We start from the raw sequence: 70,536 nt of genomic DNA, 5'->3' as shown, positions 1-70,536 counted from the left end.
CTTCTCAGGGGGAGTATAGAGTAAGCAGTTCCTGATGATGTGTCCCAGCTCATGGCAGTGTGAGCAGGTGGGAGGCACCCAAGGGTAGTGGACAGAGACTTCAACAACTTCTCCACTTTCTCGTTCAAATTCTACAACCTCAGGCAGTGGTTTGGTTAAATCAACCTCGACTTTGACATGTGACAAAGTAAGGCTGACTAGGTTCCTTGTGAATTCATCTGTCTCTTTTGAATCACCAATAAGTCCAGCAACTAGACTCAGGCCTTTTGTATGACGCAGGTCCAAGGGTACGCCAGTAAGGTGAGCCCAAATTTTTATTGCTTTTAGAGGCGGAGTGCTCTTTGAATGCTCAGAGGACCACTGGGCCGTGTGTAACATGGAGTCCCCTACGTACCAGATATTCTTCTCCAAGATCTTCTGCTTCAGGTATTCACTCTGTATCCTAACCAGAACTGATCTGTTGAGTGGATTATTATGTATCTCCAATCGTTTTCCTTTGCTCCAGAGGTGATTGAAAACACTTTGTATCTGACTAAATGGTGGGGATTTACCATTAAAGTAGCAAATAATAAAATCCTTATGTAACTCAGCTCCTGTTTGAAAAACTGAATCAGGGATAAGCACTCTAGGTCTTCCAGTAGAAGAGATGGTGACAGGTGCTAGACGCGAGAGAGTTTTATCTTCAGCACGCCTCAATCTCTCAACAATAGTCTCTGGAGCAGAGCTGTTAGTTTGGGTCTCAGTAGCGGGAGGGATTACAGGTGGGATTGGCTGGATTTGCAGAGAGGGTTGGTTAACTAGCGATGTGATAGGAGGTGGGGGATGGAGAATTGGTGGCGGGGCAGAAGCTTTGTTGGTAAGTAGCAGTGTGTTCTTGGGTGGGATGGTAGCAAAGAAATCACTAGGGTTTTGAAGTGAACCAAAAATTGGAACAGTAACAATCTCAGATCCAGGGTTTGAATCAGTTGAGCCACCACAACAGAGAGCTGCAATGGTAGTGGTTGAGCAGGGTTTAGGGTTACCAGCTGGAATTTCAGGGAGAACAGCAGTTTTGATTGATTTCTTTGACCCTTTACGAGAAGTAGCAGGGACAGTGGAGGCAGCGGGAGTAGTTGAGGGGGAGTTTAGAGGAGGGAAATTGGTGGGCGAAAGAGGAGAAGAGGGGTCAAGGGGGATCAGGGGGGGGGGGGCTGGAGGCGGAGGGGAGGGATCATCAGCCGCAGCAGACGGCAGTTTCAGGCCGGAAACGCGACCAGGAATGAGCCATTGGTTTTGCATTGGGAACCGTGTCAGAGAGGTTTTGACTTTTAGATCTGTTTTGTTATCTGAAAATAATTTTCAGAATCGGGAACTATCAATATTGTCATATCTATACTATACTAAAAGGGTAATATAATCAAAGGAGAAGGCGTCCACGTAAGCAGATTAATTCAGACCAATAGGAAGCTGATTTTTTGCCATGTCAGATCAACTCACCTTCTTCGTCGTTTACGCTTTTGTTAACGAGAGATGATCAAACGACACACGACGCCATCACTCTGCAATCAATCCTTTGCAATCAATCCTTGGCAATCAATCCTTCGGAGCTTTAATCTATGGATTCTTTTCGCCTTTCTCCCTCAAAGCTTATTTATACCACTCTGATTTTTCACAACTTCTTAATCTCCCTTTCCATCATCGAAAAAAGGAACTCAGATCATGAATCCCGACAACAAAAGCCCTGTTTCCGGCGACCATATGTCGAAGAAAGCAGCTTCCGCCGGCCCGATCAAACCTACTGTTGAATCTGGTGTCTCTTCAGCCAACTCTGTCTCTGTCTCTTCTGTTACCGAGAAACGAAACGGCAAGTCCGTTGTGTGTTCCGATGTGCCAATCAAAGGTAGGAGTGGAACCGGTGTCCCCTCCGCAAAAAATGCTCAACTGGTGTTCTTTAGAGATGTTAAGTTCGGTCCACAGGAAACCCAGCTAAGGTTTCGATTGATTCATTTTTGGGAAGCGCGTAACGTCCTCACGAAGAACCTTATTGGTCTTGAAATGCTTATGATTGATGAGCAGGTATATTCAGCTATGTTTGTTCTTGATTTTAAATCCGTTATAATTTTTTTTCTCGATGATAATACTAACAGTCTTTGCTTTCGTCCTGATCAGGGTACGGCGATTCAAAGATTCATCGCACCAGATTATTGAGTTTAAGCTTTGTGTGTTTAAGAGAAAGCAAGCGTCAAGGATAAAATGTAAACTGTTTTTTTTCTTTTTCAGCTTCAGAAATCCTTTTTGTGTACTTACCCATATCGTTTCATTTTTAGCTTCAGAAAGCTCTATCGTTAAGCCAATACAGGTTAAAGAGAGCGCAAACAGCAGAAGTTCCAGGTCTGCTTCATGTTTAATATGTGCTTTCTGTGAAAACTTTTGGCAGTCAAGTAAATCGTGAATTGGTATTGTTTCGTTTGTAGGAAAGTTTCTAGAGTCATAGATACTACTGTTATCCCCGAAGTGACCTGTCAGACTGAAGATGACGTTGAAAAGGGGGTTGTCTCTCAAGGGGAAAACCAAACTGTTGACAATATTATCAACAAGAAGTTTGTTGCAGCTAACCCCGTAAAAGACAGTCTGCATAGCAAGAGGTTCTTATATTCAGTCCCGGGAATTACATTTTTAAAATCTTCCAAAACAATGGCAACAAGAATATCTTATTTGGGTTTTAATTCCTTTGTCTGGTTGTTTTCTGACAGGCTATCCGTACAAAGGAAATCTACCAGGTTTGCTGTTCAAGAAACTCAACAAACGGAAACTAAAGTAACTAAAGAAATAGCAAGGTTATTTAGAGTTTTTTTATAAACTCTGAATGGATAATAGCGTATCAGACTGACACTCTCCGTTTCGAGCAGGCTCTCTTTGAGAAGACGGTCTGCTTGGTTAAGGCCCAAAGAAGCTGAACCATGTAAAAGCTTTCTTGAGAGAGGCGAAGTCAGGGAGACGACCAAGAGGAGAAGTTTGTTAGCTTAACTTCCTATTTACAAATAATAACCTGTATGAATATCACTAAAAATAATGCAAAGGATAATATTTGAGAAGCTTAGTAAGCGAAGGATCAAGATCTGAAGCTTTAGAACCATCTGAAAGCGGACATGACACATCTAATACAAACGGGAAACGCAGGTTTGTGTTGTGGTCACTCAAGCTGAGGTTCCCCAAGTGCATAAGGGTCCGACTACAAGATCAGGTTCAGCAGGGTTAAGGAATGAGTTCACCAAGGCGGTTCAAGAACTGATTGATCAAGGTCTCAAACAGCTATTGATTCAAGAGATGTCTGGTTTGAAGATTGAAGACCCAACCGGCTCCATAGAAGTTCAAGATCAGCCCGGTCCAATTCAGTTCTCTTCCATCGTCCATAACCGAACCGGCCTCATCCTCTCCACATTCAATCTCGGTTCAGAATAAACTCTCAATCCATCCAACCAGCCTATTTCCGGTTAAGAGATTCAGCCAGCCATCAGAGTGAGTAACATGTGCTGTACTCTTTTTCCTCACCAAGTTTTTGTCCCAATTGGGTTTTTCTTGGTAAGGTTTTAATGAGGCAGCATGCAAGCATGTTATTAGCTCTGGTCAAGGCAATCTCTACCAAGCCGGTTTACCTTCTATTTTAATTTATTTTCGGTTCAAAGACTTGGGCAATTGTTGGCCTTGTTTTATTTTTATTTCTTGCTTAAGCCTTTTATGTTTTTGAGTCCATTAGGGAGTTCCCTATATAACTCTTGTTGGTGGCCGATTTTGGCACTTAGTCTTTCATGAAATTTTATTTGCTGAAGCAAAACAAAAACCCTTAAGTCTTTCTAGTTTGTGAGAAGCAGCCAGAGAGCATTTCAAGATCTTATCAAACTTTCTTCCATCAAAGTTTGTGGCGATTTACACTCCATCCTCATCCATTGATTTGTCTTGAGAGAGACTTCAGTCCAGCAAGCAAATCCCACATCTATCCATCTCCATCCACTGTTCTTGTTGAGAGAGACTTCAGTCCAGCAACTTGAATCCATCCTCCATCTCTCTATCCTTACTCTTGATTTTTATTTCATTTTGTTTCTGTTTGCATATCATTTATTCTGCATCTGAAAATCCCATAAAAATCATATTTGCTTCTGTTCTTAGTTTTCTTATTAGTTTACTTTCTGTTCTTCATTTTAACTCATAAGAAAACTTATAAAAATCCCTCTTTGTTTCAGGTACAAGATCAGCACCATCTTTCTCAAACCATCCAGCCGCCCACTCTCTCTCTCTAGATCAACCAGCCGGCCAGTTTGGGATCTTGCCCACAACAGTTTGTTAGTAGCAGTTGAACTTCCTACAAGTTTTAGAGTCTCAGTGATGTAATGTGAGTGTTATCTTTGTGGTGTTCTCGCCAGAGTGTCGACTAGAATGCAATCAACAAAGGGTAAATGTCAGACAGCTTCAGACACCAATGGAGTCAATAAATAAAGATATAGTGACAGAGTGTGATCTGTTACCATCAACAGTGTCTCAGGGGGACCATGAAAGAGAATCAAAGAACAAGCCAAGAACATCTGTGGGAAGAAGACCATCGAGACATGCAGCAGAGAAAGTTCAATCATACAGAGAAGTCTCACTTAATGTGAAGATGTGGCGAAACTTCTGAATCTCCAGCATTCTCTTGGTCTTTATGTTCTTAATATGCAAAGTTGTTGTTAAAAGGCTTACTTCATAGTGCGTTTTTATAAATTTTTAGATTCTTTGATAATTTGTTTCTCATGGTTTTTTTCCGACAGATTGTGCGTACCAAGTACTTTGAAATGCCACCATTGACCGTCTCCGAGGCAGTGGAGCAGCTGGAGTTAGTAGCTCACGATTTCTACGGCTTCCAGAATGAAGAAACCGGTATGCATACATATGCTTGATTGCATGAAATGCAAGGAACATTTACCCCTTTTTTTTGGTCTGGCAGGTGAGATAAACATAGTACAAGAGAAGAGAAGGAGGGTACGGTCTGATAATCCCTAAGAAAGATGGTAAGGCTGAGAAAGTTGAGCCGCTTCCAACAGATTAATTGAATGAACACTCTTTTGCTGAGTAGAGTTGTGGATTCTCGAGAGAAAACAGTGAAAGAAATTGAAACTGTTACCGTTCAGGAAATAGGTGTACATAATAATAAAAGGCTTAAAAACTCTTTTCTTTTTTAAGATGATTATGTTTTGAGGTAGAAAGAAAATTGAAACTGAAGTTATGATCTTGATTCTCTCTAAACCAGATGATCAGCATAATACATTTCATAAAGCAAGAATGCCGCATTATATTAATCATACAACAGAATTATCATCACATACATGGACACGAAGCAATGGCCACCACTAACCTCTGGTTCACTATTGATGTGTTTTTCTAATTAAAATAATAATATTATCTATAACTAAAAGAAATTAGTAATCATCTTGGGACCAGAGTGATTGTCCTCGATCAGCAGTTCAGCACGAAGAAATTGGATTTTGAGAAGTCGTAGAAAAATCAGTTTTACTTCCTGTCAAAATCAGGTATAACCTCCTGATTTTTTTTTGTAATGAACAAATAGAAGCCAAGTTCTACGTCGTACAAGCCTAGGACATCACTCCCAAAAACTTGAATACTTTGAGGTGAAGCATTTGTCTTTGTCATTCTCTTGGTTATATCCATTGGATACTTCGGAGGAATCAAACTAAACGCCTTACTCTACAGGCTGTTGAAGGGATTCTAAAGATCAAGGACAGATACAATCCTGCAACGTGAATGCTTGAAGATGGATTCACATGGAAGTACCTTATTGCACAAAAATATTAATTTCATAATTATTGCACGAAGTCAACTAAATAAAATTTATAATCAGTGTATTTGCAAAAATAACTTAACTAAAACACATAATATAATTCACAATATTATGTAGTTAGAGAAGAAAATAAAATTTTCACAAAAAAATAAGAACAAAAGTAATGTACATTTTTATTTTTTCATGTACCATAACTAAACGATCAAGCAAACAAAAATTAGAAAATTTACCATAAAATTTAACAAAATGATAGAAAAGAGCATCCACAAATTAACTTATAATCAAAACAGTGATTTTCAAAAAAATTAGAAAAAATTTATTAGGAAAATGAATCAATAAAATTTATTTTGAAAATCAAAGTTCTTTACTCAGATAACATAGTTTATGTGCTTTTCCATTATAATGAATACAAAAAATTCAAGCAATACATGAATATTAATTTTATTATTTTTGTGAAATATATCAATAAAATATCTAATATTACATAAATAATACTATAATTAATAATACATTTAACTCAAATAAATTTTAACAATATTCTATCGTAAAATTTAGTAAATTGATAATCAAAACAATGAATTTTAAGAAAATAAAATTTAAAAGTTATATTACGAAAATTAATCTGTAACATTTTTTGCCAACTAATCAGTGACATTTATTTCAAAAATAAAAATCCTTTATATAAAAACATGGTTTACTTTATTTTCAAATATAATAAATATAAAAAGTTATATCAAACATGTATATTTTATTATCTTGGTCAAATATATTAATTAATTATTTAATATTACATAAATAATATTATAATTAATTATACATTTTTAATTCAAACAAAAAATTTACATTAATCTACTGTAAAACTAAATTTAGTAAAACATAAAATAATCCACTAAAACATATTAAAATTGAACAAAAATATTGAATTATTTTACAAGTTTTTTTTCTACTAACAAAAATGAAAAAGAAAAATAATAATCTCACAGGTTTCTTATGGTCGGTCATCCAACTCCAGAAAATCACAAGAAATGATTTAGTGACACATCCAATTTTAATATATAAAGGATAAATTAGTTAATAAAAGAAAATCAGTTAAGCTTTTAACAAGAAAAAAAGAAAATCATATTTTAATAAATAACAAGTAGTATTTATTTCGTAAACTCATAACTAATTTTTCAGATAATGTGGTTTTTATTTCTATACGAATTATTGTTATCGGCTTCTTATGTTTGATTTCTATATCTAGGCACACATGTCCACGCTGTTCTATCTATAAGAGATTTTAATCCTAGAGAAACCAACAGGAAAGACCTCGACGAAGCTTTGATCAACCTACGAGCATCAGTGAGAGAACCCATTATGGAGGATGCTGAGAAAGTGTGCTCTACCTGCCATGGCAGATTCAATGGGACGGGGATTGTAAACTCACTGAGATGCAACCACATATATCATCGTATATGCATCGTCGAGTGGTTTTACCATAACCTAAGTTGTCCCACATGCCGTGACACAGATTTCTAAGCTGAAGTTTTTCTCTTTAACATTATCCGGATTATGTTATCATTCATCCTTAGATAAAAAATGTTTCTTTCTACCATTGCCAGTTACGTTTGATTTATCGAATTCTAGATTTAATACATTTATGATTTAAAAAATATATACTTTCAAAAAAAAAGTTTTACTCCTTAACATAAACCATATTATGTTATCATAACTCCTTAATTAAAAATGTTTCTTTCCACCATTGCCAGTCACATTTGTTTTATCGACTTTGACATTAAGTTTTATCGACTTTGACATTAAATACATTTATGATTTAGAAAATATATACTTTCAAAATTACTTGATAAAAAAGTAATTATCAATACATATTTTTTTTTTTGATAAAAATTATCAATACATATATGTACCTTTTAAGATATATATTACAGAATACTTAGTAATAAGTAAGCAAAAACGAACATTTTAAAAAAAAAAAACTCATAACACATCATTATCTGAAACTAATTACCAAAATTATAAAGATATACAGAAATTTACAATTTAGGAAATTTGCCACAATTACGTATATGAAACACTACAGCTTCTGTTCTTCAGATACTTGGTCTCTTTCTTGCATCATTTATGACTCCTTAGTTTAATGTTCTTCTGATACTTGGTCTCTTTCTCCTTTAGTTTTTCATTCCCACAGAACTTCGTACTTAGATTTATTTAGATTTCAAAAAACTACATTGTTAGATTGTTTTGAAAAGTATTTGAACCTAAATGATCCCATTGTTTAATACACAATATTCATATATAATAAAATAAAATTCAATAGTGTCAATTGAACATCAACCATTTTCCGCGCGTAGCGCGGACATCGGATCTAGTAACTCTTAATAATCCGATTTAGGGATTTATCACTAAATACTGGTTTAAGGATTCAATTATAGGGATTCATTTAGGATAATTAACAAACATAAAAAAATTGTAGTATGAAATGAATAAGATAATATATAAATTAGTGTATACCTATGTTTTGATCTTTATGTAACAGGATAACAGTGCATCTATGTAAATATCTTGATGCTCAAAAGTCATGTTAGTTTTAACATAACCAATGAATTTCTATGTATTCATGATATTGCTTATCAGACATCTGCAAATTAAATAGGTTGATCTTTTGCATTTTTAAAAGGAAACCTTAACAATGTCTTCATGAATACGTACACTAAAAATTCATCTGATCTGGTTTTATCAAATTTTTGTAGGAAATATTAGAGGTTTCATCAATATATGTTTAACAGGATATGACCCCCTCTTTATTTTAAAACTTGATCTCGTAAACACATGCTTGATTTAATGTAGGAGGATGATATAGATATAATGGGCATGATGTAACTACCCGTTCCCGGAGTATTTTTAATTTTGAAGAAATAAAACGCGAGAGATTTTATTCTACAAAAAAATGTATTTTCTGAGTGTGGACACACTTGTAATCGTGAGGATTGAGAATAAAGATGTACTTTGACTCTAAATTTGACATTTAAAGTTTCATATTACTTAAAATACTACAAAATAATAATGAAGATTGCTAATGATACATTTCAACTAAATTATAAACTAAGATATATAAAATAGAACGAATGAAATCATAATTTTGGATATTTATATATTTAGGTCTTTATGAATCGGTTCTTATCAGGTCGGATCTATCCGGATCATTTCTTTTCAGATGTTTTTTTCGGTTCCGGTTCTTTCGAGTATTTTAATTTTGAACCTAACTAGATACTTATAAATTTTTTATTTGGTTTTGGAACAAATACTTTTAGAGCAGTTCCGGTTCAGATTTTCTGGTCCCTTTAAAAACTCAAGCTTATTTGGTTGTATATAATAGATTAAGTCTATTAGAAGTAGTTGTATATGTTGCCCAAAAAAAAAAAAAAAAAAAAAGAAGTAGTTGTATATAATAGGTTAAACCTAATTAATAGGTCCAACAACTTTTAATAGATGTATATAGATTTTAAATTGTAAAAAAAAGATTAAAATGTTTATTATTATTTTTTATTTTTATTTTATTTTGGACAAAATGTTTATTATTCTCTAAATCTCAAGATAAGCCTGGCAATATGACAGCATTATTTTATGCTACAAAGATAACCGAGTCAGTCTACAACAACCATCAGGATTCTAACATCCCAGTTTGGCATATTAGTGAAAAATGCAATGTAACGCAAATACTCCGAGTTTTATTGGTTTTTTTATCTTGCAACCAAAATCAACATAACCGAGCTTGGATAAGAAAAGCAGAGAGTCCAATTCATAAACTTAGTCATCTTCACATGAACTTGAGGACCTTCACACCAAATGCAATGCCTATGAAAGTTGCAATGGCGATACCGAATATTCCAGCAAGAATCCCTGGAACGATCAACGAGTTCCATCCCTTTGCAGTCGCCATTCCAGCTGCAGTGGTGGGTCCACCGACGTTAGCATTTGATGCCAAAAGCAGCAACCTTAGCTCGATGTTGAGCAGCTTCCCTATGCCCAATATCACAGCGAGATGTGTCCCAATTTGGACCAATGCAAACAAGAATATGCTCGGTGCCGTGTTTATCACAGTCCATATGTTTCCGCTCGCACCTATCACAGTGAAGAACACCTGAAAGAAAAAAAAAAGTAGTTTGATATAATAATTTTTTCAGAAACCTTGTGCTGTTTCTTGAAAATGAAGTGTGTAAAGATTCTCTCTGACACCTGCATAAGAATTAGAGCCATGGCTTCTCCAGATGGAGCAAGACGACCAAACTGTGAAGGAAAGACTGTCGCTAGAACAACAACCACGGCGGTTATAGCTGGCAAGCTACCACCCGAAATCCCAAAATGCTTTGTTAGCAAAGCCCCTGCCTTGCATATAGCTAAGGACACAGCAATTCCAGTAGCTATCAGTAGCACAGGGATTTTGTTTGTAGATTCAGAATCCTTGCTTGCATCTGCATCTGTACAAGTGAGAATCCAAAGGAATGTAACAGAAGAACAGTGACATGGAAATGATCCATTCTTCACTGCAACATTCAAACTTACCACTAGTTGGTGGAGGCAAGGTTTCGGCAGGTATTTTGGAGCCTATAGCAAACAAAGACGTGAAATAAACAGCGCAAATAACATTATCAGCAGCGAGTCCAGCCGCTAATACTGATGGTGAAACTCCGAGAGCATTCGCTATGGCAACATAGTTGACGGCTGGAGAAAAAACAAGAATAAAAAATCAGTATCATCATGGAGAAACAAGAAGATAGAAATGGAAGAAGTTAAGTTACCTCCACCGATATGCCTCCCCATGAGAGCAGCTGCAATCTTCCAACTATCATTACCAAGTGCTCTCATTGGCACTAGGTAGTAGGCCAGAGCTGTACCCACAGTTGTTGCAACTGTTTATGAAACAGCAAATGATTTAATTAAGAGGCTTTTGGTACCAACAAAAAAAGTAACAAGAATTGTAGTTTCTTACTTGATCCAATCAAGAAAGCCAAGAGAAGCTTTCCAGTGGACTGAACGACGCGGCGGAGATCAGCTCGGAAGAGCAAGAGAGGAACAGCTAATGGGAGGAGGAAGTTCAAGACAACAGCAAAAGCAGGAGCGTCTGAAGAAATGATCCCAAGGTTACTAGCTGCAAGACCGATCAGTGTGCTCACCAACGCCCCACTCACCGCACTTCCCACCTTCGTCTTCTCCGACCTTTACATTACTTCCATTATGCAGATAAATTATTTTTAAAAAAATATATTTAATTCAATGGAAAGGTGTGAAGGCGCGCGCGCGCACCAGAGACCGAAAGCACCAGTGGCGAAGAGAGCAGTCCAAGTCCCCCACTCATCGTTACCTGAAATGAGAGGCGTATTCAATTGCGATCTCACGGTCACCGATCGGAGCGGAGACGATACCTCCGGCGAGAGAAACCTGTCGTTACGAGAGAAGCTAAGCCTGGGGGAAGAGACGACTGCTTTAGACGATAATTCAGGAAGATCCTGTCGTGAAACAATGTGCGATCTCCGCCGAATTGATCCCGACGACGACGGCAACGAGATCCCTGTCGCGTTCAGAAACGGCAAGCTCATCGCGTCTGCGTCTGCGTCTGCTTTTACGATAGAAATTGACGAGTGAGAGAGAGGTTCGTTCGTTACTAATAAGTGGACTTGTTGTTGACATCACATCATCATACATAGTGCGTCAACTTTTCTCTCTGATCATATTGACTCGAACCGACCCTGAAATCAAAATTTGGTTTTGATTTAACCAAGTCGAATCTAACCAAAACTCAACATCATTAGCTTCCTCTCCAACCCGCCAATCTCTTTTCAATTCTGGTTATTTTTAGTGTCGATTCTGGTAATGGAATAATTGGACTAAAACATATATTTTTTGTCACATTGATATCGAAAACTTTAGGGTCTATGCTCTCAAAATAAAAAGATGTAATAGAAGATTGTGAACTACAAATGTATCAAACAAATTACATATGTTCATAGTTGTGTAGTCCTGTTCGGAGAATGGACGCTGCGTCTACCAACGAGCGACAATAGATTAAACGACGTGGAAGATGGTGTGCGCTTAAAAAGTGTCGTCCAACAGTGAAAATAGTCACCGGAATGTACGCTGGAATTTTAAGCGATCAGTTATTGCTCGGAAACTGCCGCTGTGTCAATTATTATTAACACAGGCGCGCCTTTTTATCCGATGTCTTATGCATAAAGCAACAAAATTAAAGTGTATTTTTTAGACGCGCACGCTGCGGCAGCATCTACAGAAAGAACACGGCTATATGTATCTCAGCAAATCGATCTCATGGTGTTTGTGAAAAAGAGACTCATGGCATCTATCTTTTACGACAATTAAGAATGAAGAACACAAAGGATCTCTTTTTTTTTTGAAACACACACACAAAGGATCTCATTTCCTTATCTTCGGTTAATCTTCTCTTCCAACTCAAGTTTTTTTCTATAATCAATTCCTTTGAATTCAAGTTACTTGTCTTGATCAAAGTCAGATTTATCTTTAGTTTTTAAATTACTCCATTTTCTTCATTATGGAATATCCAACGAAATCGAACTTTCCTTCAACCTTTAATAAAAGAAAATTTCATGCAAAATATTTTGAAAAAAAATCCAAGAATCCTTTAAAGTTGACCTATTAATCCAATAAATCAGAATATCACACCCTTTCAGGTAGGGCTGGGCAAAAAATCCGAACCCGAAAATCCAAACCGAACCCGATCCGAAAAAGTAGCACCGAACCCGAACTGAAATTGATTAAATATCCGAACGGGTTCAAAATTTCGGTATTTAAAGAACCGAAACCGAACCCGATCCGAACCAAAATATTTTGGGTACCCGAATGTATCCGAAATAAATTTATATACTTAAATATATACATTATTTTTATATATAATGTATATTAAAAATATTAAAAATATATAAGATACCTTTAAGTTTTCCAAAATACTAGGAAAATATATGCAAATAGTCAAAAGTAAATGTTTAAAATAGCTAAAGTATACTGAAAACATCAAAATAGTTAAATATCTATTGATTCTTTATCCAAATATTCAAAGAAAACTAATTTATATGTTAAATTAAGGTATTTTGATATATATGTTATGAAAATTTATATGTAATATATTATCTTTCTTATAGATTTTGAAAATTTAAAGTATATAATGAATTTTGAAAATTTAAAAACATTTTAAATGGGTTATCCGAACCCGAACCGAACCCGCAAAGATCCGAACCAAACCCGAACCGAAATTTAGAAATATCCGAATGGGGCTGAAATTTTTGATCCCGAAAACCCAAAACCCGAATGGACTGAACCGAAACCCGAATGGGTACCCGAACGCCCAGCCTACTTTCAGGTTACAAACCTCAAATAACCAACAAATCACATTAACATTTACCGTATTTGCACACGCGCTCGCCGCACGCAATTGCTTGTATTATGTCATGTTTTTTTTTTTTGACTAAATGTCATGTTGTCTTAAATGTAATTCCACTTGTCATATAGTAGGCCTCAATCATGAGTCATATTTTCTTGCAGCATGCTTATTCAGCCTTTCGTTGTTCGATATGAGTTCTGTTTTCCATGGTCATCTTGATCCATGAGACCAGCCAAGCTTAAATCACCCACAAGTCTTCCAAGTTGAGAGATCCTTCCTCCGGGCGAGTGATGGGTCCATCGAGAAGCTGCACTTTTTAATAATTCATAGATTTTTCATACCACATATAGATTCATCATAGTTTGATCCTTTGAGAAGATCATGTAAAATCAGTGCACCAGGATTGTCTACAACAGTCAAATCATAAGGAGAAATTGTTCTCCGTACCTCCATTGTTTTCTGGTTTTAATGTTGTCGGTCGTGTTCTGGATCTCAAAAGTTTTTTAGATCCAAAAACTAATACCATGAGATCCACCACACTCTGCGTATTTTTGTCATTTAAAACAGTGTGGATGGCCAAAAAAACTCGAACCTAAGACGGTACTCACAGCTGTTAGTCCTTTACCACTAAGCCAAAACAATTTGGTTTGGATTCAAAAATTATCTGACATGTTTTCGGGTTTCAGAAAGAGTTCGGGTGAGAAAAAAATCTGAGAAATTGTATAGAGAAGCATAGAAATTATCTGCTTGCTTATTTCAAATTTTTGGATAGAGAAGCATAAAAATTCTACGTCCTCTGGAGTCAAATTGTAAGTTTGCTCGTCCCGAAACGTGCCCATAAATCCCTTACGTCTGCTCATTGCATGAAATGTCCTCTCGGGACGTTTAGAATCAGAGGTGTCCCAACAAGAGACGGCTGCTGATTGACTATCATACATCAAATTAAGAAGCAGGAGAGGTGTTCCTGAATATAAGATGTTTAGAATAATTTTTTTGTTCCAATATATAAGATGTTCTCATATTTCTAGGTAATTTTAACTTTATCAAAAACTGTGTAACCAATCAAATTTAATAGTTCTATTTTGTAATTGGTCAGATAATTTTTAATTTATAACTTTGATAATATATTTTAGATAAAAAATGATTTTTTTAATAAACGTGTTTTACCTATAACATCTTATATTTAGGAACGGAGGAAGTATTGATTAGAGAGGTGTAATCTAAAGGTTGTGCTGTTTAAGAATAAAACGATTCGGGAAAGATGTTGATGACATAAGAGCGAGGGAATTTTATGTCTGTAAAATCAAAATAAGGAACAAATCTGACTGTTGGATTTAAAGTTTTTTTTTTCATATAAAAAACTGATGACATCATCAATCACCAAAAAAAAGTTTGCTATTATATATATAGATACTTGATATGTGTTTTGTATTTGCATATAATTTAAATAGACTAATTGATACTTAGGGGGGTGTATTGAATTCAGTGGCGGATGTAGGAAGCTAATTAGTTGGGGGCACAGTGATTTTTTTTCCATTATGATTAATTTTAGAGCAGAAACATTTGATAAACTTTATAGTATCAAGGAAAGAAAATTATAAAAACAGTTATGGGCACGTGCCCCCGTAGCCGTTGTCTTGCGTCCGCCACTGATTGAATTAAGAATTTTAGGAGATTTTAGAGTGTTTTAATTTTGGTGAGTTTAAGGTGATTTTGAAGTTATTTAGGAGGTTTTAGTAGAATTTTAAAAGTTAAAAATAGAAATCTATATGTGATTTGGTAGGTATTTTCTAGAAATTTTAGAGTTGTTTTAGGTGACTCTTTCCTAATTTTCCTAATCTGAAATTTCCAGCACATCTTCATTCTAGAACTTCCCTTGTGGGTTCCGGTCTGATTTTCAATAACCATTTCCGTGTACTCTCTCAGAGCTTGATGATGACATATGTTCATGGGCATTAAGAACACACCGAATCTGAAATTGTTAATTAAGAGAAGGGTTTGTTCAGACGCTGGAGCTTTTTAATATATATATTACAAAAATAAAGAGAAGATCTTGATGCGCTAATCTCTGTTCGTGCCGTTAAAGATCTTCTTCATATGATTGAAGAGTATCAAGAAGCTGAAGAAAAGGCTGGTTCCAAGAGGATAGGAGTGTTTCTAGTGTCTTTATCTGAGACAAGAACAAGAACATAAACCAAAAAAAATGCATCATACGATATTGAACATTATCAATATGTTTCAGCTCTTATTGGCTTTGTAGATGTGAGTCATAAAAAGAGTTCAAGTAGAAAAGTCAAGCAACAAGACATTTTGGAACCGCTTCATATTATAGCCCCACCTTAAGTCATCCATACTCTTGTACTTCTGTTCATCATAATTTATGGGATTCAGATAACTATAGAAAAAGCGGTAATCTGAATGCAGTGAAGAGTTTTTTTTTTCTTTTCTTTTTGCTAAAAATTGCAGTGAAGAGTTTGTGTTGCAAGACTTTTGTTTTGATTGGCCGTTCGGCTATTTGTGAATATGCAGATTCTAGTTCTTAAGTTTGTATATTCATCAAATCTCTGACTTTTAAATCAGTGATGAGGGATGAATCGAGCAAATATGTATGTATTATTGACCTCGATCATGCAAAACAATGATCAGCTTATATTTATATACTTTTGAAGACTTGAAGTTGGGAGTTGGGCTGAGACGTGACTCTGCAGAAGTTTCATGGTGGCATGCGAGCTTTGGCTTTTATGGTTTTAAAGTAGAATGGATTTGTGGAGAATATTTAGATCAAAGATGTTATCGTAAAGGCAGAATCAGGAGAATAGACTCCTTCAAGCAGCGTCACACCGACAGGTTCGTGCTCACAGAGACATATCGTCGACCAAGTGATGCTACGAGTTCGACACTGACAGCTTTTATTTACAACTTAAAGACGGGTTTCCTACGGAGAGACGGAAGTAGTCGAGATCAGGTCTTTAAACGCTGATGTTTTTTCCCTCCGAGCAAGAAGACACGTCTCTCGGTTCTTGTTTCAAGGTACGGCACTATCTTTTGTAAGTCTCTTCAAATGCCAGCTCTAAAGATGTTATTCTATAAGAACTCTTTTTAACTAAAAAATAATGTCAACTCTTCTAAAATCCTTATTACAGAAGTTTCATCGTAAATGTTGTTTGCAGTTAAATAATCAGTGGATTTGATTTAGTTTTTGCAAATTGTTAATTGAATAAGAGGGGGTTTCAAGTGATTTTCAAATACTTTTTCCAAATTCCATATTGAATAACACTTGATTTGGATTTTTTTTTTAAATTATCAATTGAATAACAGGGGATTTTAAAAAAATCTGAAAATCTATTGAAACTCTTGTTTCAATACACTCCCCTTAATTTGGTCAGACCAAGTACTCGACTTTACGTATCAAATATCGATAAAGTAGCATGTAGAATTGTGCTCACCCCTAGCGGGAAAAGAGTCTATTTCGACCTCTACAATTTCAATCGTGCCAAATACGAGCCGAGTAATTGATCAGTGCTAAAAACCACCTGAATTGAATTATAATTAAAAAATACTATCTAAACATTTTAAAATGTGTCAAAATCTACACTGACCGTGTTTTTTAAATCGCCAGCTCAAGAAAAAGACGGTGTTTTGTGTTAAAAAAATAGATAATTTTTTTACATAGGGGATTCGAACCCAAAATAAGACACTCATTTGTCTAGTTACATTAACCACTGACATTCATTGGTGAGACCAAGTACTCGACTTTACATATCAAATATTGATTAACTAGGTAGTCACCCGCGGCACACCGCGGGGTGAGATAATTGTTTAGATTTATGAGTGTTCAATCTGGATATCGGTTCGGTTTCGATTTGATTTTTTGGTTTTTCGGTTAGTAAAATATAACTACCATTCTAAATTCATATTTACTTTGGTTCGGTTCGTTTTATATACCGTCGGGTGTCGGTTTATTTGGTTTTATACCAAAATCCCTTATTAATTAATTTAGGATTATATTATATGAATTTTAGAGTCATGTTGTCAAAACAATCATTTATTAAAAAATATTATATGTTCAGATGAAAGAACAAAAAATTAAAACGCTTCTACTATCAAATAAAATAATCAAATCTAAAATTAAAATTAAAGCTCGAAATTTAAGAAAAAAAAACAAAACAAAACAGAAGCATGAAAAAAATGTTTTTTCTACTCTTCCATATTTAGTGTTCATCAAAGTCATTGTATAGTGTTTTAAAAGAGGAACCATTTTACCATATTAAATAGCCCTAGTTAGATTACTTGTCTGTAGTGTACTAAGGAGTTTGTGTAAGGTTGTGCAACCGGTTTGGTCGGTTTCATTAAGTTTTCGAGTAATAAAGTTAAGTTCCATATTAAAACTAAGTCTATTTAAAAAAAAATTGGTTTGTACCTAACTAAATCCTTATTAGATTATGTTGGAGATATTATGTAACTATATAATATAATACAGTAACAAAATCAGATAACAACTTCGTAAAACTGATCCAAAAAAAACATCGTAGAACTTTGGGATTATAATACCTTAGTAGATACCAATTCTTTTTTTAGCACGCATTAATCTTATCACTTAGCAATAGATAACAAAACCGTATGACTAACGTTTTTTAAACACCAACGATCATATATAAGATATTAGATCATGTTCATAATATAAGAGCATTTTCATTGGTTGGGTCTCTAAATTCGAGCTTTGCACCTTATTATATTAATACTTTTACATAATTTTCTTTGACGATTAATTTTATCATGTTATCAGTGCGCTTGCTCTAAAGAAACTTACACGGTAATCGACTAACACCTATTCAATAGTCTCACCACCTTGTGTAGGGTATTGCTTCCATAGGCGAATGATCTTCACCTAAATTCTTCACATAGATTTGAAAGATTTTAGTTCGGAAACTTGGTTAAAATTTGCTGCAATCGATTTCTGTGATAGATATGTTCGGGTGTAATGTTTTGTGATGTAGACTATGAGAGGCGCAGGTTATATATATAGAGTTCTTAAAACATTAGGTTAGAAAATTGTACATTTGTTAATTAGGAAAGACAATATTAGTTACATAGCTAAAATAAGTAAAATATGCTATGAAAAACGAATCTACATTGAATTTGGATATATTATATATTTATTACATATTGACAAACTTGTCAATCAAGCATTAACATTAAGAGAGTACTATATGTAGATGTGAGTTCAGAAACATTCCCGATCTTATATGGCATTTCCATATACGGCTGTATAGCTTTAAATATGTTTTGCCACTGCATGCATTGAGCAATGTTAATTTAGAAGCCTGGAAGTTCAGTAATGGGTAATTAAGATTAAAATGGTGGGTTTTTACATACACTCTAAATGTATATTTAATAGCTATATAACTATATAACTTAAAATTACTCGTAACGTATATTAGGTGATATGTATATATGACTAATGACGTATAGTCTTATATGTACGTCAATATCTTCCATGTATTTTACGTGATACAAAACATGAAATCGTAACACACAAACTGTACTTCCATTGAAACCTTTTAAGCAAATGTCATACTCTGTAAAATACACCACTATCACAAATATAAAGAACTTCTCCAATCAAATGTGTGTGTAAGAGTTTGCGTAAAGAATACTTGTTGTTATACTCGAATCTCTCAAATGGTATTTGATGTAAAGGCTCAGCTGGATTCTGGAGTTAGGAGATCTTTCCAGGAGCTAAGAGATCTTTCCAGCTAAGTAACCATTTGATGTTTCAATCCATGGGATGGAGCTGAGAGAGAAGAAGATTTGAAGGCTGTCATAAGGCTTGTGCAAGGATTCAAAATCATTATCTTGGATGATTTCCTCTAAAGTGTTCGGCTTCCATAGCTTCAGTGTCGTAGACAAAATCCATATCTTACTAAGTAATCATTAGCCCATTATTTACATTGAGGTGGCTTTACCCTCTCATGAGCTAGCTTTCCATACCATATGGCTTTAGCCAAGACTCTCCACGTGACTGGAACTTTAAAGCTAACCACTGTGTCTCATTGTTTCAGGTTCATCATTGCGAGCGATCAAGGGGGCAAGAGTAGGCTGATTGGTTGCCTCACCTCAGAGATAGTGTAGTTGGACTCATTGATAAAACTCTAAGAGACAGCCATGAAAATAGCTTAAGAGAATGAGATAAAGCGAAGATGGCCACATTATGTTGCTTATATTGCTTGCTCGGGAAGACTACGTACTACCCTAACCACATATACTTTACAGTTAATACCAATCGTCAAAACATATACTATCTCTTCGGGCAGAAACGGAACCGAGCACGACTCATTAATCTCGTTGAAGATTTTTAACGTCCTCTTTCCGCAATGAAAAGAGGTTCTCAAGAACGTGAGGTTAGTTTAGTACGATCTTTATCCCCTTGCTGAGATGGGGATTCAAACTATATGTTGTTATTGTGGTTGTTTCTTTGCGTTTAACGTAAAAGCTGCGAAAAAAAGAATGTCAAGAGAAACTGTTCGAGTATGAAAAAAAAATCGTTAAGTTTCTTGTCATTGAAGCAAATAAAGAAAGAAAGCAAAGCATTTAATGATCCGTTTTTCTTAAAATCGCTCACAGAGTGACATGTGGAATGGAGCCTTCTCATGCATTCTCACGAAAATCGTTTAAGGAAAGCCTTAAAAATGCTTCTCGTTTAATATATAGGGGATGCTAAATACCACCTGAATTCAATTATAGTTAAAAATACTATCTAGCTCACTTAAGCTCAGAGAAAATGACGCCGCTTTAACCCTCCCACGTGTGGGATTGTCAATTGCTTAACCCATCTCATGTTCATCACTCGTTGAGCTTCCATGAGTTCAAAAAAGTTCATAATCTGTATGAATTCGTAATTGGGGATCTACTTAAACCGACATATAGTTTAACATAGATTTAAATCTCCTACTTAACTCGAAGTTTAAAAAAAAACTCTATTTCCCCAGAAGACATATATTGTAACTGAAATCAAACTGGATGTTGAGGGAGAAGATTATCGTTGTATATATATATATATAATCTATCTTATTAAAATAGAAACATTATGTTGGACCTAACATTTATTTTGTAAGTTTTTAAATTAAATACACTTTTATACTTTATAGTTAAATATACATTAAGTCACTAATGTTTCTTTCTTTATACTACTATCCATGTTTCCAAACAATATACTTATTTCTTTATACTACTATCAATGTTTCCAAACAATATATTTTTTGTACTACTATCAATGTTTCCAAATAATACAATAATTAATCTTAGTTATTTTATATCTATCATTTTCTCTTTAAAATTTTGTAGAAACGTCATAATTTCATAGACTGCAAAATAGTGAACTTTAAAATTTCGATTATAAGATTACAAATTATGAAACTATTACAATTTAAATCCAATTAGATTACATATCGATCATCCATCAGTTCAATCGGTTAGTCTCGGGTTTTAGTGATTTTTTAATATGAATATTTTAAAAACATAAATTGAATTGTCAGATCTCCGGATGAACCGTTATAATCACAATCGGATTGAATTTAAAAATACTGATTTAAATGCAAAAATATTTTAAATACACACTCTTTAAAAATAACCAAAATATTTGTTAAATTATTAGGGAAATTTTTCATCGTAAAATATCCCGCGCTTCAAAAGCGCGGATCAAAATCTAGTGCATATTATACCAGTATCTCAAAAATATAACTTGGGCTAGAGATAACTTGGTTTGATCTAGTGATTGGCTATGTGCGGATTCGTTTCCCTTGAGATAGAATATATTTTGTTTTATTTAAATACACATGACGACGTCATTTTGTTGAGTTAACGATTGACTAACTATCATTGCGGTCAATGTTGATTTTAGCACATTTTATAAAGTTTAGGTAGTATTTTTGAATTATAATTTTATTTTAGCATATTTTATAAAATTTAATTAGTATTTTTGAATTATAATCGAGTTCAAATCATATTTAGCACTGATCTATTTAGCACCATCTATTTAGGTACCCTTTTCCCCACCTGTAGCAGCGACCATTTATATGTAATATAATAGAAAAGTAAAGTTATCAAAAGCAGATTAATGATTTGTATAGATAAGTGGAGGATAGATGTGTGCATAGGATCGATAAGAAAAGCGAAAATATATTTTCTTTATTTCTTTTCACTTTTGTTTCCACGAGGATCGAGGGTTTGTAGATTTAGTAGCTGCTGGTTTCCTTTTTTCAGAAATGATTTCAGAAAAGCGAAAATAATTTTTCTTTATTTCATGTCACTTTTGTGTCCACGACGATTGAGGGTTTCTAGATTTGTAGCTGCTTGTTTTCTTCTTTTAGAAACGATTTCAGTATTTGTAGAAAAAATGGAATTCATGCCAAATATTTTTTTTAACCATTTTAGAATTTGAATTTTATAGTCAGCAAAATAGCAAAACTAGTGAGGACATAGAGAGCAAACGAGCTAAAGACTTGTAAGGATTCCAAATAGTATTGGTGACAGAAATTTAAGTTCATGTGATTCCACTTAAACATCACATGAGCTTAAGGACTTTGACTCCAAATGCAATTCCTAAAAACGTAGCAATGGCAATCCCAAATATTCCGACAAGAATCCCAGGGACTATCAAAGAGCTCCATCCTTTTTCTGTGGCCATTCCAGCAGCAGTTGTGGGGCCTCCAACATTAGCGTTTGATGCAAGAAGCAAATGCTTTAGCTCTATCTTCATCACTTTTCCTATTCCCAGTAACACCCCCAGATGTATCACTATCTGTAACAAACCAAATATAAATATGCTTGGTCCTGTATCTATTACACTCCTTATGTTACCACTTGCTCCCAACACTGCAAAAAACACCTTTTTCCGTATATTCTACTTTCATCAGATTGAATTGGTCGTTGATATCAATAATAAGGAAAAAATGGTGAAAATATATCCCTTAAAAATCATAGCATTTCACCTGCATGAGAACTAGAGCCATTGCTTCTCCAGCCGGTGCTAGATGGTCAAACTGAGACGGAAATATAGTGGCTAAAACAACAACTATAGCAGTAATTGCTGGTAAGCTACCACCCGAAATACCGAAATACTTTGTGAAAACAGTTGCAACTTTGCATATAGCTAAAGACACAACTATTCCTGTGCCCATTTGTAGCACAGAGATTTTATCTCTGCCTTCGTTCATCTTCACACCATCTTTGCCATTGCAAAAACAAAAGAGAACACATCAAGATTATAAGATTAGTGCTGAATCAAACACAAGTTAGGTATATATCATCACCATCTTACCACTAGTTTGTGGTGGTAAAGATTCAGCTGGTATTTTAGAAGCTAAAGCAAACAATGTCATGAAATATAAAGCGCATATTACGCTATCAGCAGCAAGTCCAGCTGCTATTACTGAAGACGAAACATCGAGAGCTTTCGCTATCGCAATGTAGTTTCCAGCTGCACATAAACAACAACAATAAAAATTAACTTTATATTGTCACAAAAATGTGATTCAAATTTATTATTTCGTTACCTCCACCAATATGTCTTCCCATAAGGGCAGCTGCTATCTTCCAATTATCAGAACCAAGCGATTTCATCGGTACCAGATAGTAAGCCAAAACTGTACCAACCGTTGTAGCAACTGTTTTTATAATAACATAATTAGTGGTTAGAAAAAGCAGAGTAATGATCATATATATAAGTGGAGAAGAGGTGAGTATATTCTACATGATCCGATAAGAAAAGCAAACAGAAGTTTTCCTGTAGACTGGATCACACGACGCAAATCTGCTCTAAATAAAAGCAGAGGAACAGCTAAGGGGAGCAGGAAGTTCATCATTACAGAGAAAGCAGGAGCTTCTGAAGAGATGATTCCTAAATTGCTAGCTGCAAGTCCTATTAAAGTGGTCACAAGTGCCGCACTCATCGCACTTCCAATTTTGGTCTTCTCTGACCTACAATGTTTCAAAAAAGATGTCAGTCTTTTCCAAAGAACTAAGTTAAATTTCGTGAGGTCCTTAGTCAACACCAATTGATATGGGTTCATACTTTAGGTCCCATCTATTTTGTCATGTGAGAATCATAGATAATTTGATCAAAATGTTGACGTACCAGAGACCGAAAGTTCCAGTGGCAAAAAGTGCAGTCCACATTCCCCATTGATCATTAGGAGAAATGAGAGGCGTGCTTAACACCGATCTCACTGTAACCGATCGGGTCAGAGATGATACTTCAGGTTTGACAAATATCTCACGGCAGAAGCGAGATGAATGCGAGGAAGGAGAGGAGTTAAGGGGTGAAGAAACTTCTCGAATAGGGAAGGCGTGAGAGTTTTGGCGGGAAACAGTGTAAGGTCGTCGGAGAAAAGTTTTGGACGACGGAGATGGTATGGAAGTTACATTCAAGAACGGCACAGTCGTCACCATGTCGCAAAGCTAGTAAAAGAGGGATAGAAGAGATGTAATATGTGAATGAATGGTTCTTAGTTGATAGTCTTTGCTTTATGCAAGGCTAGGTTATGGTGAGAATGGAATTGTCACTACGTCCGAGACATGAGTGGAGACGAGAGAAAAAGAAAGAGAGAGAAAAGCGTACATTTAGAACTAAACTATTCGAATGATTGTTAGAAAATTGCTTACTTTACTAATAAAAAGTGTATTGATAGTTGCAGTACACAACATATGGAGTAAAAAGAATGATCGACGACATGAAAAAAAATACGAGATGAATCTCAAAATACACTTAGAAATTAGGATAAGAGTTTTTTTTAATATAGTTAGGATAAGAGTTTAAGTTAACGTACGAAAAAAATAACTTACAAAAAATGTCTAATAATAATTTTGTACGGCAAATGTGAATTTTATTGATATTATTATGATCTGATACAACAGTGGTGATCCTAACTTGTATAAAACAATTATTTTGACATCAAAAAGATTATTGTTAGAAAATTTAATTTTTTTTGTGTGTGAGAATTCTCCAAATCCAAGTATATTGTAATTGTGAAGGGTTTATGTTACCAAGAATTACTTGTATTGATGCTGGTTCAACGATTTATATTTTTCCAGTTAAGAGATGATTTTAGCTCACAGACAACAATTATTAATGGAAAAGATTGTTCTAGTTATTAGGAAGATTCCGACCAGAACATATAGGCGTACTATTGCCCATTGTGAGTGTCTTCTGCCCTTCTAGAATTCAATCAGAAATAATTATTTGAAACAATTTTTCGATTATATTTAATACGAAAATCACTCCGAAAAATAATAATAATCAATTTAATTATATCATTATCTGGGAATAAATACAGTATAATCTGTATAAATTAATAATGTTGAGACTTTAAAATTTTATTAATTTATAGAAATATTAATTTACAAAATTTTCTATATTTTTTTCTATTTTTCTATTTTTATTTATAAAATAAGAAAATATTTGATTTTACATTATATACGTTATTTAAATTTTAGCCACTAGATCTGTATGATGATTTGACATCCTGCTGTTCTCTCTTTCTCCTCGGATTGATCGTCTTGCAGAAAAAGATATTCAAAGAGAAAGAAATGAAGAGGATAAGTTCTGTCAATCGTAAGAAAATGAGAAAATGGTTTTTAGCTATTAGATTTCATTTAATCAATGGTCATAAAATATGATCTTTGAAAAAGAAAGATTAACCAATGCGAAAGAAGGGTGAGGATAGATAAAAAAAGATTAAAGTTAGAGTCTTGTAAGTAAGAATTGTATAAGTTATTGTAAGTAAACATATATCTCAAAATCAAGTTAAAGTATGAACTTGAAAATTCAAGAAACCATACACATTCAGTTGATTTATTTTCACTTGATATTGATAAAGATGATCTTCAATATAAAAATTTAAAGTACTCGAATTCAATTTTCATATTTTCGAGTATGTTTGGGGTATGACTGAGTTATATAAATGATACGGCTGAGTTATCTAAACGACACGGCCGAGTTATATAAACATTTTATGATTTTAGGATATGTTCGAGGTATGACTGGGTTATATATAAACGACACGACTGAGATATATACATGACATGACTGAATTGTGTAAACATAACATAAATCAAATAAAAAATACATGGGTGAGTTATGTTTCTTACATAGAAAACTAAAAATACAGGTTTTCTGCACTATTCGGGTGATAACTCATCCATGTTTCCAAACTTTATTGAACACTTTTGTGTTGTCTCTATTGAATCAGTCACTTCTTTCTATCTCTTCCTTTCTTTTTTTGTTCAATCTTCTCTTTCATTCGGATCTGGAAAAAAAATTAGATTATCCAAAAATGGGTATCAAATCATAAACAAACTTAAATGAATACACCCTCATAATTGTCAACTTGGGTGTTTTTTGGAATGTATTTGCTTTTTTTTTCTTGGAATGCACGTTTTTTATTAGTTAGGTTTCCGGAGATTGGTAAGAAGTAACTCAGCCACAACATAAACTAAAACTCAACCACAAACTCGAAAAACTCAGCAGAGAAAATGATTTCCGGCGATTGCAGCGAAAAAGATTTCGTAGAAATGTTTGCGGAGAATACAATTTTGGCAAATATGATGTCAGAGAAGACAATTCAAGAATTTCGGACATGGATTTGTTAATTACAGTTATTAAAGATGTGGATATAATAATAAGTGGCATAGATTTGTTAATTAAAAATAATTTTAACTAAAAACTAGTCAAATGTCGTAATTATCATTTACTAGGGGTCTTTAAACATTATAGTAATTTTTAAAAAGTTTATATTATTTTAGTAATATCACAACATTTTTATAACATTCTAGTATTTTTCTAAATATTTGAAAAAAAGATAAAAGATTGGCGAGCAAAAGGCGAGTTAAAAAGCTAAGAAATTGTGAAAACGACGGATGGGGCATTATAAGCAACTAAGCACAATCGTGAATTAATTTTTGTTTGAGTTGGGGTCATCACTTTTATTTATTTTTAATTGGCCAATTTGGCTGGAAAACCATAAAACAAAAAGTAATTAGGAAACAATGCAAAAGATAAGTTAATTAGCTAGTTGGACAGAGGAGGATAAACGAAATTACGCACTTAACCCGTTGCCATATCCGAGTAGTGTAGAGATATTCAACATCAGAAAAACCCAGAAAACAGAACAGTTCACCATCCTCATCATCATCGTAGAAAACAAATATCATTGTAAACGCATAACTCAAAACAAATCAAATAAGAGAAACAAAAGAATAAATAACAAATTAGAAAAATCGAAGATGTTAGCAAGGCCATGAAAAAACACATCAGTACAATCTGTTCAACGAACATCATCAAGATTAGAAGAATCAGATTTGTTGTCTTATCTTTTCCCATGTTTATAAACAAATCCCAATAACTTAATCTTTAATACATGAGTGATCACACTTCCAGATCCATTTTTTTAGAAGCTCTTTTACCAAATTTGATCCGCACTCATCATCCACAGCCACCGCCACACCGCCACTGACGTCTCCGCAATCTCCTCTCTTTTCTCGCTTCCACTTCCGGCTTCTGAGACAATTCCTCCGGCAACGGCTTCGTTAATCTTAATCGCTTGGTCGGAGGTGACAGCACGTTGCTAATATGGTGGTTGTCTTTCTTCATGGCCATGATTATTAGCTAGGATTTTCGTGCGAGGTGATAGAACAAAGATGGGGTAAATATATACAGGGGTAAAGGTGTATTTATGAAAAATGTACAGTACGATAGCCATATATCTAATATAACTTTTTTTATAGTTATCTGATGCAATTGCCCTTTTTAATTTCAGCTATTAATGCAATACGATTAGGCATGTGTGTGTTTATACTTTATACTGAATCCGATTTGACAGACCCTTATCTGAACAGAATCCAATCTATAAAATTTACTCAAATGAATATAAAAGTAGTTTGGATATCATAATAATTATGTGTTTTCGGCGACATGCACAAAATAATAATTTTTAAGTATAATAATTTTTATTTCAAAACTAATTTTAATCTACATTGGAATTAATTATTTTTATATTTTATTTTTCGGGTAAAAAATTATAAATATATTTTTGTAGTCTTATTCCTTTTAATTTGGGTTCACAGTTTTATTAAAAAAATTCAGTAGAATTAAGATTACTTTTTATAAAATACTTTTGAACTTTTACTAAATTATATTATATTTAGAATATTATTTATTTTAAATATGTTTCTTATCATCTAGTTTAAAATATGTCTATATATATGTATATGGGGAATTTTCAAAAATTAACTTAAAATTTGATTTTAAATGTAAATATATACCCAAATTTTCAATCAAACGCAAAAAACCCAAAAGTCTAATGAAATTACAACTAGTCTTCTTATACCAAAACCCAAAATCCATATGTAATTTTTACGAATGAAAATTTAAGCAGAAATTTTAAATTTTAAATGAAAATTAAAATTTTAAATCTCATGAAAATTAAAAAGTATATCTTATGATCTAAGAAGATATATTAAACCACATAAATTGATATTTCTGAAGTTATTTAACAATTTTGAAAGTTAAAAATAACATATTTCGAAGTTGAAAGTTCAAGTTTTACAAAAATTATTATTTTTAAATACTGGCGAGCAAAAGGCGAGTTAAAAAGCTAAGATATTGTGAAAATGACGGATGGGGCATTATAAGCAACTAAATCGTGAATTATTTTTTGTTTGAGTTGGGGTCATCACTTTTATTCATTTCTTAATTTCAGCTATTAATGCAATACGATTAAGCATGTGTGTGTTTATACTGAATCCGATTTGACAGACCCTAATCTGAACAGAATCCAATCTATAAAATTTACTCAAATGAATATAAAAGTAGTTAGGATATCATAATAATTATGTGTTTTCTGCCGCACGCACAAAAATAATCATAATAATTATGTTTTTTCTGCCACACGCACAAAAATAATAAATTTTATAAACATACCGCAAATTAAGTTAGAAACATTAATAAACATGTATTGGTAATCTCATACTATCACCAAATAAATTATGAATTTATTTCATAAATCGTAATATTGACTAATATAAATGAATTAACAAAAAAATATTAAATGACTTCTACGGAAGTATTCTGGCAGAAGATTTCTACACAGCCTACCATCTATATTATTAAAACTGAAGTACAAAATCAATATGTTTGGATACTTGGATAGCCTTTAGTAAAATCAATATGTTTGGAAACAGGTTTAGATGTTTAAAAAAAATATTAATTCATTCATACAAAATCTATATTATTAATGTAGCCCATAAACTTGATTTAATTTAAAAGCCCATAGATGAGATCGAATTATAATATGCCCGATTTTGATAGTCATGAATTCAAAAACAGATTTTTAAATATACGATTAGATTCTCCTACATTTAAGGCAATAGTTCAAAGATATGTTTTGTGATTAAAATAATAACTTAAATCAAAATAATTAAAATATGCTACATTTATTGCCACTTAATTTTTCACTACATAGAATTATTTTACTTGATAAAAACTATTTCTATTTCACTTAATTTAGCCAAACACATAGAAAATACTTTTTATTAATTTATAAAATCAGTTAGACATGAACATCATCTGTCCATTTAGGTACATGTTGTTCCTTTCGGATATCGTTTTTTTTTTGAAACCAAGTCCCGTTTGAATATTATAAACTTATGTGTGGATTTTGAGTTGGGTCATTCTGGATCTGGATGAATTCAGTTCTGATATATAAGAACCTAAAAAATCAATATGTTTGGATACTTGGATAGCCTTTAGTAAAATCAGTATGTTTGGAAACAGGTTTAGATGTTTAAAAAAAATATTAATTCATTCATACGAAATCTATATTATTAATGTAGCCCATAAACTTGATTTAATTTAAAAGCCCATAGATGAGATCGAATTATAATATGCCCGATTTTGATAGTCATGAATTCAAAAACAGATTTTTAAATATACGATTAGATTCTCCTACATTTAAGGCAATAGTTCAAAGATATGTTTTGTGAATAAAATAATAACTTAAATCAAAATAATTAAAATATGCTACATTTATTGCCACTTAATTTTTCACTCAATATAATTATTTTACTTGATAAAAACTATTTCTATTTCACTTAATTTAGCCAAACACATAGAAAATACTTTTTTTAATTTATAAAATCAGTTAGACATGAACATCATCTGTCCATTTAGGTACATGTTGTTCCTTTCGGATATCGTTTTTTTTTTTGAAACCAAGTCCCGTTTGAATATTATAAACTTATGTGTGGATTTTGAGTTGGGTCATTCTGGATCTGGATGAATTCAGTTCTGATATATAAGAACCTAAAAATATCTAAATAATCAATTTATCTAAAACAGTTTCGGATATTTGTAACAAAAATAACTATATAACCTGATTCGGTACAAGTCTTTTGAATATCGTTAGTTATATTACGATACATCTAAAATATATAACACTAATTATGAAAAATAAATATAGATGTATAAAAAAAACTATTTCTATTTCACTTAATTTAGCCAAACACATAGAAAGAGTTTTTTATTAATTTATAAAATCAGTTAGACATGAACATTATCTGTCCATTTAGGTACATGTTGTTCTTTTTGGGTATCATTTTTTTTGTTTTGAAACCAAGTCCCGCTTGAATATTATAAACTTATGTGTGGATCTTGAGTTGGGTCATTCTGGATTTGGATGAATTCGGTTCTGATGTATATGACCCTAAAAATATCTAAATAACCAATATATCTAAAACGGGTTCGGATATTTGTAACAAAAATAGCCATATAACCTGATTCGGTCCAGATCTTTTGAATATCGTTAGTTATATTATGATACATCTAAAATATATAGCATTAATTATGAAAAATAAATATCAATGTATAAAAATATATTTCAGGGGCCAATTTAACAAAATATTAATTGGTTCAGTTGAAATAAATATATTTAAAAACTTTATATGAACTGATAAAAAATCAATATAAAAGTACTGTACAATTGGATTCAAAATCATTTCTTTTAAACAAAATATCAATGTAAAAATATTGTAATATTGTATTCTAAAATCATTTATTTTAACAACAAGTCAAATAAATATGTTGATTGGAGAAAACAAAGCCAGAGCATATAGTTTACTAGAGACACTTTATGTGTCCAATTTATTATAAATAAAGTTTTACTAAGATAAATACATTCAATAATTACAAACAAATAATATATTTCATAAAAATAAAAAATAATACCCGCGCTTTCGAAGCGCGGGTCAAAATCTAGTTTAGATTATTTTTGCAATTCCAAATCTACAAATGAAGACTTGGAGAAGAGTTTACTCCATAGCAGACTTTTATCGAAGTTTTCATTTATAAATATTTAAATATTGGATTATATCTATTTTGGGAAAATCTCAATATCATGGAAGTCTTTTTTTTTCTTTTGACAACAAAAGCTAATCTATTAGGAGCCTACCGGATCAGATAGCCAAACCAGAGGTATATAATCTACATATAACATAGCTGAAAGAGAATTCTTCGCACCATGTGCAAACTTGTCCGCCATTGTATTTGTGCCTTTAGAATATGTCGGATCTTAAAATTAGGGAAGAAAATCTTACTGCGCCGAAATTCTTCCATATGTGTAGAAAAAGTGGCTTTTCTTCGGATGACGACACCATCTTCACCAGTTAATAACAATCTGTTGCAAATACTACATCTGAAAATTGTAGGGTCTTCATGCACTACATATAGCCCAAATCAAAGCTTCACATTCTGCATGTAAAGGTAATAGGTTTCTTTGAAAATTCATTGCTCCCCTTGAAATATCATGGAATTTTTCTAGGATAAAAAATTAGTTTTGCAATTGACCGAATAATATCATAAATTTTGCTTTCTACAGAAAAGTTTTTGGGAAGACTTCATACTGTCGGTGAAAATCGTCTTAGGTTACTTTTGAAATTGACAATTGAAACTTACTAATTTGAAAATTAAAATTTAAATATTTAATTTCAATTAGAAGACTTCCAAAAAGACTAATGTTGGAATACTTCCACAAAACTCTTCTTTTAACCAAAGGTTTGACCCTAGTTTAGGAATAAAAAAGCTGGATGACTTTAAGGAAAACTAGATTTTTACCTGCACGTCCGTGCAGATGTATATTTCAAAAATATATTCCTATTTATTTTTCATGTCAATATCAAAACTGGATAAAAAATTCAAATCTGATGAACCGAACCGTTCATAATCTAAAAGAGTAATGCCAAGCCTGAACCAAAATTGATTAAATATCCAAATTATTCAAAATTTTGATATTTAGACAACCGAAACCATAACCAAATCGAACCAAAGTATTTTGGATATCAAAATGTATCCGAAAAAGATTTATATACTTATATATATTAATTATTTTTAGTTTTAATGTATATAAAAAATCAAGAATATATATGATACTTTTAGGTTGGTTTAAATACTTGAAAATATATAAAAATAGTCAAATATAAATATCTAACATAGTGGAAGTACACTCAAAACACCAAAAATATTTAAAATAACTATTGATTTGTGATCCAAAATTTTAACCAAACCAATTTATATGTTAAGTTTAGGTATTTTAACATATTTTATTCAGATTTATATACAATATATTATTTTATTTATAGATTTTAATAAATTAAAAATATATAATGACTTTTAAAAAATAATTTAAATGGGTTATCCGAAGCCGAACTGAACCCGCAAAGATCCAAATATAATTTGAATTGAAATTTAAAAATATCTGAATGAGGCTGAAATCTTTGACCCCGGAAACCCAAAAACTCAAACAGATCTGAAATGAACCCGAATGGATACCTGAACGCCCAGTCCTAGTCATAGTTCAAATTGAAATTTAGAAATATATGAATGGAGCTGAAATCTTTGACCCTAGAAACCCGAAACCCAAACAGATCCGAAACGAACCGGAATGGATACCTGAACGCCCAGCCCTAGTCACTACTATGTGTCATATATATGTCATCATATAATTAATTGTATTGGTCAATCATATAAATAATCATATAATTAATAGTATTTTATATGTACCATCTTATAAATAATCATATATATTATATTCTTAAAGTTTAATATGAAATATAAAAACCATAATTTAAGTTGGTATATGAAATTAATCTTTTTGTTGTATTTTCTTATGTATATTGAAAACATTTTTAATAATGGTTATTGAAAAATATTTTAGTAAAAATAAAATTTTGAATATATGCATATTTTAAATAAAATTTTGATATAAATCAACTTTAAATTATTATTTTGATTTGAAATATGTATATAAAATTTAAATTTTATTTTATGATTATTTTAGACAAACAATGTTTTTAAGTAATTAGATTAGTCCATTTTGTATATTTTAAAACTGATATAATGGATTTCCAATTTTTATTCATAACATAAGCCATATTTTTTTCTTCTTGATATACTTTTATCCATGTTTCAAAATTTTAATTTTTTCATTAGTTTTCTATGAATTATTATTAATTTTATGATATATTGTTTTTTAAACTTTAACTCTTGAAATTTTTATATTTGACTAAACTAAATAAGGTAATAATACTGTTTTTGAAAATTGTTTTATATAATATACTATTTGTATTTCAGTTTGAGTTTTTATTTTCACTACAAAAGATTGTAAATAAAAAGAATTGTAAATATAGTGACAGAATTGTAAATAAAAAGAAATATAGAAAAAAGTTGTTTAATTTATTATAAAAATAATGACTAACTGTTTAAATAAAAAGAAGTATTAAATATGTTATTCATGTTTCTAAACAATTCTCATTTGTTATTAATTTATTGAAAATACAATGGCTAAATGTGTAAATAAAAGAAAATACACATCTCTACTATCCATATTTCCAAACATATCTGATTTATTCTACTATCTTTGTTTCCAAACAATCCAATTGTGTACTTCAACTTTAATAATATAGATAGATAGATAGATAGATAGATAGATAGATAGATAGATAGATAGATAGATAGATAGATAGATAGATGTTCTGATTAAAATAAAATATTGAAGTTTTAATTGTTAACTACAAAAGTAACCTAAGATGACTTTTACGAACAGTGAGAAGACTTCCGCCGACAGTTGAGAAGACTTACACAAAGACAAATTTCTGACAAAATTCGGTGATTTGTTAAACTAACATGTTTATCCGAGAAAACTTAAGTTTTCTCATTTTATTAACAAAGAAAAGTTGGAAAACTTCCAGAGAAGTTTTCTCCACAAAACCCATGCATTGATCATAAGATTTCTATGTAAGTTTTTTGGCGAAAAAATCTGAAAAAAAATCAAAAATCATTCTTAGATCCATTGAGGTTCATGTTTAACTTCTCCAAACACAATATCACATATCATTCTTAATGAAATTTACCCACTGCTCTTGACCAAAAATCATGAACTTGAGTAATTCTGACAAACCTATTGATTTTGAAATAAAAAGTTAAGATTTTGGACTAAAATAAGAGAGAAAGTCAAAGGAAAATGGTTTGAGTGAGGCCTTGATTGGTAAAGCATTAGCATTAGCATTATGCTCCATATTATCCAATTAACATTTGTTAGAAAAGCATTTAGAAAAGCATTTAGAAAAGCATTTTACTAAATGCTAATGCTCTCAAAATGCTCTGTGGCAAATGCTCTCATATGAAGCTTTTGGAAGAGCATTTGCATTTACAGTTTATAACTTTAAGAAATAAATATAATTAGTTCTTTATTTGATTTAATAATATCATAAATTATTTTATATCCAAAAAATGAAATTTTGATTTATAAAATAAATTTATAATATAAATATATATTTTTTAAAAATAGTATTTCACATTTAAAACATAATTTAATTATATAAATTATATTATATTTTAAATGCAAAATATTATTTAAAAAAATAGATATTTTAAGGGGAATTTTCAAAAATACCACTTTCAAAGTACCATTATTCATCTTTACCACCACTAAAGACACATTTTCAAAAATACCTTATTTATTAAAATAGTAAATACTCCTATATCTTTGTTTTTATATGTTTTTAAAAATTATAATCCCAAATTATAAATCCTAAACCTCCAATTCTAAACCCTAAACCCAAAATCTTCAACTTTAAACCCTAGACCCTAAACTATATACCCTAAATTCAATATTCTAAACCCTAAACCCTAAAGTCTAAACTATAAATCCTAAATCCTCAACTCTAAACCCTAAATCCTCAACTCTAAATCCTAAACTATATACCTTAAACCCTAAAACATCAAATCTAAACCCTAAATCCTAAACCTTCAAATCTAAACTCTTCATTAAAAATAGTGGTAAAAGTGGTTAGTGTAAACATGAAAAGTGGTACTATGAAAATGGTATTTTTGGCAATTTCTCATATTTTAATTGTAAATCTTATATTAAAAAATAAAATTTTCGATATAAACATAATTTTTGAAATTAGTAAATAGAATAAATTAATTATAAATCTTTTATATATTAATATATAAAATGAAAAGATATATATACTGATAATTTATTTATTTTGTTTAATTTTTTTTTTGTAGTCAAATGAAAAACATACTCATATAGACTCCGTAATCCAGATAGGTAGCTCGGCATCCATGTGAACGACGAAAGACGGTTGCTGTCTGACACCTCGACAATCCGCCCTTGAATAATCCGTCCTAGGTACATGAATGATCTGTGAGTTCTGAAAGCTTTCTTGCAAGCTCTTGATTTCCTGCAAATAAGATGCAAAAGCTGGCCACTCCTCTGGTTCCGACACCATCTTCACCAACTGAGAACAATCCGTTGCAAATGTCACCTGACGCTGTCTTAGGTTTCTCATACACTCCAGTGCCCAAATAAAAGCCTCCACCTCTGCATGTAGTGGGGATAAACTAGCTCTTGTATTCCTTGCTCCCATTAAACCTGCAAAACCCTTCAGAGTACTATACCATCCTTGTCCCGAAAAATGATCCCCATCCTTCCAGGAAGCATCTGTGAAACACCATCTTCCTGGGATTATTGGAGTTGGCCCTGTCTCTGCTTGTACCGGTGTCCTCATATTAAGATCTTGTGCCTCATTCCACAACACTGTTTCCCTCTCTGCGACTGAAGGAGTGAGTTGAGGATCTGTATCTAGATTACTAAATGTTCTAGTATTCCTCGCTTTCCAGATATACCATAGTATCCATGCAAATTGATGAAACTCCATGTAGTCCTTGATTCTCCAAAATAAATGATCCATATTTGTAAATAACGAACTCGTAGGAAAAAAATCTATTTGCGTTGGAATCTTCGACAAATCCCAAACCTGCCTAGCTGGAGGACATTCAAAAAACACATGGTTAATTGATTCCTCCTCATAGCCACATCTATCACAACAAATATCTCCTTTCATTTCTCTTGCTTTAAGATTTTTCTTAACGGACAAACACCCTGATGTAATCTGTCACAAAAAGGGCTTTAATTTCGGAGGACATTTAACTTTCCAGCAAAATGCTTTCAAAGCATCCACTGTAGGTCCATAAATTTCTGGTGGTTTCTCTCTATCCGGGTAGATCCTTTCAACCTGATATCCCGATTTAACCGAATATTTTCCATTCTTGGTGAAGTGCCAACCATCCTGATCGTCTGCCAGTCCTCTTCCTAACGGAATACTTTCAATGATTTTAGCATCCTGGGGATCCACCAAATCTCTAATAGCCTGTAAATTCCAAGTTCATGAGCTCTGATTAATAAGAGCATCCATTGTAAGGTCGGGTAACAAGTTGTGAAAATTTTTGTTTGCTGGTCTCGGGTGAGTGGTTGGGAGCCAGGGGTCATTCCATACAGAAATTGAATTCCCTGTTCTCACCCGTTTAATTAGTCCTTTGCTAACCAGAGATCTAGCAAATGTATTACTCCTCCATCCATATGATGGAGAGTTTGAGCGGATCGGATCCAGGGGTGAAGCATTCATGAAATACCGTCCTTTAGACACTCGAGAGAACAAAGTGTTGGGCTTGTGTAACATACGCCATAGTTGCTTTGCAAGCATTGCTGTATTAAAATCTGTAAAGTCTTTGAAACCTAACCCTCCATCTTCCTTTGGAAGACAAACTTTATCCCATGATTTCCAATGCAAACCTTTTGTACTGCCCCCATGACTCCACCAAAACCGAGCCACTGCACTTATCAATTTCTTTATTGTTGCTTTTGGGAGCCTATAACACGACATTACATGATTTGATAAAGCCGTAACCACCGATTTAATTACAACCTCCTTTCCTCTTTTAGTAAAAAACTTAAAAGTCCACCCATTAATTCTGGAATCAAAACGATCTTGCACAAATCCAAAAACTTGGATCTTAGATCCCCCTATATTCTCTGGTAAACCCAAATAAGATCCCATACTGCCTATATTTTGTATTCCCAATATATCTCTCATCTCTTGCCTTTTGTCTTCGTCAATTTTATGGCCAAATTGAATTGAGGATTTTTGAAAATTTATCAGTTGATCCGAGACTGCCTCATATTCCTTCAAGATCCTAAGAATACATTCACACTCCTCTTTTTGTGCCTTACAGAGGAATAGACTATCATCCGCAAAGAGAAGATGAGAAATTGGTGGACATGCTCTAGCCACCTTCAGACCCGTCAATTGTTTACTGCGTTCCGCTTTTCGAATATTAGCCATCAAAGCCTCAGTACATAAAATAAAAAGATATGGAGATAGTGGATCCCCTTGCCTTAAACCCTTCTGTGGTATTATAAGCCCCCTCGGTTGACCATTTAAAATAACAGCCGATACTGAACTGACGAGATACATTCCATCATCAGTTTGGCCCAATGTGGATCAAAACCGAGTTTCAGAAGTAGTGCCTTAATAAAATCCCATTCCACTCGATCATATGCTTTACTCATATCCGTTTTAATAGCCATATACTTATTTTGACAGGATTTATTTGTCCGTAAACCATGGAACATTTCCTGAGCAATAAGAATATTATCCGAGATCAATCTTCCTAGCACAAAAGCCGATTGAGTTTCCGAAATAAGTCGTGGAAGACAAACTTTTAACCTCTCGCACAGAACCTTCGAAATAATCTTGTACCCCACATTATAGAGACTAATTGGTCTTAGTTCTGTCATCTTTGTGGGTCTCTCCGTCTTTGGGATCATACAAATATTCGTAAGATTAAGACGCGGATCCATTTCCCATGTAGCCAAAAAATGATTCACCAACTTAATCACATCAGTTTTAACAATATGCCACGAGACTTGGAAAAACAAGGCTGTCATTCCATCCGGACCGGGTGCTTTTTCAGGGTGCATCATAAATAAGGCATGTTTCACCTCTTCCTCCGTTGCTTCTCTCAAAAGCCGTTGATTCATCTGCATTGTAATGGCTGGTGACACCTCCTATTTATTTTGTTTAATAATATTCAAATTATTTATATCCAAAAATAAATTTATATTTTATTTATTTTATTTAATAATATTTAAAATTATTTTATATCCAAAAATAAATTTATATTTTTTAAAAAAATTATATTTTTAAATAATAATATTTCACATTAAAAATTTAATTTAATTTATGTTATTAATTGAGATTCATTATTTTAATAACAAATATATTATTAATATATATATATATATTATAATTTAATATATATAATTTAAAATAAATATATTATATACTAACTTTTATAAATAAATTAAAATTGTAGACTGGTACTGCTGTACCAATCATCTTATTAAAAGTTTTAATAAGAGCATACAGTTTCTGCAGCATACTGCTTCTACAGCATACTGCTACTGCTTCTTCATCAGCTGTACCAATCGAGACCTTGTAAGAATATGAAGATATATATATGTTGATTTAATGTGCATTTAGAGTTTGAATTTGGTTGTTCATGCCGCTTGATGTATTGATGAGTCTAAACACCAAAGGAAAGGTGAAGTTTGGTGATGGATCGTGTGTTGATATCGTTGGAAAAGGTGTGATTACCTTTGTGTGCAAGACTGGAGAGAAGAAGGCACTCAAAGACATCTATTACATACCTAACCTGAAGCACAACATATTGAGTCTTGGGCAAGCAACAAAAAACGGATGTGAGTTTAACATGAAAGATGTCTACTTAACTCTCACGGATTCGTGTGGAAGGTTACTTGTACGTGTAACAAGATCTCCAAACCGTCTTTACAAGACCGCGATGGAGATTAGCTACCCACTTACATGTCAGAGATCAAGATGCTACATGGAGGTGGCATGCTCGACTAGGACATATAAGTTATGGGGTGATGAACAACATGGTAAGGAAGGAGATAGTCATAGGAATGCCGAGTGTAACACACAAAAAGGCGTGTGTGATGCAAGTCTCGCAGGGAAGCCAATCAGAGACTCATTCCCGAGTGTAACACATGGAAAGCGTGTGTAACTTATGTCTTGCAGGGAAGAAAGTCAGAGAGTCGTTCCAGACTAAGACCATGGTTTGTACATCAAAGCCATTGGAGTTATTGCATGGAGATTTGTGTGGAAGAAGCACACCACCAACGTCAGCAAATAATCGTGAGGCATTCTATCAGTTCAAAAGATTTCACGCCGACAGAGGAGGAGAGTTTGCCTCAGCTAATCTAGGTTGGACCGATGAAAGAGGAGAGTATTCCTCAGCTAAGTTCAATCTATGTTGCACCGATAGAGGAGGAGAGTTTGCCTCAGATGAGTTCAATCTGTTCTGTTAAGAGAATTAGGTTGAAGCTATGGCAGCCGAGTTGAAATCTATCACAAAAAACAAGATATGGGAGCTTGTAGATAGACCGACTGGTTCTAAGAGGAACAAAGAAGGAGATCGAGTTTGTGTGTTACATAAGGAGTTGTATGTGTTACGCCAGGCACCAGTGCATGGAATATGAAACTCGATCATGTTCTAAAGGAGATGAGATTTGAGAAGTGCATGAAGGAACCATTAGTTTACCGCAAGACTGAAGGTGGAGACGTCTTGATCATAGCCATATACGTTGATGATCTATTTGTGACATGAACTTCTCTTAAGGTGATTAAGCGTTTGAAGGAGGAGATGTCAAAGAAGTTCGAGATGTCAGATCTAGGTGAGCTAACGTATTACCTTGGCATAAAAGTGATTCAAGGAGCCGACAGAATCAGAATAAAACAAGAAAGGTATGTTCAAGGAATCATGTGTGTCACGAAGATGGAGGGTGTAACACAACTCAAGTTCTAATGGAGGCGAACTTGAAGATCTCGAAAGCTGAAGATGAACCAGAGATAGATGCTACGGAGTTCAGAAAAATCATACAATGTTTGAGGTATCTGCTTCACACACGACCCGACTTGTGTTACGCAGTGGGCGTTCTTAGCAGATACATGCACAATCCGAGAGACTCTCATGGACAAGCCATCACACACATACTGCGATAAGTGAAAGGAACAACAAACTTCGGTATGTTCTTCAAGAGAGATGAGTCAAGGAGTGTCGTTGGTTATAGTGATAGCAGTCACAACATTGATCTCGATGATGAGAGAAGCACGCCAGGGCATGCATTCTACTATGGTTCATCATTAATCACTTGGACATCGCAGAAGCAGCAGACGGTCGCATTATCATCATGCGAAGCAGAGTTTATGGCGGAAACAGAAGCAACAAAGCAAGCTATATGGATCAAGGACTTGTTATGTGAGATACTATGTGAAGAAGACAAGACGGTCACACTTATGATCGACAACAAATCAGTCATTCCTCTAAGAATCTAGTTTTCTATGGAAGGAGTAATCATGTACTCAAGAAGTATCACTTCATTCGTGAGTTTGTGGAGAATGGGCAAATCAAAGTGGAGCATGTGCTGGGTGTTGAGCAGAAGGCCGACATCCCTATCAAGCCATTATCAAGGATTAAGTTAAAGCAAATGAAGAGCTTAATTGGAGTTCAAGAAATTGATCTCCATATTTCAAGTTGGAATTAAGGGGGTGAATGTTGGATAATTCCAAGCTTGTGGCAACTTAACATATTGATAAGTGTTCAATTATGTTAAGGAAAACACAAAAAGAAAATCTAGAAATAGGGAAAAGAAAGTTTTATATTTATGTTAGTTTGTATTTCTATATCCCACATGTTAAAGGGAATTTTCTTTCACTATAAATATATACCTTACGGAAAGGTGTTCAATAAGAGATCTAAGAGAGAGATAAGAGATCTAAGATAGTAGATCAAGAGATCCAAGAGAAGCATTGAGAGCTTTAGTTTTGAGTAGTTTCTAAAGCTAATAAAGAAAAGTTGTTTTTTACAATTCTTGTGTTTCTAGAGATCTCAGAGATTTGACGGTTCTCAACGTTAGCGCATGACAGTGGTTTCTGAACTCCCTTGGGTCATCTGAGTGATGTACCTCCAAGGGAGATTCATCTGGAGTTTTGTCATCCGATCACCGATTGGACTCCTTGGTTCGGTTCGGTGAGCAAATCTTCGGTGCTTTGCAGGTTTGGAAGGTCGATAACATGATGTGGCTCTCTCTGCTCCCGTTTTCTACTGTGGCTTACATTTTTCTTAAGTCAAGCTGAATAATTGTAACTTCAAGTGATCTTCAGATAATCAGTAAGCGCATTCGGGTTTATTTGGGAGATGTATGGTTCGAAGCTTTAGGTTTTCGGTTTCTTGCTCTTCTGGTGATCGTTGCGAGAGTTGAGATCGAGCAACTAGGATCAAAGCTGTGTGAGACACTACCAATCAGTTAGAGTTGTTTATGCTTCCTTATTCAAGTTAGCTCTGTCTTAATTCAAGGTCTGTTAGCACTTGTAATTGCTTGTTTTTTTCTTATGTTCTTTAGGTTTCCTTTTCATTCTGCTACTATTTAGTATTTGTCAAAAGTTTGGTATAAAATTCAATATTTACACACAAAAAAAAAGAAAACTTATTTACAAATCGAATCATTGTGGTGTATTGAAACCCTTTTATCAGCAAGTTGGAGGAGATAAAACACACGTAATAGAATATTCTCAACGCGCCTACACCTTCCTTAACGCACTCTCCCTTAATTTCTTTTTTTACTTCGTCTCGAGGGTAATCGATCTCGTCATCTCGTCATCTCTTTCTCTCTCTCTCTCTCTTGAAACCATGAGTATGGAATCATCGGAGCTCCACGACCTCTCCGACGACGCAGATTACGCGGCCTCTCAACAACAAGTAATACTTTCTCTTACGGAATCGCAGTTTTGTTATAAATCCAATCGTTAATCGCTACGAATTTCTGCATCTGCCTTGCGAATTCGTTCTCTTGACTCGATCGGTTGATTTTGGGGTATCAGGGATCGGCGAGCATGATGCGGTGCGACAGCGAGAAGAGAAGTTCATCAAGTGATCACGACGGCGCTGAATTGATTTATCTCAAGGATAACGTTGCGATTCATCCCACACAGTTCGCATCCGAGAGGATTAGTGGTCGATTGAAGTTAACCAAACAAGATTCTCTTCTCTTCCTGGTATATCAAAAGTCTTCCTTCGATTTTGTATGAATCAATTTGATTATTCGATTTGATTTTTTTTTTTTTTCAATAGTCGTGGATTCCGTACAAGGGACAAACCTCTAATGCAAAGCTATCAGAGAAAGGTAATCAAGGTTTCGTTGGAGCTTAACAATTATTGAAGAAAATGCATTTTTAACTGGGTCTTTTTTTTGTTTTCTAGATAGGAGTCTTTATACCATCACAGCAGTTCCATTCACTGAAGTTAGGTCCATCAGGCGTCACACTCCTGCTCTCGGATGGCAGTATGTTATCGTTGTGCTCTCTTCTGGTAAGTATGCAAATTCTTAGGCTGTTGTTACTGCTCTGTTTGAGATTTACTCGTTACCAAGATGGTTTACATCTTCCTATTGCTTTATAAACTACTAACTGTTTAATATGATCTGCAGGGCTTGCATTTCCGCCTCTCTACTTTTACAATGGAGGAGTCAGGGAGTTTCTTGCCATAGTCAAACAACATGTTTTTCTTGCAAGGTTTGTGGTTTATGTGAGATGCTTATTTATGGAAAGCATGACTAACTAGCTTAGGGATATACAATGTATGGTTTACTTTCAGACTCATTTTAATAGTGCTTGTTACCTACTCATCGGGGAGACCTGATTTGAAACTTTTTTTGGACGAACAAAGTTTGTCGTCTTATGGAACTGAATGAGTTTTTCTCACATAAACTTGTCTTTTTATAGGTCGGCAGAAGATGCAAATGTGTTCATTGTGAATGATTTTCAGAGTCCCTTGCAGGTACCTATATCCAATCATCTCATGTTGGATGGAGTGATGATTTTGCTTTATCTTGTGGGCTAATACATTCTATGGTTGTATCCGACAGAGAACTCTTTCTTCATTGGAGCTGCCAAGTACACTGCCTGTTGCAAGTGGACAATCTATTTACCCATTAGACGGAGGATCGTCTAGTGAAAATCAAGGGAGAACAAGTGCAGGTGTTGATAACAGAGTTTCTAGTGTTTCCCGATATGGGTTGAGAAAGCAAAAGAGTCATGATCCTGCTCGTGACCTTTCAATTCATCTTCTAGAGAAGTTTTCTCTGGTTACTAAGTTTGCTCGAGAAACAACCACTCAGCTGTTTTCAGAAAACAATGGCTTTGGTTCCGTTGACAAGAGATGGAATAACCAACCCGTGCATAGTTATCCTGAAAAGTTGTCAAATATTGCTGAGGAAAAATATCATGAAAGCCCACATAGTTATCCTGTAGATGAGCATGATGAAGAAATTCCTAATGTCGTTGATGTCCCTGCTGATCCGTTAGAGGTGAGGATTCTCTTTTCTTCTTCTCTGTTTTCTTATAACTTATAAGTAATAACATGTTGGTAGAAATTGTTGCCGTATACAGTAAATCTTTCTGTGCGTTATGATGTTACGTCTTATTTCATCTTTTGGATGGATTGTCATTTATCTCAACGTGTGGGGTGAAAGTCGTAATTCCTTACGTGAAGTTTTCCCTTGCCTGTGATCTATTATGAATACCTGATTGATAATCACCAGGACAGTTATATTTAGTTATCCTACCAGGCATAAATTCGAACACCGAGGTTTAGTTGATAATGACTTCTGCAATATATGTGGATGCTTCACCCTGTATTAGCTATATAAAGCATAGATTTGAACACTGAGGTTTAGTTGATAATAACTTCTGCAATGTATGTGGATGATTCACCCTGTATTAGCTATATAAACATTTTGGGATGGAGTGCTTTCTATGCTTCATCAACACCAAATATATGGAACTGATGATTAAGAAACCACTCCTCCTTTGCAGTTTAATAAGTTGAGTTTGGTGTGGGGGAAACCAAGGCAGCCACCAATGGGTTCCAAAGAGGTAAGCACTTTTGAATTCTGCAATGTTAATAAGTCCAGAAATTATGTGCCCCCTGGTATATCCTTATTTGATTGCCAAGTGAGTACGCATATATTTTCTATTTTCATTTCATCTTTGTTTAATTCCAAACTTTCCTGGGCTCTCAGTTCACAGCATTCTTGGACTATGAAGGCCGAGTTGTGGAATCAAAAGCTCTTCGAGAGAGAGTTTTCTACGGAGGCATTGAACACCTATTGCGAAAAGAGGTTAACTTTTCTCTCTCAGATGAAATTCAAATATAGGCTTCGCATAACTATATGCAGATTAATAACATAGGATCACCACTATAGGTCTGGCCCTTTCTTTTGGGATATCATGCATATGACTCAACGTATGCAGAGAGAGAATATCTTCGATCTGTCAAACAGATGGAATATGCAACATTGAAACAGCAGTGGCAGGTTGGTTCATCATCATCATTTGATCTCTTTGCTAGATTCCTTAATTAGCGATGTAGTTCCTTGGCAGGATGATGTCTAATCTAGTTAAATAAAGTTGAGGTTTTCTTAGAGTAGCTCTTAGAGTATTTATTCTTTTTGACAGAGCATCTCTCCTGAACAAGCAAAAAGGTTCACAAAATATCGAGAGAGGAAAGGTCTGATAGATAAAGATGTGGTAAGAGTTTGTGAATATCTTTACGTATGTGGTGTGCCTTATTCATTGAATTCCTATTTTACTTGATTTCTTGTTTATTTCTTCTTGTGTAGGTAAGAACTGATAGGTCATTTGAATACTATGAAGGGGATGACAATCTGAACGTCAATAGCATGCGTGATATTCTGTTGACCTATTCCTTCTACAATTTTGACCTCGGTTACTGCCAGGTACTTATCAGTTTTCGAATTTGATCCTTAGCACTAAATTACAAGTGGCGGTGTCATTACTGTTATGTTTTCACGTTCTGTGTTGTATCCCCACTTAGCGAATAAGTAGGAATGCTGTACACTTCCATTTCTGGATTTTGCTTTAAATTCTCCCACTGTATGGCTTAACGTAGAAATGTTTTTTTTCTGGTTGTTAGGGAATGAGTGATTATCTGTCCCCTATCTTGTTCGTGATGGAGGATGAATCAGAAGCATTTTGGTGTTTTGTGGCACTGATGGAACGCCTTGGACCCAACTTCAACCGTGACCAGAATGGGATGCATACTCAGCTCTTTGCACTATCAAAGGTTTATAAAATTTTCTTAACAGCACGTCTACAGTTTACATTTGCATTTCTTCTCTCTATTAGCATTCAGTATCAGTTTTGGGGGTTTTCATCTTCATTTTCACTGTCCCACAGCTGGTGGAGTTGCTCGATAGTCCGCTGCATGAATACTTCAAGCAGAATGACTGCTTGAATTACTTCTTCTGTTTCCGCTGGATCCTGATTCAGTTTAAAAGGTTTGTTTCTTATTCTCCGCCTCTTTAAAAACATCTGAATTACAGTTCGATCACAATTTGCATGTGAATGAAGAGAAGTTTCAGTGTTGTTTTCTCATTTTTAAAAAGAAATATTGTTATTGGAGTTTTTTGGGCTGTGTTGTATTTGATTCTGGTGGTACTGTACATTTCTCAGGGAATTTGAGTACGAGAAGACAATGCAGCTATGGGAGGTGTTATGGACACAGTACCTCACGGAACACCTTCACCTATATGTTTGTGTAGCAATCTTGAAGCGATACCGCAGCAAGATAATGGGAGAACAGATGGATTTCGACACACTCTTGAAGTTCATCAACGAGCTATCTGGGCAGATCGACCTCGATTCAACAATCAGAGATGCTGAAGCACTTTGCATATGTGCTGGTGAAAATGGTGCTGCTAGTATCCCTCCAGGAACCCCTCCTTCACTACCCCTTGATGAAGGTATCTTATATCCTCAGGACGATGATGTTTTGTAAGTAATTACAACTTTCCTTTTTCTTCTTCACAACATGTTACCAAAATCTGAATTTCTTTTACGCACAGTTGTTAATCCAATGGACGTATGTTTTTTTTTGTCTTTACATGATTAACTCTGGAGTCGAAAAATAGGTAGGGACATGTAGTGTCCTTTAGTTGATGATGATAAGTTAAGAACAGGATTCTTCAAATTAAATTAGAGCTTATTACATGAAACGTAGACGTAGTCCCTCAAAGTTAATATGAACCTCAAAGTCTATGCGAGAAATTATCCCTCTTAGATGAATTTAGGAGAGTTCCAAAGAAGGGGAAAGAAATCGGTGAAGGCAAAACATGGGTCAAACACAAGAGTGTCTGACTGTCTGGGTAATGAGAAATGAGAGGCGCGGGAGATCCTATTGGGACGTCATTGCCAAAGCAGTTCGTCTCCTCAATGCAGGTAGTGGTAGTGCCCTCTTCTCCATGGCTTCTTCTCACTTCTGTATAGATAACTGGCTTGTCGATGAACGAAGGAGTGGCTTCCACTGATTCAGTTGCATTCTGTTTCTTGGGATTGGATTTCTTGATCAAATGTGTATTGCAGTAGTTCTCGACTTCATTGTCAGTCCGACCTGGAAGGCGACCCGCAATCTGCGACCATCTGGTATTTGGGAAAGTGATGAGACGTAGGATCAACGGTGGAACGAGGAAATACCGGTTTCCGATGAGCTTATGCATGCGGATGATTAGGTCTTGTTCTTGAGGTGGCACATGCCTCCTCTTTTGATATTTGGTCTCGGATAGTTCTTCCATCTCAACCTACAGATTTTGCCTCCTCTTCCATTCTGAAAACAGTTCAAATTATTCTCAGTACTCCGACATTCTGCCTTTTTAGTAAATCAAATAAACCCACTCTATGTACAAAGTTTGGGGTTCGAACCAGATTTACGAGAGATGTCTGACCAGTTTCCTTCTCCATAAGTCTCGATTAGCTTCTCAATACCATGCCTTCTTCAGACTTCCACAATCCTCTCTTCACATGAGACTTGCGTTGTTCTTCCCTTGTCTCCATCCTTCTTTCTTTCACACAGTTTGCGAGTTGGGCGTGTTTGCTATAAAATGCGCATAGACCGCGAGTTTCCGACTTTAATTCTTACATGTGGGGATCTAACATAATTATTGAAGGGTAAAATAGTACTTCTCAAACAGTAAAACAAAATTCGTGCAATCTGTAGCTGTAAAAGCAGTCTCATTGTTGAAAATTATTCTCCCTTTGGGTAAACATATAAATCAAGGCAGATCAGAGGTTGGAGAGTTTGCCATCAACCTAGATACATATGTACCTCCACTGCCACTTAGTCTGTTTCTTCAATCACAGTGATATTTTATTCCTTACATTTGCAGTAGAGCTTAGAGTTACTGAACTTTTGTAAGTTAGTGTGTGGAGAGTGATCAGAGACATCGAGGAGCAAAGCCAAGTCACCAAAGAGGCCTGGAAATGACTTGGGTACCATTAACTAAATGTGCTAACGGGCCGAGCCGATTAATCGGTCATGACAAAATCTACCCAACAAAGACACAACTAAACCCACAGAGGTTCCGGTTTCTCGTCGAGAGCTTGTCCAAATGCTCGACAACGTTTCTTCAGCTTTCTTCGTCGTTCCATGCCACAACTACCACCTAATTAACGATCTCCTTCTCTCTTCAGCTCGCTCCAAATCCACTGCTAAAGGACTTCAGCTTCATGGCTACATCGTCAAATCAGGCCTCTTTCTTATCCCTCTCATCGCCAACAATCTCATCAACTTCTACTCCAAATCCCACCTCCCACTCCATTCTCTCCGAGCTTTCGAAGAAACCCATCAAAAGAGCGCCACCACTTGGAGCTCCATCATCTCCTGCTTCGCCCAGAACGAGCTTCCATGGAAGTCCCTCGACTTCCTCAGGCAAATGATGGCGGGGTGCCTCCGCCCTGATGATCGTGTTCTCCCCTCGGCTATGAAGTCCTGTGCGATTCTCAGTCGTTCTGATATCGGCAGATCGGTTCACTGTCTCTCGTTGAAGACTGGGTACGAGTCCGATATCTTCGTCGGGACTTCTCTCGTCGATATGTATGGGAAATGTGGAGAGATTGTTTGTGCGAGGAAGGTGTTCGACGAAATGACTCAGAGAAACGTTGTTACTTGGAGTGCGATGATTTATGGGTATGCGCAGATGGGTGAGAACGAGGAAGCTTTGTTGATGTTTAAAGAAGCCTTGTTTGATAATCTTGAAGTCAATGATCACTCGTTTTCAAGTGTCATTAGTGTATGTGCTAACTCTACTCTTCTTGAGTTAGGTAGACAGGTTCAGGGTTTGTGTATTAAGTCCAGCTTCGACTCGTCTAGCTTCGTGGGAAGCTCTTTAGTCTCGTTGTACTCAAAGTGCGGTGTTCTCGAAGGAGCTTATCAAGCTTTCCACCAGACTCCCGTGAAGAATCTCGGGATTTGGAACGCGATGCTCAAGGCCTGTGCGCAACACTCGCACGTTCAAGAAGTGATTGAGCTGTTTAATAAGATGAAACGCTCTGGGATGAAACCAAATTTCATCACTTTTCTGAACGTTCTCAATGCTTGTAGCCACGCGGGTTTGGTCGATGAAGGGAGATACTACTTTGATCTGATGAAGGAAGAATATAGAATCGAGCCGACAGATAAGCATTACGCTTCCTTGGTGGATATGTTGGCACGAGCTGGTAAGCTGCAAGAAGCGCTAGAGGTCATCAGAAACATGCCAATCGATCCCACGGAATCTGTATGGGGAGCTTTACTAACGGGATGTACACTCCACAAGAACACAGAGCTTGCCGCGTTTGCAGCAGACAAGGTCTTTGAACTAGGACCAGTGAGTTCCGGTATGCACATTTCGTTATCCAATGCTTATGCAGCCGACGGTAGATTCGAAGACGCGGCCAAAGCTAGAAAGTTGCTTCGAGACAGAGGGGAGAAGAAGGAAACAGGGCTGAGTTGGGTTGAAGAAAGGAACAAAGTTCATACATTTGCAGCTGGAGAGAGACGGCATGAGAGGAGCAAGGAGATCTACGAGAAGCTGGCTGAGTTAGGGGAAGAGATGGAGAAAGCGGGCTACGTTGCAGACACGAGCTTTGTTCTGAGAGAAGTGGATGGAGACGAGAAGAATCAGACCATTAGGTATCATAGCGAGAGATTAGCTATTGCTTTTGGGCTGATCACGTTTCCGGCGGATAGGCCGATCAGGGTGATTAAGAACCTGAGAGTGTGCGGGGATTGTCATAACGCGATCAAGTTCATGTCCGTATGTACGGGACGAGTGATTATAGTGAGGGATAACAATCGGTTTCATCGGTTCGAAGGTGGTAAGTGTTCTTGTAATGACTATTGGTGAAAGACGAATGAGAATTGGTTTTTATCTTGAATATAACTGCTATCTACTTCTTCCTGATCATGATTTGTAGGATGAAATCATAATTGTTTAGAAATACCATCATCACTTATTTATTTATATATCACTAGTTACATAATCAAGCACATATATATGGTAATAGTATCCAATCCAGGAGGAACTGATCTGATATTATCAAACCGAATAATTTGAAAACCGAACCGTATATTGGTATGGTTTGTTTCATAAAACTCGAATTCCGATTATATAAATTTGAACAGAAATTGAAACCAAACCAGATTATCCATACGACAGTAGGGTTTTATTTTTGATATTGTTGTTATCCACAAACTGAAGAAGTTGAGGAAAACCGAACTCAAATGCGGATGGTTAAAAAAATTGTGGACACATTTGGGATTAATCTACGAAACTAAGAGAAAATTGCATCATCCACTAATTAATTCAAAAAGAGAGATTGGGTTTTATAACTAGAAACCAAAAATTGTGTTCTAAAACACTAGAAACCAAGGCAAAGAAATTATAAAATTGAACCAGCGAAAATTCCCAAACCGGAAACAAGCAAAAGAATCTTCTGGAATTCGTTGCTCAATGCTCACAAAGACACCAAGGGTGGGTCCCCCAAGAAAACGGTTGCTTTCATCGAAAGAGGAGGATGTGGATGGTTAGCATCATCAGAACGACGACGTTTGAACGAACAATCGAGAATCCGCTCGTTTCCTCGCATTCGAAAAGAAGAGACTAGAACTTACACCTCTTATAAATTGCACATTATGCTTCTTGCCTCCTCACTTGCCTAACAAAAGAAAAAAAGCAAAGCAATCAATCTCATCGAAACGCTCTCTAAAGTTTTCTCTACGATCTTTGTTTCCTTTGTGAAAAACAGAATCGTTGACGATGGCGGAAGTTCAGATGGCTGACGCAGAGACCTTTGCCTTCCAAGCTGAGATCAACCAGCTTCTAAGCTTGATCATCAACACTTTCTACAGCAACAAAGAGATCTTCCTCCGTGAGCTCATCAGTAACTCTTCTGATGTAAGGACTCCTTAAACCTCTCCTCCGTTTCTTATTCTCCTGCATGTTCCTGCTGACTGTGTTCGATTAGGTTTAGCTTTGGATATCAACCATATATGCGTCTAGGTCTTGTGTCTCAATCATGTTCTGATTAGGTGATCTGGTCTAAACTAGAATTCATCATCCTCTAAATTATCTGTGTTTCATGACTTGTTGTTAAATACCAATAATGTTCTGATTACGCTTGTGAATATTTACTAGGCTCTTGACAAGATTCGATTTGAGAGTTTGACCGATAAGAGCAAGCTCGATGGACAGCCTGAGCTCTTCATTAGGTTGGTCCCAGACAAGGCCAACAAGACGCTCTCTATTATCGACAGTGGCATTGGCATGACCAAAGCAGATCTGGTGAACAACTTGGGAACCATTGCGAGATCTGGAACCAAGGAGTTTATGGAGGCGCTCCAAGCTGGTGCTGACGTCAGCATGATTGGTCAGTTTGGTGTTGGTTTCTACTCCGCTTACCTTGTTGCCGAGAAGGTTATTGTCACCACCAAGCACAATGATGATGAGCAGTACGTTTGGGAGTCTCAAGCTGGTGGTTCCTTCACTGTTACGAGGGATGTGGATGGGGAACCTCTTGGTAGAGGAACCAAGATCACTCTCTTCCTCAAGGAGGATCAGGTAACGAAGTCACTTTGAGGATTGTTGTTTTGATTATTGAGAGTTGTGTTTCTTATGAGAGTGTCTGTTTGTTTGTGCAGCTTGAATATTTGGAGGAGAGGAGACTCAAGGACCTGGTGAAGAAGCACTCCGAGTTCATCAGTTACCCTATCTACCTCTGGACTGAGAAAACCACTGAGAAGGAGATCAGTGATGATGAGGACGAGGACGAAGCAAAGAAAGAAACTGAAGGAGAGGTTGAAGAAGTTGATGAGGAGAAGGAGAAGGATGGTAAGAAGAAGAAGAAAATCAAGGAGGTCTCTCACGAGTGGGAACTCATCAACAAACAGAAACCAATCTGGTTGAGGAAGCCAGAAGAGATCACCAAGGATGAGTATGCTTCGTTCTACAAGAGCCTGACAAATGATTGGGAGGATCATCTCGCTGTGAAGCATTTCTCTGTGGAGGGTCAGCTTGAATTCAAGGCGATTCTCTTTGTTCCGAAGAGGGCTCCGTTCGATCTCTTCGACACCAGAAAGAAGTTGAACAACATCAAGTTGTATGTCAGGAGAGTTTTCATTATGGACAACTGCGAAGAGTTGATCCCTGAGTACCTCAGCTTCGTCAAAGGTGTTGTTGACTCTGATGACTTGCCGCTCAACATCTCCCGTGAGACTCTCCAGCAGAACAAGATCCTTAAGGTGATCAGGAAGAACCTGGTGAAGAAGTGCATTGAGATGTTCAACGAGATTGCCGAGAACAAAGAAGACTACAACAAGTTCTACGAGGCTTTCTCCAAGAATTTGAAATTGGGTATCCATGAGGACAGTCAGAACAGGTCAAAGATTGCTGATCTTCTTCGTTACCACTCCACCAAGAGCGGTGATGAGATGACGAGCTTGAAAGACTACGTCACTAGGATGAAGGAAGGTCAAAAGGACATCTTCTACATCACTGGCGAAAGCAAGAAGGCGGTGGAGAACTCTCCCTTCTTGGAGAAGCTGAAGAAGAGAGGATACGAAGTGCTTTACATGGTGGATGCGATCGATGAATACGCTGTTGGACAGTTGAAGGAGTACGATGGGAAGAAACTCGTCTCTGCGACCAAAGAAGGGTTAAAGCTTGAAGATGAGACGGAAGAAGAAAAGAAAAAGAAGGAAGAGAAGAAGAAGTCGTTCGAGAACCTCTGCAAGACGATTAAGGACATTCTCGGCGACAAGATTGAGAAGGTTGTGGTCTCAGACAGAATCGTTGACTCTCCGTGTTGTTTGGTTACCGGTGAATACGGATGGACTGCGAATATGGAGAGGATCATGAAGGCTCAGGCTCTGAGAGACAGCAGCATGAGTGGGTACATGTCTAGCAAGAAAACTATGGAGATCAACCCTGACAACGGTATCATGGAGGAGCTGAGAAAGAGAGCTGAGGTGGACAAGAACGACAAGTCCGTCAAAGATCTGGTGATGCTGCTGTTCGAGACAGCTCTGTTGACATCTGGATTCAGTCTTGATGAGCCGAACACGTTTGCAGCTAGGATTCACAGGATGTTGAAGCTGGGTCTGAGTATTGATGAGGACGAGAATGTTGAGGAAGATGGTGATATGCCTGCGCTGGAGGAGGATGCTGCTGAAGAGAGCAAAATGGAAGAAGTCGATTAAGAGAAGAAGCTTCGCCGTATGTTTGGTTGTTTTGAGAGTTGAGAGTTCTAGTAGTGTCTTGGTGTCTTTCATGGTCGTCTGAACTTTTGATGGGCTGGTTTGTCAAGTGTCTTTTCTTTTTTTTTTTTCGTTCGTGTCTGGTGCGTCTGTTTGTATTTGTCCTTTCCAAGTGAATAGTCGGCTAAAAGCTAAGTGAGTTGGTTTGTCAAGTTTCCTTGCATTATATTTTCGAAATCATTATTTTTGCTAGGTAACAACAAAACTAAACCCAGGTAGATAACGAAGAATTCCGGAATTTGGATTACAAAAGCAAAATTTAAAGCTGAAACAAGTCCTCCATGGTGGTCTCTTACTGCTAACTAGAGAACATTTCTTTCTCAATGGTGCAGCTGCACCGTAACCTCCATCACCACGGACAAAACCAGGCCTGCCACCACTCACTATACATTATACAATTCACAACTCAGACATCAACATATAATTTGAACACTGTGCAGTGTTTCGGCAATAGATTTTGTCTAAATATATCCGAAGCTTGAATTTGAATTACAGAGTTCTGTCTGAAAACTGAACTAGATAAGCTCGTTCTTAGACCACGATTTTGTTCATCACACTAAAAAGGTTGAAATGACACTAAAATATAATGCAAGGAGCAGGAGAGAGCTAAGAAACGTCAAGAGATTTGGTTAGAGATTGTTACATGCTTTAAAAACAAGTACACAGAAAGACGAAAGGTATTTTAACACTACACTATACATATAACATAAATTATCCAAAATATATAAGACTGCTCAACTCTCAGCTTCATCTTCTTAATATTTACAAACAAAACCCACAACACCAAACACTCTGCATTCTGTTAACCAAATCTGGGTTTTGCACCTGAGACGTTTCATCATAATCTTTCCCCTCTATATTAACTTCAAGTCGAGATTTCTGGTGGTTCTTTGTTTAAGGTTTTAAACACTCCACCATGATCATTTGCTGTCTCAGAGCCGATATCATACGACGAAAGTAGCCGTCTCTGTTGTCTCAAAATCATTAAGAGCTTTAAGGTTAGTTCTCTGAACTAGGGAGGGTGGTTTCTAGTTAAAATTTGTCTTGCAAGAGTTTGTGAAGGAAGATACTTACATGATCCTCAAAATCAGGGCTAGACAAGTTGATTGATAGATTTCTCATCAACAGTAGAACCTGCCAAACAAATAAAACAACCGATTAGATTTCATCATTAGTTCCCATTTGAGCCGACGTGGTTTCAATTAAGATTTTAATGTAAAACTGGAAAGACAAGAATCATACAGTGTCAACATCTATGGGGTCCATCTTCTTCAGCTTCCGAAGATGATTACTTGCATATGGGTCAAAAACACTTCCAATGAAGCTGTATACTTGGCCAAAGTCCGGCAAAACTGAAACAAAAGAAGGAGGAACTGTCTAGTACAAAAACGGTAAGCAAGGGAAACAGGAGACGTGTGTAACAACGTTTACCTCTTAACGAATGGCCAAGATTTCCTTGCACACTTGCGTCCTTGTTGGATCGTGGTCTTGGAGTATTTTCAGAGCTACTAGAACAGTTGTTATTAGCTCCTGCTCCTGCTGTTTCTAATCACAGCTGTGTTTAAAATGGCGAGCGCCTTTTGCGCCATGGCGCAAGGCGCACCCAGGCGACGGACCCATCGCCATGCACCCCCTAGGCGAGGGAGGGGTCCCTAAGGCGCACGCCATGTCCAGAAGGCGAGGTGATCAAAGGCGATGGCATGGCGCGCCATGGCGACTTAACGTAAACCGGTTTAAATCAGGTATCAAAACCAAACCTTAATTAATTACCAAACTTTAGACATCTAAAAAACTGAAAAATTGGAAGCTCAAACGTTAAATAACAATGAAAACCCTAGCTTCCTCTTAATAAAAGACAAGTTACAACTTAACAAAAGCATCGATCTCAAGTTTTTTTCCTTAACGTTAGTACTTTCTACTTCTGCTCTCGTATCATCGTATGTGCTTCTTCTTCTTATAGATTCTTGTGTTCCTTTGTCACAGGAACAGGAAAAGCTGTTAGAAGAGAAGGGAACAAGTTGGATAAGTGGCTTTCCCACGGTAGTCATCAAGGCGAGCGCCATACTGCGCCATGGCGCAAGGCGCAAGGCTCGGACCGTCTCGCCATGGAGCGCCATGCGCTATTTTAAACACAGAATCACAGTATTGAATAGCAATATGGTTCATTTAGAAAAATTTAGAGAGTAACAGTGACTGCTTGCAGATAACAATAATAATAAAACCACCTTTGGGCAGGGGTGTGAAGCTAATTGTTGGCACATTATTAGTCCAGGGAGCTGCGGCAGCAGCAGCAGCGGGTGGAGAAGTCATCAGCATGGAAGAAGACTCGGGCCTAAACATATAACTAGAGTCATTTGGTTCAGCTGTAGATTTAAGGGACCCCGGTACTTGAGGTTGAACTGCACATGCCGTAGAAAATGGCATCAAAAACAAAGTGTCTCAAATAAGTAAAACAACATTGCAGTTTCGAGCAGCTAATTAGGTACCGTTCTTGTGAGCATTCTGAGGATAGGGATGAGCGGCTTTCCTTTTAGGTCGAGGAGGAGGGAGATGTTCACCCGTTCCACTCTTTTGTACCTTGAGAAAGTACTTCTGAGCATGACTTCTTATCTGCGATACTTAAAAAAACCGTATAAGAAAACCACAATGGTGTTTAACAAGCTCATTTATCTAATGCTATAGATGATCTAAAGATTTACACTCTCGGTGTGATTAGCGACAAAAAGAAAAAAAAAAGCATGTAATAAAACTGCTTTAAAAGAAACAGAACCTGAATCACAGTCTTTGAGCCAATGAAAGCTTCAATCTTTTTCCAGTCTCTGTCAAACCTTTAAAAAAAAAAAACATATGCATAAGGGATATCAGATCATCAAGTACACAGTGGAATAAGCAATGAACAGTAAGCAAGAATCATTCATTAGAAATGGTGAAACCAAGAATATAATTAAGAAACCCTAATTCTGGGGACGCTCCTATTAGCCATTAACTAAAAAAGTGGTGAGGTGAAAAAGGATAATTAAGACTCTCACAGGTGAAGAGCTTCGAGGAACTTGTCGTGCTCAGGATCCGTCCAGCTCTCCCTGGACTTGGTAATGGTATAAGGCTTCCTTATCTTCTTGCTCAGATCTTCCTCCGACGTCGTCGCATCCACTGCGGTCGTAGGCGAGGAGGAGGTGGAGAAGGGTCCAATTGCAGGGACGGCCATAGTACCCTTCGGATCCAAGAAAGATCCGTCTGCAGGATTCATATTTCTCGACACCATGAAAGTTGTGTAAAGAGAGAAATGTGGAGGAGGAAGACAAGACGGCAGAGATATATACATATGTATCATACATATGTATGTATATACGTGTTTTGCGTACCGTGTGATCCTCTGAGGTCGGTCACTTTGCTCACACTTCTGTAGCCTAATTATATTGTGCCACGTGTTTGGAAATTATTTAGTTTCCTTTTACATATAGTTTTCTCTAGGCCTCAAGACTTAAAATCCGGATCTGCGATCTTATCTGATATTCACTCCGATTCAGTCCGGAAAAATCGATATCCAAGAAGTTCGGATCCGGATTCGGATAGTACTTCTAAGGATCCGGGTATAAAAATTTTAGGTCCGAATATCCGGATCTGAACAACCTATTATATATTTAAAATATAATTATATTTATATATGTATACCATATATAGTTTATATATAAAATAACTAAAATTTTAGTTTTATTAATTTCAATAATTTTTCAATTTTATTTTTTGAAAATAGTTTTAAATAGATTAAATAAATGGTTAATTAGATAGTTTTTAATATAATTTATAAATTTTTAATTTTTTTTTTAAAACTTCTGGACCCGGATATCTGCAGATATTCGGATCTTAGTCCGGATATCCGAACCCCGGATGTCCGGAAAGCCCAAATCCATGTAGCATTTTGATTCGGCGAATCCAAATATGTTAATACATCTCGGATACCCGATCTGTCTCACCCTTTCTCTGCTCCATTTTTGGCCATGTTTGGGAGAAAATTACATTTAGAATCAGATTTTGACTTTCCAATTACACTTAAAAATCATTTTCTATCTAAAATATAAACACTTCTACCTTTCAACTAAGCTAACCAAACTTTACATTATATGTTAATTAAATATCTAATATATTTAGTATTAAAATGTTGAAACCACCGAGAACTAAACACATGTTACTTTTTTATTATTTCAAAATTACTTTACCAAATCTTCAAATCCATCCTAATTGGCGTGTAACCGGAAACTTTTTGAATCAAACTCCATGTGACTCTGAAGGCCATGGGACACACGGCTTCAATCTCCGTTGAGAGGCACGTTTCCTGACATCCATTATTGGTTAATTACGCGGCGTGGCTTCTGAAATGGCTCCATAGACTAGACTTGCTGTCTATAAAGTCTGTTGGAACTCTGGCTGCCACGACTCTGTTATCTTAACCGATTTTGACACAGAAATTGTCGATGGTGTCGATGTCATCTCTCACTCCATCGGAGGCGTCGTGGTTCTTTATTACTTGACGCAATTACCATCAGAGCTTCCGAAGAGGTTTTCGTCTCCACCTCTGGTAGAAATGTCGGTCCCAGTGCTTTAACGGTGACGAATGTCGATCCATGGATGACAACAGGGAAAAATAGCCTATTTCAAATCCAACTTTTTTGGTCTTGCCTATTCCATTATGAACTTTGATATAGTGCCAATTCTATCATGAATGATGAATTCAATAAAATTTAAAATGTCTACACGAATTTTTATAGACGTGCACATATGTACATTGACTATAATGATGGTTAGTCAACCTTCTTATTCAGCTGACTAGATAGCTGACATGACATTTTCGTTAAAACGATGTTGTTTTATAAATATCATAAAATTAAAATTTGAGTCTTACAAACTTCGAATCCATTTCTTGGCGGATAAGTAGAAGCCTTTTATCCACTAAGACGTAGCCGAGACATGGGTTCGAAGTCTGTATGACTCAAAAAAAAGTTTGTGATATTTACAAAATGATGTCGTATTAATGAATTTCATGTCATCTATCCAGTAAACCAAATAATAGTTGACTAACCATCGTTATAGCCAATGTATATATATGCACGTTTGTAAAAATTCGTGTAGAAATTATAAAATTTTAGTGAATTTATGATAGAATTGGCACTATACTAAAGTTCATGATAGAATAGATACGATCCGGAAAATTGGGTTTGAAATAGGCAATTTTCCATGACACAGTCGGAGTCAGAACAATAGATCGTTTTTTTTGGCCAATGTGAAACTTGGAAACAGGAAATGATTCTTGTGTTATTGTTTACGGTGGACCGGATTTAGATCCGAATAAAATATATATGTTTGTCTACAATGGTAGTTTACTTTGTGGCGACAGTTACTCTTTTGTCTATGTGTATTGTAAGCTCGTTCGATCCGAGTTTGGTGAAAGACAAGATCGCTCTCTGTGACAGAAGAATCAACTCTAAAGCAACCAAAGGAAAGATCTCTAGGAAAAACGATCAAATCTTATACCAAAAAAATCTTCATATTTGCAACCTTGTCCATGTAATTTAGATTGTTTGTGATTTTCCCGATATTTTCCAATCGTGCATATTTCTTCTTGTATTTACCATGAAACTTTAAAATGTGTAGTCTTATTTGCAACCTTTCTCATTTTTTGCTGTTTGGTCCTTATATACTTTGGTTATTCTCAAGTGTATCCCAAATTTTCAAAACTGAATATAAATCTTCGTAAATTACCCTCAAACTTTCAAATGTGCATTTCAGCCTCTAATTTATGCACATGTATATGTAAATACACTATGAATACCTAAATGCACACTAAAAGGACTAAAATAAACTAAATCAAGGGGGTTAAACCCATTAAAAACACTACAAATTACAGCTCCACAATTGTTTTAAAGTAATAAGATATTAACCATCTACATTCGTCTCTCTTTGCTCCACAATATTTTACTCTCACACTTATGATCTATAAACAACCATCCACATGTTAGCCCTGTTCGTTTGGTTGCCGCCGGTTTCAGCGTCAGCGTCGGCGTCGGCGTCAGCGTCAGCGGCTGCGTCAAACTCGTTTATTTGATGTTCGTTTCATAGACGCCGACGCTGACGCCGACGCTGACGCCGACGCTGATTGTTGTTCGTTTCGAAGACGCAGGAAATTGACGCAGCCGCAAAACGCAGACGCATGACACTGTTTTGGGTTGTTCGTTTGATTGACGCTGCGACTATTTTCATTCATTCATATTTTATTTTTAAAAATTTGTAAAATTGTATTTTAAATAAATAAAATGTAGTTTAAATATATTTACATCTATAAAAATATTATGTTTAATTGGTAATAAATTTTTGGTCAAATATAAATATATAAAAATATTTGATGTCATAAATCATAAGCTAAATAAAAATAAAAATAATACATCAAAATATTTTATAATCATAATCAATCTTAACATAAGTATGTATCTTTTTAGACATTTCTAAATATCGGGTCAAAAAAAAAGAGCAAAATGAGAATAAACTTCAAATCAAAATGAGGATTAACACGTGGACGTAACTTCTTATAACCATAATTAACTTTTAAATTACTAAATCATGATATACAACCGAGCTGATATAGTTTCATTTTAATCAAATAATATGTCCGAGATACTTCGGCCTAAATGTTACGTTCTTATGTGATAGGTAATTTTTTAACCTAAAATATTATTTAAAATAGAGTAGTTCATCAATAAACAAATTATAAAATTAACCAAAAAAGTTTAAAAAAAAATTAAGGGCCAAAGAATTAATTAGATCAAGAATATATATTTTACTTTTTCATACAATATTTTTAAACAATTTTCATATAAATTCACCATATGCAAGTTTTATCCTTAGTATATATTGTTCTCTAAATCTAAATCTAAATTTTGAGAAAAAATTATTCCCATTTCTTACAAGTTGAGTAATAATAATAATACATAGTATTTTTAAGTAATAGAGAGATTGTCCATAAAAAGATTATTGGCATTTTTAACATGATATGAAGATATTTTTGGTTTCTTTTTGGGATTGATAAAAAATTAACAGATGACACAAACAAAGGAAAAAACGATAGTAAACGTTAGTTGCCACATGTTTCACTCCGTACACATCACTTCTTGGTTTCTGTCTGTACAGAGAGATACAATAACAAACACCTAGCTTTTATGGCTCAAGCTTCATCTGTAGTGTTGACATTAACTACTAACAACTACCTCAGCTTGAACAAACCCATCACCCGAGGGAAACTGTGTGTCTGAGTATCTAGGCATGTGTCTGAGGAGCCTTTGCTCTGAGCAAGCCATTGCGTAAAGAGACTGCGATAATGACTCCCCCGGTTGAATCATCTATACACAATACAGATATGTAACAAGTTATTGATACATAAACATTTCGATAAGAGCAAGCAACATTGTATCAGTGCAAGCTTACCTCTGTGGATAAAGCAGGATTAGCATTAAACTCCATCCTCTGCTTTTCTATACACAACTTTTTTTTGTCCACAATCCACATGATCTAAATAAATTAAAATACGATGCTGAAATATTTAAATTTATAAGACATCAACTATCTGCATCTACACCTCTATACTTCATAAGTTTTCATTGACACAGATTCCGATTGGTAAGGACTTTCGCTTTAGACTTTGGCTGTAGAGATATTGATTTTAAAAGTTGTGGATGTTACTTTCAATGCTTTTGAAAGTCTGATTGGTACCAAAAGCTTTACAAATTGTGAATATTATAAAGACATATATTTCAAGTATGTACACAATAATACAAATTCTGGAAAAATGCAAAATATCGAAAATAAAATATGAAAAGACTATTCAGAAAGACAAAAGTTCATTTTTAGTTTTATTTGTCGGTTTAATAATCAAAAATCACATTAAGCAGTAGAAAAATTGAAAAAAAATTAGAAGAAGTTGTTGAGCTTCTGGAATTTTGAGATACATATTATAACGCATTTTGAAATAATCTAAATAATTTTTTCCGTGTTTCCAACTCAAATTAGCTCCAAAATTGTAAATTTCAAAAAAAAAATTCTTCTTATTAAAAATTTATATTGCTTAAATTTATTGGAAATACTAATGTATTGGTAATTAAAATTTCATATGTTTTCTTCAATAAAAATCCTAAACACACACATCTTTTCAAACATCGGGAGTATTATGTAATTTAAAACTAGAAATTAGTGAAACTTTATCAAAATTGTATTTTATTTATTTTTGTCATAAAATAATAAAACAATAATTTATGTTTGTACAAGAAAAAATCAAAGTTGAAATTTAATTTGATTTAGTTTAATTTTTATTGGATTTTATTTTTGTTGTGTTACATATTTTTATTTTAATTGTTTTAGTTTTTATAAGAGAAAGAAAGAAACTTGAAAAATGCAAAAAAAATCTTCACAGCCATCTAAAATCTCGTTTATCTGACTTTAGAACAAACAAATATCCCTTAGACTATATTTGATAAGTGATTTTGCCACATGTCCTCTCTACAATCATTCTCACAAAAATAATATGACATGGCTAATAAAATTGATGACATGGCTTATAGATTAATATGACATGGCTTATAGATTAATATGACATGGACAATTACATTTAATGTTAATTTATATTTTTGGTAAACTTTTTAAAATATGGTAACAACTCATATATTACATTTATTGTCGATTTATATTTTGAAATGTTTTTAGAATATGGTAATAATACATAAATCATCATTAAAATAAATATATTCAACTATGGAATCTAAATTTCGAAATATCATTTAATTATTTATTTTAAAATTATAAAATTTTCATAAAAAATGTATACAATTTTTTAACAAAATTATAAAATTAAATCGTAAATCATTAGTTTCTTATATATATCTACAAAATTTATAAATATTGTTTAATTTTAGTTTTTTTTAATTATGCATTTTTTACATATTTATTTAGTATATTTAATTAAAATAAATAGATAGAAAAATATATCTAAGATTAGAATTTTAAATATATACATGCATATTCTTAAATATAATTTAAAATAAACAAAATTGTTTTTATCTTTATTTTTATGTTTAGTTAAATCAAATTTATACTAAAATATTGATAAGAAAAGAAAAATTTACAATATTAATAAAAAATCGAAATATAATTTATAATAGATAGAAAAATATATCTAAGATTAGAATTTTAAATATATACATGCATATTCTTAAATATAATTTAAAATAAACAAAATTGTTTTTATCTTTATTTTTATGTTTAGTTAAATCAAATTTATACTAAAATATTGATAAGAAAAGAAAAATTTACAATATTAATAAAAAATCAAAATATAATTTATATTTATCTGTTAAAACATATTTTAAAATTTTTTTACTGTACATGGTGCAGGAAGACACCTAATTTAAAGAGTAAATAGTTAACAGTTGACGGTTGAAAACTGTAGAAAGTTTAGAGGTCGATTGTTTGCAGTTTTTATATTGGTTTTTGGTTTTTGTTTTTTAAAAACTACATTTTTGTCCAATCAAGATTTCTGAAAAAGTGATTTCCTACAATTTAGAAAAACTAAAACTGATATTATTGCCAATCAAGATTTTAACAAAAGAGATTTCCTATAAAATAGGGAAACTAGTTTTTAGATGTATAACCAACTTTTCAATGAAAAACCAAAATCCATGTTTTGTTGGTTTTTAAAGATATGCACGACCATTTTTTTTGTAAATATATAAATTCAATATATTAACACTACTTAAATGTATACGTTTGTTAAACTCTAAAATCCTTACTTACGTATTTTTCTTTTATTATTTATATATTAGAATTTAATATGTGGGAAAATATATCTTTGACCAAAATTCAGTAATTGAAAAACAAGTTAATTTTTATTTTTCAAATAACAAATTTAATGTTTGAATACATTTTAATAATAAAATATGAAAACTATTTTGTGTTGATTATTTCTTAAATTCGCAATCATAATATTTTGATAAATTTTAATGATAAATTTAAAATTTCTATTGAAATTTGCTACATTTTACTGAAAATATAAATCTCAATAAATGTTATTAGTATTTTTTTGCACTGTCTTAAAATAAATCCTCCCATTTTGTAAAAAAAAAAAATAGTAATTTTGAAAAAGAAATTTCAAACTAAAATATACAAATCAAAAACCAAAAACTAAAACTAAAAACCAAAAACCAAAAATTAAAACGAAAAAATCTAAAATTTAAATCTGAAAACTAAAACCAAAATCTAAAATAAGAAACCAAAATCTAAAAGCTAGAAACAAAAACCAAAAACTACTGAAACAATCATCACCTTAGAAAAAAAGTTGAAGGTTAAAGTCTGATTGGTTTTGCTTTGACTTTCACGACTCTAGAACATTGTAAAGCCCCAACAGTCTACACGCTAATCGGAGCCACACTCATGATTTACAAACAACCATCCACATGCCATCTGCTTCTTTTTGTGTCTACAACTCTTTTGTCAACAATCACAGATGTTCTCAATTTCTTTCTCTACAACTCATTTATAATTTATGTGTTCACAACTCATGAATCCACATATTTCTCTATTAACAATTTATATGTCAACATTTTATTTGTTAACAAATAATTAATCCATAAATTTACTTTTTCCTGCGTTGATAAGTTATCCTTCACGTAATAGCGGCCTTAAGTACAAGCAAAGGAAGCACATGCTTCCAGACTCTATATAGCATAATTATATTTCGGCCTTAAATTACATATAATTTTTAGTAGAATAGTTGGTTAATTGTTGTAATGGTTGCATATGAGGTCAGTGATTCTAATCAACCAGCAACTTTTTTACTTCTCATTTCGTAATAAGTTCATTTTTTTCTTTTGCTTTGTTAATTTTGAAGTGTCTTAAATCTCTATGCACCAGTAAAATACCAACAATCATTAAATGGTACATATGTATTCTAGGATAATTATGTATTCATAAAGGAAAAAAAATTGAGTTCAGAAACTACTATTAATATGAGCAAAGATTTGTAAAGTGATTTATTCACATAATAATATACAAATCCTACAACATGTATGTACCTCAATATATTTTTTCACTTAAGTTCTTTGCTTTCTTCGAGTTGATTCGTCCACAACATGCTTCAAGCCCATTATTGTTTCGAACCGGACATGTCTTCGCGATACTTTGTTTACTCTGTTTTTCATGTTGGTTCTCTCCCAAGTCATCTGACTTACATCATTATATGAATGCAACTTTGACAAAAAATTAGAAGAAAAAAAGATAAATACAGAAAGAAACTTTTTTAATCGTCTGATTAATTATGATATTACAATGCTGAGAAATATTACATAGAAGATTATACAACCGATAATTCTACCATCATATGAGAATATATGTCTGATTGCGTCACTCCGAACCGTCCTATGAAATCCATGTTCGATAATATGCCTTGCACCATGCTGATCTCTTGTAATCATTTTTCTTTATAATCTGCATAATTTGTGTTTTCTGTGGTTTGAACCTAAAACTTCCTGGTGTAGAAGTATTAATGAACCATTAGTTAAACCACTGGACTATGAAGCTTCCAAAAATATAGAAAGAAACTCATTGAGACAAATATTTGTTTCATACCTTAAAAGCAAATATTATTGGCTAGATTATAAAGATATTAGTGATGCAAACTCTTTGCTCTTCCCAGTTTGGGACATTTTCAAATGAGTTATTCTTGGAGTTACCCCCTAAGATGAAAAAGTAGATTCACCAACTAATAAGATTTAGTTTTTTATATTCAGTATCTTTAAAAAAAAAAATGTTGCCAAGTTATATTACCTTTTTAAATAAAAAGGTAAAAATAGTTGTAGTTAAAAAAGTATTTTAAATACTTTTAGCACCGTAATCAAAACATTAAACACTAAACCTTAAATCCTAAACCCTAAACTCTTGGATAAATCATAAACTCTTAGATAAATCTTAAACTCTAAATCAAAAATACTAAACACTAAATCTTAAAAACACTAAACCCTTAATCGTAACCTTTAAACTCTTGGATAGATCCTAAACCCTCGGGTTTATAGTTTATCCAAGAATTTAGAATTTGGTGTTTAAGATTTAGTATTTAGTATTTAGGGTTTAGTGTTTTGCAGACGGCGTTAAAAATATTTTAAAAATTCTTTTTTTTAGCAACTACTAATATTATTATTTATTTTTGTCCAAGGATATAGGGGTTATAATTAAGGGTTTAGTATTTTTTTAAGATTTAGTGTTTAATATTTTTTGTTTAATGTTTATGATTTATCCAATGTTTTTTTACCTATGGATTTTGGGGTTAAGATTTGGGGTTTATGGTTTTAACATTTAGGGTTTAGTGTTTTGCTAATTTAGGGTTTAGTATTTTGTTGACGGTATTAAAAATATTTTTAAAAATTTACTACTATTTCTATTTATTTTTAGCTTTTTATTGTAAAACATAATATAACTTGGAAATGTTTTTTTTTTTAATATTGAATATGAAATAACAAAATCATATTGGTTGATGAATCTACATATTCAAACCCTATGGAGTAAACCCAAAAATAATTCTTTTCAAATTCCCACAGTAAGGTCTTGTGTAATTTCTGTACCAGACTATATTCCAACACTAGGTTGTTGCTGGAGGGTTAAAACCAAAAAAAAACAACAACGAAAAGTACATTATGGGTTGAATTTTTCTTCTCTAAAGATGTGATGTTATGATCGCGAATGTTATTGATATATGAAACACACCCACACCGGCGTACACGATGTGATTATTTGTGATGTTGAATATTTTATAGAGTACTCATGGGGGTAGAGTGTCATTCTCTAAAACAACTATCTCGATTCCCATCTCCTCCCTCCCTCCTACGTCACTTAGTTTTCTTCTGAACCGGTTTGTTTTAGTCAAGTCTATATCTATTGCCTAATATTTTTTCCTTTCTTCTAAAGACTTAGACGTGTATAAATAGACATGATCACTTCTCCAAAGCCAAGAGACAAAACAAAAGCCTAAATTTAACTAGAAACCTTATCGCTGCCGGCACCTCCTTGAACCCCCATGTCCATCCATCACGTCGCCTCAACTGAGACAAGAAGAGGAAGCAAGCCGAGAGGCTTCAATCTCAAACAGCTAGAGCTGCTTCCCTCTGCCACGAGGCATGGCCAAGCATCATCGGAGGCTGCCTCCTGCTCACCGGAGCCAAAATCCGGTGCCCACAAACTCGCTGCAAGGAGTTGACAGGCAAAAACTGAAACTTATCAGACTCACCGTAAGTCAGTAAACCATGGGCTATCATCGTAACCCCTATAGCTTCACCTCGGTTGCCTTTGGTAAGCCGCAATCATTGCTATGGATGAGCTACAAGGAAGTGAATCAAGCCTTGGGCCACGTCTTGCGTGTCATTACCTACTCAATCGTGAAATCATAGCTTCACTCCCATCCTGAACCACCGTGCCATTACCTCTAATCAGCCATCATTTCGGATGGGACAGCACTCCTCGTCTTCTCCATTTTAATATTCCCCATCTTATAATTCGTGTCTGAAACCAAGGTGAGGACCTTTCTCCATGACGATTTGTTATTTCTTCATTCATCGAGTTTAAGGTTAAACCGAGGTACCTTTTTTTTTTGCTATGAAAACCGAGGTTGCGAATCTTTACAAATAACTAGATTTTACATGCGTTTTTAAATGGGAAATAGGTCAAAAAAACTCTGAACTTTTCAAGAATTGCCAAAAGAAACATGTACATTTGTCTGGTCAATAAAAAACTTACGATTGACTGATCAAATTAGCACACCGTTAAACGAGGGTTAAGACAGCGTTAACCCAATGTTAACTGTTGGCGTTAAGTGAAACGACGTCGTTTCATTTTACACGATTTGAAAATAAAAATCGGTAGACACAAGGGTTCGAACCCAGGTTGTTTGGATCAAATAGTTAGGTATTTTAACACTAGGCTAGTGGCTCATTCAATGTAGAAACAAACACGTTTAGTTTTATTTGGTATTGATTTTGAATATAAAAAATTCTCTAAAAAATTTAAAAGGTCTTTAAAAATCCTAAAAATTTGAAAAATAAAGAATTATTTTATAAAATTAATTTTGAAACTGAAATGAATAAAATTTTATTTTTCCTTTAAAAAATCAAAAATCTTCCATAATTTTCATTTTAAAAAAAAATTCAAAAAAAAAATCATTTTAGGATTAAAATTTTTGAAAAAAACTAAAAAAAATCGAAAATAGCAAAAAAAGTTATAAAAATAAATTCGAATCTGAAAATAATCCGAATCTATAAAAAAAAATTTTTATTTTTTTATTTTTTTTCTAAAAATGCCCAAAAAGAAAATTTTCATTTTTCAAATTATTAAAAGAAAAATTGAAAAAATAAAATAATTCAAAAACAAAATTCAAAAAAGTGATAAAAATTTTAAAATCTGAAAACATATAATCAGAAACTATAATAATAATAATAATAATAAATTATTTTTTATAGTTTCTGATTATATGTTTTCAGATTCGAAATATTTATAACTTTTAGATAATTTTTTTATATTCAATTAGTACCAAATATAATTAAATGTGTTAGTAACTTCATTGATTGAGCCACTAGCCCAGTGGTAAAGTACATTGTTATTTGTTCCAAATAACCTGGGTACGAACCCAGTGGTCGACTTGATTTTATTTTCAAATCATGTAAAACGACGTCGTTTCATCTCATTTCAAAACGACGTTGTTTTACTTAACACCAACATTTAACGATGTCATTTTTTCTGTTAAATTTGCTGACGGCGTGCTAAATTGGCAAGTCAACGAAAACAATGTTAATTAATTCTGAAGTCAATGAAAAGTTTGTGTTTTGTTTGACCAGTCCATATGTCGAGGTTTCTTTTGGCAATTCTTGAAAAGTTCAGTGTTTTTTGGCCGATTTCCCGTTTTTAAATCGTACTCTTACCAAATTTAATTTAATAAAAATTAAAATATTTAATAATTTTTTGTGTGTATGCCAGTTTGATTTTTATTTTTGGTGATCGATGTGTTCATCTTCGTTTTAGGTAAAGTTGTTGTATTTAAAATATAGTATGCTCAACTTTTTAAATTTATGATACTTGTTAAATTTTACTAAAATGATGATTATTGAAAATAATATTTTATCTATTAGATAATTTAAATATTTTAATTTGTATTTTAATTTCATTTATTTTCTGAAAATAAAAATGAAATACTATTTATTAATAAATATTTTGGTAATAATTATTAATATAGTTAATTATTTAAACAATAAAAAATTTGAAATCTAAGATTTGGTATAGTAGAATAGAAATACAAAATAATAATTTATCATTTTATGGTAGACCAATCTAATGTTTAATGGTGCATTGTATTAAAAATGATGTACTTTCTAAATAAAGACCAAACTACTATTAATGAAAACTCTAGCTAGTGCTGGGCAAAAAATCCGAACCCGAAAAATCAAACCGAACCCGATCCGAAAAAGTAGCACCGAACCCGAACCGAAATTGATTAAATATCCGAACGGGTTCAAAATTTCGGTATTTAAAGAACCGAAACCGAACCCGATCCGAACCGAAATATTTTGGGTACCCGAATGTATCCAAAATAAATTTATATACTTAAATATATACATTACTTTTATATATAATGTATATTAAAAATATTAAAAATATATAAGATACCTTTAAATTTTCCAAAATACTCGGAAAATATATGCAAATAGTCAAAAGTAAATGTTTAAAATAGCTAAAGTATACTGAAAACACCAAAATAGTTAAATATCTATTGATTATTTATCCAAATATTCAAAGAAAACCAATTTATATGTTAAATTAAGTTATTTTGACATATATGTTATGAAAATTTATATGTAATATATTATCTTTCTTATAGATTTTGAAAATTTAAAGTATATAATAAATTTTGAAAATTTAAAAAAATTTTAAATGGGTTATCCGAACCCGAACCGAACCCGTAAAGATCCGAACCGAACCCGAACCAAAATTTAGAAATATCCGAATGGGGCTGAAATCTTTGACCCCGAAAACCCGAAACCCGAATGGACTGAACCGAAACCCGAATGGGTACCCGAACGTCCAGCCCTAACTCTAGCCATAATATAAATCAGTGTCATTTTCATAATATACCAAGTAACTCAAAAATTATTTTTCTATGTTGATTTTGTGTTAATAAGATAGATGCATATATGTAATAGTTCATTATAACTTTTTATCAAAGTAAAGAAAAATATAACCAAGTCATCTTGATTTGTGATAAATGGGTTTCAACTGGAACTTCTGTATTGGGTTGGATTTGCCTTAATCATCTAACCGTGCTATTTTGATAGATTAGTTATGTATCCGATTCATGCATCATGAGATTTGTTTTTGGTAATAGAAAACTTTTAAGATCTATACAGTTATAAAAAATAAATAAAATAAACAATAATCTTACTTTAAAGTATATCCTGGATTTATATATTCTCAAAATGAATAAGAAAAATATCAAGTAACCAAACAGAAATTAAAATCCAAGATCATTAAAATAAAAAAAAATTTGTGACTACATTCTCAGTTTGATTCCAGTATCCAGTGTTCGTTTGGATGTTTTTTTTTTTTGCTAAATTATAAATATTTTAATCATGTTATCTAATATTTTAATCGTTTGGATGTTATACAACTTATATCTAGAAAAAAATCTAGAGAACTTGCCTGACAAGTTCTTACGTGACCATATAGGTCAACAAGGTCACAAATCAACGTAGGCCAGGTCGTCTACGCGGACAAAAGAGCAGTTAGCACTTCTCCCGTTGCTTTCGTCGTTGCGTCGTTACATTTGTTTTACTTTTTAACCACATACCAAACAATACTAACTATAAGTAAGTATGTAAGTTAAATAAAGATTGACCCCGTTACTCTTTTAATGGTCGTCGCAATGCTTTTGGTATATGGTCGTCGCGTCGCAATGCTTTTGTTATTTAGAAAGAGAAAAAAATGTGGGGTCATAATATTAGATTCCTGGTAGTTTCCTACGCAATTTCTATATAATAGATATCTTCATCAAGAAGGTTCAACATCTCAAACCAGACCTCATCTTGTTCTTACTTTAATAAATATATCGGAAATTTCTGCAGCTTTTTGCTCGTTGTCTTCAGCCATGACCGCTAAGGTATCTCTTTCTTTCATATATTTCTATCTGAAAATAATTATATTTAACTTGGTGATCTTTGATTAATCGTTATATATAGAAACCATTTAGTCAAATTTATTTCATAAATATAAAATTATAGCCATACTGATCTCAAGTTTAAAATTACAGAAAGCTGTGTTGCAATTGAGTGTCCACGAAGAGAGAATCAGGAAGAAAGCGTTTGTGACCGTTTCTCGATCTCCAGGGGTCTCTTCGATAACAATGGATGACAAAACCGGGAAAATGACAGTAGTTGGAGAAGTTGATGTACCGGTTCTCGTGATGAAGCTAAGGAAACTGTGTAATGCCGAAATCGTTTCGGTTGAAGTTGTTAAACCACCTGAGAAAAAGCCTGAACCGGCGAAACCGGATCCAGCTAAACCGGCTGAAATTGTCGCCTATCCGGTTACGCATATGAACTACTCGTACCAGTATCATTCTTCTTATGCGAATTCGCATTATCAGCCATTCGGCAATTCTAGAGTTGTGGTGGAGGAACCAAACACTTGTGTGCTTATGTGATTTAACTAGCTAGAATTATTTTTAAAATAATGTTAGTTGTGCAATACTTAGTTTTGATGGGAGAGTGTATTTTTGGTGGTACTGTGCAATGTACATTACTCATATGACCTTAGAATTATGTTAGTTGTGCAATACTTAGTTTAAAATCCACATTAATTCATAAAATATACAAATTACTCATTATTGTTATTTTCATAGTGTTCTCGTATATGATCAATTAACCAATTTCGAAATCAAAAAAGACTCTCTTGATTTTTTTATCTGAAGATACGAGTTAAATTTTTTGAAATCAAGTATTTTCATTTATTGCCATTTCACGATTGGTTGCAGTGCCGGTCTTGCATCTCTAACCGATTAGTTGTCATGTTCATCTTCAATTATCATGTTATGCATTATAATACATATTGTCATTATATCATGTAATACTT

At 34.1% G+C, this 70,536-nt stretch overlaps 8 protein-coding genes and 1 pseudogene across 13 annotated transcripts; 5 read left to right on the top strand and 4 right to left on the bottom strand.

Moving 5' to 3' along the window:
- The first annotated feature begins 1,698 nt into the window (after positions 1 to 1,698).
- LOC108824742 (SHUGOSHIN 2-like) lies at positions 1,699 to 4,651 on the top strand (annotated as a pseudogene).
- A 4,755-nt stretch (positions 4,652 to 9,406) lies between these two features.
- LOC130499397 (uncharacterized) lies at positions 9,407 to 11,488 on the bottom strand. 2 transcript variants are annotated; one of them, XM_056993397.1, is made up of 6 exons: positions 11,114 to 11,488; positions 10,800 to 11,026; positions 10,609 to 10,719; positions 10,373 to 10,531; positions 10,046 to 10,287; positions 9,407 to 9,950 (listed from the first exon to the last, which is right to left on the bottom strand). In XM_056993397.1, the coding sequence occupies exons 1-6, from the start codon at positions 11,404 to 11,406 to the stop codon at positions 9,627 to 9,629; spliced, it is 1,356 nt and encodes a 451-aa protein (XP_056849377.1). In that variant the 5' UTR covers positions 11,407 to 11,488; the 3' UTR covers positions 9,407 to 9,626. The 2 variants fall into 2 exon arrangements, with proteins under 2 accessions (XP_056849377.1, XP_056849378.1); XM_056993398.1 differs by having other exon boundaries at positions 10,046 to 10,281.
- A 10,152-nt stretch (positions 11,489 to 21,640) lies between these two features.
- On the bottom strand, positions 21,641 to 23,754 carry LOC108836233 (uncharacterized). The gene is made up of 6 exons (XM_056993645.1): positions 23,356 to 23,754; positions 22,972 to 23,198; positions 22,775 to 22,885; positions 22,540 to 22,698; positions 22,211 to 22,446; positions 21,641 to 22,107 (listed from the first exon to the last, which is right to left on the bottom strand). Exons 1-6 carry the CDS (start codon positions 23,667 to 23,669, stop codon positions 21,784 to 21,786), a joined length of 1,371 nt encoding a protein of 456 aa, XP_056849625.1. The 5' UTR covers positions 23,670 to 23,754; the 3' UTR covers positions 21,641 to 21,783.
- A 17,510-nt stretch (positions 23,755 to 41,264) lies between these two features.
- Positions 41,265 to 45,657, top strand: LOC108827739 (uncharacterized). Its single transcript, XM_018601218.2, has 15 exons — positions 41,265 to 41,454; positions 41,577 to 41,750; positions 41,827 to 41,878; positions 41,956 to 42,063; positions 42,182 to 42,266; positions 42,477 to 42,531; positions 42,620 to 43,060; positions 43,569 to 43,628; positions 43,775 to 43,873; positions 43,958 to 44,068; positions 44,211 to 44,282; positions 44,375 to 44,491; positions 44,689 to 44,838; positions 44,952 to 45,052; positions 45,228 to 45,657. The coding sequence occupies exons 1-15, from the start codon at positions 41,386 to 41,388 to the stop codon at positions 45,550 to 45,552; spliced, it is 2,019 nt and encodes a 672-aa protein (XP_018456720.1). The 5' UTR covers positions 41,265 to 41,385; the 3' UTR covers positions 45,553 to 45,657.
- A 114-nt stretch (positions 45,658 to 45,771) lies between these two features.
- LOC130499924 (transcription factor MYB82-like) lies at positions 45,772 to 46,350 on the bottom strand. The gene has a single exon (XM_056994433.1). It carries the CDS (start codon positions 46,343 to 46,345, stop codon positions 45,803 to 45,805), a length of 543 nt encoding a protein of 180 aa, XP_056850413.1. The 5' UTR covers positions 46,346 to 46,350; the 3' UTR covers positions 45,772 to 45,802.
- A 783-nt stretch (positions 46,351 to 47,133) lies between these two features.
- On the top strand, positions 47,134 to 49,051 carry LOC108827740 (putative pentatricopeptide repeat-containing protein At5g52630). Its single transcript, XM_018601219.2, has one exon. It carries the CDS (start codon positions 47,159 to 47,161, stop codon positions 48,932 to 48,934), a length of 1,776 nt encoding a protein of 591 aa, XP_018456721.2. The 5' UTR covers positions 47,134 to 47,158; the 3' UTR covers positions 48,935 to 49,051.
- A 674-nt stretch (positions 49,052 to 49,725) lies between these two features.
- On the top strand, positions 49,726 to 52,493 carry LOC108823298 (heat shock protein 90-1). Its single transcript, XM_018596468.2, has 3 exons — positions 49,726 to 49,984; positions 50,225 to 50,647; positions 50,728 to 52,493. Exons 1-3 carry the CDS (start codon positions 49,847 to 49,849, stop codon positions 52,282 to 52,284), a joined length of 2,118 nt encoding a protein of 705 aa, XP_018451970.2. The 5' UTR covers positions 49,726 to 49,846; the 3' UTR covers positions 52,285 to 52,493.
- Positions 52,494 to 52,952: 459 nt separating this feature from the next.
- On the bottom strand, positions 52,953 to 55,721 carry LOC108828103 (protein REVEILLE 6). Of its 3 annotated transcripts, none has more exons than XM_018601674.2 (8): positions 55,371 to 55,721; positions 55,112 to 55,169; positions 54,828 to 54,951; positions 54,567 to 54,740; positions 53,773 to 53,886; positions 53,584 to 53,693; positions 53,416 to 53,475; positions 52,953 to 53,308 (listed from the first exon to the last, which is right to left on the bottom strand). In XM_018601674.2, exons 1-8 carry the CDS (start codon positions 55,670 to 55,672, stop codon positions 53,207 to 53,209), a joined length of 1,044 nt encoding a protein of 347 aa, XP_018457176.1. In that variant the 5' UTR covers positions 55,673 to 55,721; the 3' UTR covers positions 52,953 to 53,206. The 3 variants fall into 3 exon arrangements, with proteins under 3 accessions (XP_018457176.1, XP_056850411.1, XP_056850412.1); XM_056994431.1 differs by having other exon boundaries at positions 53,773 to 53,880; XM_056994432.1 differs by having other exon boundaries at positions 53,773 to 53,877.
- A 9,651-nt stretch (positions 55,722 to 65,372) lies between these two features.
- On the top strand, positions 65,373 to 70,297 carry LOC108833615 (heavy metal-associated isoprenylated plant protein 13). 3 transcript variants are annotated; one of them, XM_056995246.1, is made up of 4 exons: positions 65,373 to 65,936; positions 69,136 to 69,275; positions 69,531 to 69,565; positions 69,716 to 70,297. In XM_056995246.1, exons 3-4 carry the CDS (start codon positions 69,554 to 69,556, stop codon positions 70,106 to 70,108), a joined length of 405 nt encoding a protein of 134 aa, XP_056851226.1. In that variant the 5' UTR covers positions 65,373 to 65,936; positions 69,136 to 69,275; positions 69,531 to 69,553; the 3' UTR covers positions 70,109 to 70,297. The 3 variants fall into 3 exon arrangements, with proteins under 3 accessions (XP_056851226.1, XP_056851225.1, XP_056851227.1); XM_056995245.1 differs by lacking the exon at positions 69,136 to 69,275; XM_056995247.1 differs by lacking the exon at positions 65,373 to 65,936 and having other exon boundaries at positions 67,663 to 69,275.
- The last annotated feature ends 239 nt before the right edge of the window (positions 70,298 to 70,536 follow it).

The sequence above is a fragment of the Raphanus sativus genome, chromosome 9 (assembly GCF_000801105.2).
Source record: "Raphanus sativus cultivar WK10039 chromosome 9, ASM80110v3, whole genome shotgun sequence".
In the NCBI taxonomy this organism is placed as follows: Eukaryota; Viridiplantae; Streptophyta; class Magnoliopsida; order Brassicales; family Brassicaceae; genus Raphanus; species Raphanus sativus.
The sequence above is the reverse complement of the archived record's forward strand: the minus strand, read 5'-3'. Positions and strand labels throughout refer to the sequence as shown.

Excerpts from the sequence above, each read along its gene's own strand:
- LOC130499397 (XM_056993397.1), bottom strand. The coding sequence starts at position 11,406 with ATGAGCTTGCCGTTTCTGAACGCGACAGGGATCTCGTTGCCGTCGTCG. Across the intron at positions 10,532-10,608 it reads GGGGAGGCATATCGGTGGAG|CCGTCAACTATGTTGCCATA; the intron begins GTAACTTAACTT and ends TTTTTTCTCCAG. Across the intron at positions 10,288-10,372 it reads CTTGCCTCCACCAACTAGTG|ATGCAGATGCAAGCAAGGAT; the intron begins GTAAGTTTGAAT and ends TCACTTGTACAG.
- LOC108836233 (XM_056993645.1), bottom strand. The coding sequence starts at position 23,669 with ATGGTGACGACTGTGCCGTTCTTGAATGTAACTTCCATACCATCTCCG. Across the intron at positions 23,199-23,355 it reads ACTGGAACTTTCGGTCTCTG|GTCAGAGAAGACCAAAATTG; the intron begins GTACGTCAACAT and ends GAAACATTGTAG. Across the intron at positions 22,886-22,971 it reads TGCTTTTCTTATCGGATCAT|TTGCTACAACGGTTGGTACA; the intron begins GTAGAATATACT and ends TTATAAAAACAG.
- LOC108827739 (XM_018601218.2), top strand. The coding sequence starts at position 41,386 with ATGAGTATGGAATCATCGGAGCTCCACGACCTCTCCGACGACGCAGAT. Across the intron at positions 43,629-43,774 it reads CACCAATGGGTTCCAAAGAG|TTCACAGCATTCTTGGACTA; the intron begins GTAAGCACTTTT and ends CTGGGCTCTCAG. Across the intron at positions 44,839-44,951 it reads AGCTCTTTGCACTATCAAAG|CTGGTGGAGTTGCTCGATAG; the intron begins GTTTATAAAATT and ends ACTGTCCCACAG.
- LOC130499924 (XM_056994433.1), bottom strand. The coding sequence starts at position 46,345 with ATGGAAGAACTATCCGAGACCAAATATCAAAAGAGGAGGCATGTGCCA.
- LOC108827740 (XM_018601219.2), top strand. The coding sequence starts at position 47,159 with ATGCTCGACAACGTTTCTTCAGCTTTCTTCGTCGTTCCATGCCACAAC.
- LOC108823298 (XM_018596468.2), top strand. The coding sequence starts at position 49,847 with ATGGCGGAAGTTCAGATGGCTGACGCAGAGACCTTTGCCTTCCAAGCT. Across the intron at positions 49,985-50,224 it reads TCATCAGTAACTCTTCTGAT|GCTCTTGACAAGATTCGATT; the intron begins GTAAGGACTCCT and ends AATATTTACTAG. Across the intron at positions 50,648-50,727 it reads TCTTCCTCAAGGAGGATCAG|CTTGAATATTTGGAGGAGAG; the intron begins GTAACGAAGTCA and ends TTGTTTGTGCAG.
- LOC108828103 (XM_018601674.2), bottom strand. The coding sequence starts at position 55,672 with ATGATACATATGTATATATCTCTGCCGTCTTGTCTTCCTCCTCCACAT. Across the intron at positions 53,887-54,566 it reads CTTCACACCCCTGCCCAAAG|AAACAGCAGGAGCAGGAGCT; the intron begins GTGGTTTTATTA and ends AGCTGTGATTAG. Across the intron at positions 53,476-53,583 it reads ACCCCATAGATGTTGACACT|GTTCTACTGTTGATGAGAAA; the intron begins GTATGATTCTTG and ends TTTGTTTGGCAG.